This window comes from Furipterus horrens, unplaced genomic scaffold, assembly GCF_987537825.1.
Source record: "Furipterus horrens unplaced genomic scaffold, mFurHor1.1.pri manual_scaffold_10, whole genome shotgun sequence".
Lineage (NCBI taxonomy): Eukaryota > Metazoa > Chordata > Mammalia > Chiroptera > Furipteridae > Furipterus > Furipterus horrens.
In genome coordinates, this window is record NW_028327180.1 from 87,513,976 (window position 1) to 87,573,168 (window position 59,193).

The following is a 59,193-nucleotide window of genomic DNA, read 5'->3' on the forward strand; positions in this document are numbered from 1 at the left end:
TATATCGAAAGAAGATTAAATGGAAATAAAGAGTTTTAAAGTCTTGGATGGTCTATTGACAGCTCTTGAAAAGATAAAGATGCATGTTATCACTTCTATAGGAAACACTAAACGAATTGAAATCAGTGTATAATTTTCAACCTAATAGAGAAAAAATATGATTTTAAAAGAAACCCGTCCAAAAGAAATCAAGAAGAGAAAAAAGACACACAGAGCATACCGGACAAGTAGAAAGCTCAACATAAGACTAGATTTAAACTGAAAGCATAGCAGTGATTCACTTAAAAATAAATAAATTGCTCTAGTTAGAAGTTAAAGATTGTTGGGCTGGAAAACAAATCTTATTAAATGTTATTTACAAGGAAAACAGGCATCTTCATAACAAAATTAATGGAAATATAAATTGGGAGAACACTTTGGAGGGGATTTTAATTAAATATAGCCTTTGAAGCAACAATCCTACTTAGAGGGATTTACAAGCCCATTCTGTTCCCATTCATGCACAGAGATACACATGTAAGACTGCTCACTGCACTTAGTCTTCAATAACAGAGGACTGGCTGCAGTCTGACTATTCACCAATAGGAGCCTGGTTAAATAAATATGACACAATCATAATAATCTTTAGTATATTATTCAACAATTAAAAATAAATTAAGTAGATTTTGCTGTGCTGGTAGAAAAAGATATTCACTACACATTATGAAGTAGAAAAGAGGGTACCAAGCAATTGTACACTATAATCCTTTTGTATAATAAAATATATGTGAATATATACATTATGCTTGTTCATGAATAAAATATTTGGGAAAAATACACACACATACAAAAAAAGGCAATGGTGATTTTCCCCAGAGAAGGGGACTGGAGATGGCAGGAGGAAGGAAGATAAAATATTTAAGTTGTATATTCAATTTTTATATAGTAAAAGAACTAAAGCAAAAATAATTTAAATTTTTTCTTTGGGCATAGTAAGAAGTTTTGCAATTCAAAGCTTTCTGTTTGGCTAGAGCATTACCCGTATTTACCTTCTCATTTTCCCTTTCTACCTACAACACACACACACTCACGCTCTCACAGATCATGCACTAAAGTCCTCCTTTTCGGGGCAACATCAGAATCCTCTCATGTAGTATTCCCACTTATAACAACATGCCAGCCAGCAAGGCAGGCCAGGGAAACTTTCATTTCCACAAGCTCAGGATGAAGAAACAGGGTGAGATATTGCTGTTTATAAAATGAATGTGGCCTTAGGTTGCTTTGTAGAAAAACGCGGTGGCCTCTTTCTGTGCTATGGCAGTCAGACCCCTGCATTCATTTCAAGCCACCCGATTTTTATCAGCGCTACTGACATAAATTACATGCCCTACATTCACTGATTTTAAGTGTATAGTTCAATCATTTTTAGTATATTTGCAGAGTTATGCAACCATAACTATCATCTAATTTTAGAACATTTTCAACACCCCAAAAAGAAACTTTGTATCCATTAGTAGTCACTCCTTAACCCTAAGTAACCTGTACCCTCAATCTTAAGTAACCACTAATCCTTTTTTGTGTCTATAAATTAACTTATTCTAGACATTTCATGTAAGTGCAATCATACTATACAAAGGGGGGGGGGGCAAAAACCGGAAATTATCTTCTGGAAGGTGGGCCCCTTGCAGCACAGGCTTCCCCTGCTAGGTGAGCATTCTAGGAACCCATCAGAGGCAGTGTACCCGCTGGTGGTGTTGCGAGAGGTTGCATTTGGCTTCAGTGAATTTTTTTTGAAGACTCTTTCAACGCGTTTGCCCATTTTGTGATGAGTGATTTACAAATGCACCTGCCACACTGCGCTGAGTGTTCAGCAGTTTTTGACCAAAGGGCATGACCCCCATGCCCTATCCTCCTTATTCATCTGATCTCGCCCTGAGCAACTTTTTGTTTTGTTTCCCCTGGATGGAGAAAGTCTTCAAAGGGAAACATTTTGCTGATGTGGAAGACGTCAAATAAAAAGCAGCAGAAACACTAAAAGGCATCAAAATCCACCAGTTCAAAAACTGTTTTGAGCAGTAGGAAAAACATCTTGATAAGTGTATTGTATCAAGTGGAGAGTGCATTGAAAGTGACTGAAATTTAAGCGTGCAAGAATAAATACACATTTTTTAATAAATAAGTCCTGTTTTAGGGGGGTTCCCCTCCTCATATGTGGTCTTTTATGTCTAACTTCTCTCATTTAGCATAATATTTCTGAGGTCCACAGTTGTTATATCCTACATCAGTACTTCTTCTCTTTTCATTGCCAAGTAGAACTCCATTGTGTGGATAGATCATATTCCGTTTATCCATTTATCAGCTAATAGACATTTGGGGTGTTTCCATCTGGGGGCATTTCTAAATAGTGCTACTATGAGCACTTGGTACAAGTTTTCATGTGATCATATGCTATTTTGGCGGGCATTATATAGCAACAGAAAGAATTGCTGGATCACATGGTAACTGTGTTTAACATTTTGTAAAACTACCAGACTGTTCCCAAAGCAGTTGCACCATTTTGCATTCTCACGAACAATGTATGAAGCTTCTACTTTCTCCACCACCTTGTCAACTTGTTCTTGTCTTTCTTTCTTTTTAATCCTCACCTGAGGATATGTTCACTGATTTTAGATAGAGAGATAGGGGCAGGGGAGAAACATTGATCAGCTGCCTGTGGCTTGAGCCCTGACTGGGAATCAAACCCACAACCCTTTGGTGTATGGATGGTGCTCCAACCAACTGAGCCACCTGGCCAGGGTTGGCTGTCTTTTTCATTCCAGCCATCCTAGTGGGTGTGGAGCGGCATCTCACTGCGGTTTTGATGTGCATCTCCCTAAGAACTAATGACGTTAAAGCATCTCGTGTCCACATTGTCCATGCATACATCTTCTTGGAGAAATTTTTATTTAAAATCTTTGCTCATTTTTAATTGGATCATTTATCATCTTAGTAATCCATTTTAAGAAGGAGCAGTGACAAAGCAGAGCACATTCAGACACAGATGAAGAAGAAAGGAAAACAGTGTTTTGGGAACAATCAGGGAGAAGACTTGGGGCAGAAAGAAATATGACCATTACCTTAAACATCTGAAGGCTGCCGTGTGGAAGAGAGAACGGAACTGTCTTATTTTATTTCTCATGGGAAAAAGGGACAGGAACGGGAATCCACAGAGAGGCAGATTTGTTCTCAGTTAGAAAGATACACTTTCTATCAGGGAGAACTATGTGAAAATTAAACATGAGATAGTGAGCTTCCAGTTGCTAGAGGAATTCAAGAAAATTGGATGCCTATTGTGAAGAGTGTTGTAAAATGGATCAAAACATGGGAAGGGAAATAGACCCACCCTCATTCATTTAAGGAATATTTGAGAGTTTAGTGTAAGCCAGACTCTGATGGCTGATGGGAACAGAGAGAGAACATGACAGATACGTTCCCTGACCCATTTGAGCTTGTATGGTCCAGTCTGACCTAGGTGCTATGTTTGGTTTATGTCTGCATGAAGACCTGTTTAAATAATTGCATGATATCACATTCAAGGTACAGCAAAACCTTCAATAACCAGAATCCAGATAGAAACCAGAGTGTTTTTCTTGTATTCTTCATCCCTGAGCAGGGGTGGGAAAACAATGGACAAAGATATAATGAGATAGAATTAAAGTTGAAATAAAGAATAACTCAGCATGTGTCTTAGGAGTGATAACCATTTAGTGCATTGTCTACATGCCACACTCCTGGTGTTTTTCGATCATGATTCAAGTTCAAAATGGTGCCCTTGCCATCTTCCAAGATCTTCCATCATACTGGGCATCCAAAGGGTGGCTGTAATCAACAGCATAAGTGAGAGGCAGGAAAGGGTGGCAAACGAAAGCTGTAACAGGTGGACAGAGACCACAGGAGTGCCAGCATCACCTTGGAAGAATTTAGGATGGAATGCAGAATCAAGCCAGAGCCAAATCTCAGGCAGGTAGCAGTGCTCAAGTAAATGAACTGTGAACCAGGAGCAATGGCTCTAAGAATCAGAGATGCCCCAGTGGGCCAAGAAGGAGGAAAACCAGAGTGAGTACATGTTCCAAAGACCAAGGTAAAGCAGTCAGAGGTCAGAAAGGATGGCAAGTCACAGAGTGGTTAGGGTCTGGGAAGGCTAATACTAGCACTGTTTGAATATGAGCCTGTGAGCCACACTCAGACTACAGGATTCCACCGGGTGAGGATATGGAAAGGGCAAGGAGTAGGACCTGGTTCCAGACACCCTGAGTCAGCTGTATGCGTTGTAACACGTTCCATGATGATTCTTAAGCTCTCCGAAGATGAGAACAGAGCAAGGGATATACACACAGCTTCTGAGATAGACCAGAAGCGTGCAGGTTCAAGGGGCCAGTTCTCCAAGTGCAGGCATCCTCTCTGGAGGGATACACCAGACTTGCCCACAGGTTTCAGTAAACATGCACTTACAACGCCAAGTCTGCTGGGGCCGGAGAGGGAATTAACAACAGTGCCCAAGTCATGGAGCACCTACCTGCACCAAGCACTGTGCCAACTGCTTTACTGGCAGTCCTACATTTAGTGCTTACTGATGAGAAGGGTCAAGTTCTTATTCCCAATTTCTAGATGATGAAGCAGAGACTAAGAGAAGCCAATCAACTTGTCCTGAGCCACCTGGCCGGGCAAGAGCGGCTTCAGGTTCTGTGTCAGTCTGCCTCCAAGACCTGTGCTCTTCTCATACATGTTGCAAAATTTTTTAACAATAGTTAAGAAAAAGAAAAAGGCAGGCAGGGGTGGGGGAGACTGTAGCATTACTTGATGGTGAGCCTTTGGTTAATTATAAAACGTTTTCCTCCACTGCAGGCCCAGGGTGTCAGGCGCAGCAAGACTGCTGTCTTTTCTAATCATGATGCTGAGCCAGAAGTTATTGTCAGGGTCATCTCATTCGGGCCTTTTTTTAATTTTCTTTTATCTTAGTGAAGAAGAGTCTGAGATTAAGTTCGGGAAGAGACTGAAATCCAAAGCTCAGAGGAACAGATTAAAATGGTGCAGAGCCATTCCAAACAGGAGAAAAAAATGATAGGGCTTAGTTGTTGGAGCTCTGAAGGGAGGTAAGTCCCCACGGGCCTCTCAGAGGGAGGCGAGAGCAGAAGGAAAGGAAGAGAACAGATGGAAGGGAATGGGTGGAGGGGAACAGAGATGCGGGGGGCGCAGAGGGCAAAGCCAGGGAGGAGGGAGGATGAAGGGCTTTTCTACAGGAGGTGGGGCCCACCCCATTTCTTTTCTCTCTCTCTTTTTTAAGTATCTCAACACATATTTTAAAAGAGGGGAGGAAGCCAATTTTGTGATATACTTTAAGTAATTAGACGCTGGTCATTCAATCTCTGTACCTGAATACATAGCCTCATTTGGAGGTAAATCTAATCTTGAGGCCCTTCAAGGATGGGAAACCCAGGCCCCAAGTCTTCTGGCTTTCTCTTCTTCACAATCCCCGATTTCTCTCCAGCTTTGTCAACTTCAGACAGACAAGGGACACAGAATGCCTAGTCTTACTAAGGCGATTAGGGGAAAACCTAAAACTCCCAGTTGAATATGAATAGTCCTTTCCGCCTTCTACCTACACAGGAGTATGATCATGAAGAGATCATTGGAGGGGCCGGAGTACAGGGGTTAAGGCTCGAGGCTTGGAAATTGCTCCAGAGTTGGAATCCCTGCTCCATTGCAGACGAGCTACTTTATCTGTCAAAGCTTGCATTTAAAATAATGCAGGCAAAGTGCTTAGGACAGTGCTTGGCACACAATAGTGCTCAAATCATATTAGTGATGACTACTAGCCCTGTTAGGAGGTTCAAGAGCAAAGCTAGGTTGCACGGTAGGCACCCCATAAAGACGACATAGATCCATTGGATTGAGGAGGAGTTGGGACACTTAACTGCAGTCAGCCTCACTCCCTGTGGTGGGGACCCAGACAGCCACATCCCCCTCTCTTTGTTTCCATTTTTCTTCTCAATAAAATGGAGCTAGGCCCTTCTTCCAACACAGAGTGCTGTGCTTGAAAATGCTTAGAAAAGTATGACACAGCATAGAAAGGTAGAAGGGGTTGTTTCCATTACTCTAACAGTGCACTTTTACCAAGCTGGTCACTTTCCGCCAACCTTAAAGCCTCACCGCAGCGAAGCGGTTTTGCCGTCATCTGCCTTCGCCTCCGAGGGCTCAGTGTTTCTGTCTCGTTCTTCCACCGACTCCTGACATTTGCAGCAAAGGCACAGCTTCCCAGCGTCAGGAGGGTGTGGGGGCAGAGTTTCTAAACGTTTATCCGTTTAGTCCTGTCGTTCTTTTGGCTTCTCAGGTCCATTAGAAATGATCCAAATATTTGGAATCATGAAATGCATCATAAAGAGAGGAAGGGCTTTGTAGCCTGGGAGCTGCCTGGGAGCGGGCATTGGTCCGTCTTGTTCATGGCGAAACCTCAGCACACAGCGGGGCCCTTGGGCGGCAGGAGGCAGGAGTGAAGGCAGCAGAAATCACCGTTGTCTGCACAACCTCCATTCCCACTCTCTCCCAGGCTGGCTGATCCTACATTTTGGCAGAATGGCAGCGTACACAGCCTGGGAGCTGAGTAATGACTGGTCCTAGAAATTAGGCCTAGAAATCTCATTTCTCTTTGCCAACGGGTCAGCATGCGACCCAGTGAAGTCTGTGGCCAGTGCAATTTATGGGTTACTCATCTGGTAACTTCTGTGAAAGATTTTCCATTTTGACAAGGGGTTAGAGTCACATGAGGGGAAAAGTCCCATTTCTATCCTCTTCCTTCCCTCCTACTTGGGATGCTTTGGAGGAGGCCATAGTAGGACTGTGGCAGACATTTCGCAACCATGAGGGAGGAGCCAAGAAAGTCACAAAGACTGCAATTCCTACCTTAGTGAAGCTGCTGAACCAACCCTGAAGCAGCCTAAGTCCAGATTTCTAGTTATGGGAAATAATTCTTTAATTAAGTCACTACTTCTTAGCATCCTTTTACTTGCAGCTGAATACAATCTCACTGAGACAATGAATAACTGTGCCCTGAGGAGGGTCTCATGGTATTTAAGTAAAAGAGAGCAGATAGTTGCTTTCCTGCCAAGTTCCTTGTTCTTCGAAAAAGCTTTCCACTTTATCATTTTCATATTTCCTCTTTCCATGTCACTTATCACATGGAAATCTTCCATGTTCCTTTTAAAATCTTGGCGTCATCTCATTATCCTTCTGATGCCTCTCAACAGACTCCTAGCGCCAACTTGACCCCCAGATATTCCTCCTCTGTTTATCTTTTCTGTCTTCTCATCATTTTCTACAGACCAAATCCAGGCACACCTCGGAGGTATGGCAGGTTGGTTTCCAGACCACTGGCAATAAAGCGAATGTCAAAATAAAGAGTCGGAACCTTTCTGCTGGGGGAGGGCCTCGCCTTCCACTTGTAAACAACACAGCATGCGCGAAGCACAGTAAAGGGCAGAGCAATAAAACAAGGTGTGCCAGCGTCATATCTTTGTTTTAATTACTTTAATGAGCCCCATCCATAGTAATGGAGACATTGAGGTCATTACCGAGTGTCCTCAGATCTTCCTGAGCAGTTTTGTTGATCATTTCTTTGAGCAAAATCATGTGGGGGTATTAGACCCACATAAACATGTAACTTAGGCCAAAGGTATCCTGATTAATTAGCAACATTACTTTCCGCTGCAAAGCTACCATCCCTTAAGAAATGGTTTACAAACACTGCTGCCCACGAGAACCACCTGAGGTTGCTTTTAAAATGCCCGATGCCCAGGTCACCCCACGCCTATTACATCAGGACATCAGAGGGGGGGGGTCAAGCGTATTTTTTAAGTTGCCCACGCGACTCCAATGTGCAGTCAGGTTTGAAAATCAATGCTTTAGACCAGTACTTCTCAGTCTTTAATGTGCAGATGACTCCCCGAGAGACCTTGTTCAAATGCAGATTCTGAGAGTCCAGGGTGGGGACTGACCCGCATTTCTAACAAGCTCCCCACCCCGCCCCCACCCCTTGAAGACAATACTGCTGGTCTGAGCCCCATACCGACTAGCAAGGGTCTAGAATCTGGATTTAGTTGTTTATTCTGATGACTCTGGATCTGAACAAATTAAATTCCACAGGAGTCCCATTGCAAAGTCACACACACAAACAGTCACTGCAACAAAGTCCAGAGCAGGGACTGTGAATAATTGTTGCTTTTGAGTTAGTTTAGTTATGGGCTTGCATTGACCACCATCCCAGTTGGCCCAGAACTGAGGGAGTTCCCAGCACACGGGAGGGACTTTGAGTTTTAATACTGGGCCAGGTGGTCACCCTAGTTTTGGTGGTGTCTTTTTAAAAAGCAACAGAACAGCCAAGGTTTGCACTGCCCCATTCTGAGTCCTCTTTCCGGGAGTGATAGTTCACCCTGGGGTCAAGGATGTGCTGGAAAAGAACGTTCAAGGAAAATAAATACTGAGTGGCCCGTACCAATGAGCATCTGCTGGATGCGACTTCAGAGGGTCAACAATCAGGCATGACCTGGAGGACGAGGAAAAACTCCCCTGGCCACAGAGTTCAGTCTAAGGTATGTGGATTTGGTTTCTGCTCTGGCACTGGTTTTCTGTGTAGCCTGGGGTAATTCATTCCCCTGCCTGGCCCTCAGTCTCACTCGCTATGAATGAATGAATGAACGAATGAATGAATGAATGAATATTAAATTGAAGAAGGTGTAAGGGTTTTTCCTACCCGCCCCCTCCCCTCCACATGCAACTGCAGAGAAAGCGTACAATGAAGAACACCATTTTTTCAGCTCAGCCAGAAAGTTAACCCACCTGTTCTGTAAGCAGCTGCCTGCAGAGCGCCCCAGGCTGCTTCCTACCTGCATTAACATTCACCTTATCCTGGAAGAGGTCCCCTCCTGCTCCTCTGATGTTCAGAGAGCAGAGAACTCACGGCGCTTTTTTTCCTTTTCCTTTAAGACTGTAACTTGTTTACAAATCTACCTGAAACTCGGCTTGGGAACTAGTCTTTTGGTTACAAGTGGCTTGCGCCTTCTGTTCTGGCTTCCGCCTTCTGCTCTTGCCTCCACCCGGGGATCCCACTTCTCAAGTTTTTGTTTTCTTTAGAGAGAAGAGAGCCTCCCCAGCCACCCCGGCTGCATCCCTGTTAACCTTTCCTTAAGCCCGCTGACAGCTGGCTTCAGCCCTCCGCGCGCTCGCTCAGCACGTGCCCACTGAAACGTGTCCCACCTGGCTTCATTAAGGCTCCTGCCAGCTTCTCCACTTGCCGCTTCCTCCTCAGATGCAAATACGATTCTGAGTAAATAATTTGCAGACAAGGGAAGATTGAACTCTATAAAGAGGCGGGGATGGAAAAGCATCAAAACCCTCAGGCTGAGCGCATCTGAGGAAACTACAGTCCGGCTGGCACCAATGCTGGTCGAGTCTGCTGGTTTGTGGGCAGGAAGTCTTTCACTGGGGCCCTTCAGACTGTGGGGCCCTCCTACTCTGGTTACAGGGCGCTGGACTTGTGTGACCTTGGGCAAGTTCCTTCATCTGTGTCTGCTTCTGTTTTCTCGGTTCTGAAAGCAAGAATAATAGGCCTGGTCCGTTGGGCCGCTGTGAGGACGCGATGAGAAATTGCCCTGAAACACTTACAGCACCCAGAGCACATCGAATGCTCCTTCCGGACTGGGTGTTAACCTTCACTGAGTCCAGAAAGGTTAAGGTCAAGGTTGTAGAATCAGGTTGCTGGAAATCATCAAGGTTGGAGGGCTTACCAGGTAAACAGGAGCTGTTCAAACCACGTCTCCATTGCTTGCATTTCCCATGGGTGTTTTGTCTCATTTAGATTTTTAAGGTCCTTAAGGAAAGTGAGTGTCTCCTGGGGACCCCCCTGCCCCAACCCACACACATACTAGATATTAAGGAGTTGGTTATCGATGGCTACTGATTCATCCTGATAGCACAGCGAGGGAAAGGGCAACCATGGCATCAACAACCTCCTCTGACCAAGGAGTCTCATATAAGAATTAGATATTTATTCATTCATCTCTTAAACCCACCCCCTGGACCCTGAGTCTCAGCCTGGTTGCCTTGTTCTAGACCATGGCCAAGTGTTGCTTGCCTAGGACATTATTTTAACTATGAATGGCAATGCCTTGAAGGGGACACTTTCCACTTTGTTTCCGGCCACATTGCTTCCCATCACCTCACTCATGGGTATCAGCTGCCTGGCCTCTGAAGTCACTGGCATTTGTCACCCCAGCATGCTTCTGGGGTGCTTCTTCTCAGCCCCTATGGAAAGAGTGTGGAGACAGGAATCTCAGATCTGCATTTAGAACAGACACCGGGGCCGCAGCGTGGAGCACCAGGTGGCAGGTGAAGGAGTGGGCTGGCCAGCACCGGCAGGAGCTGGCTGCAGAGGTCCAGTTGAAAGCAATGCCGGCTGCCCTCGGGTCTCAGCCGGCAGCCTCCACCTGGACCTTGCCTGTGGCTGTGGGACACACCTGCCCTCCGGTAGCCAGAGCCCCTGGTGGGGGAAGACTTCCTAAAATCTCAGTCCCCGTTAGGGATTATTACACTGCAGCAATTCATCCGAGTCACCTGGAGGGCTTGGTAAAACACAGATCCCTGGGCTCCCCAGGCCCCCAAGAGTTTCTGGCTCAGCAGGTCTGGGGTGGGGACAACAATGCGTCTGTCTCACAAGTTCCCGGAGATGTTGAGGCTGCTGGTCTGAAGTGCATAGTTTGATCACCACTGACTGAGTCAGAGCCGTGGTCCCCAACCCTGGCTGCACTTTGAAAACACTTGGGGCTTTTTTTTTTTTTTTTTTTTTAATTCAGATGCTCAGGCCACACCCCAGACCACTGCAAAAAGGATCTCTTGAAGAATGGGACTGCAGAATTGGCATTTAAAAAAAACATCCAGCTAATTGCAATGTTCATCTAACATCCATACCTGCTAGGTGAGAGTCTCCTGGAGACCATTACCTGTTCTAAAATACCACGACTACCCACTTGCAAAACAGAAAGATGCGTGTGGAGCTGGAACGTCCTGTTCAGGAAGTTCTTGCCGTCTTTTTCTAGTGAGACTGAGTTGATGGTAGCCATGACAACAGTGGTTGTTGAGGAAGGTGACCAGACCGCACGAGGTAAGTTAGGACGGGCTGTATCGTAGACTCATAAAATATTAGAACTGACTATACAAGGTCACCTAGACCCACCTCTATTTCCAGATGGGGAAACTGAGGCTGTGAGCCTGACTCTAGATCCGTTTCCCTGCCCAGTTTCTAGATGTGAGTCATTTCCAGTATCTCAGGTTAACAGAGGAAAGCGAGTCAAGCCAAGAAAAAGAAGCTATAGCCACATGCTGCTGGGTGCTTCCTTCACTTAAGCCAAGTCTGACACTCAGCTAAGCACCAAAAGAATGAGCCAGCTCTGGCTGGTGTGGCTCAGTGGGTTGAGTGCTAGCCTGCAAACCAAAAGGTTGTCAGTTCGATTCCCAGTCAGGGCACATGCCTGGGTTGTGGGCCAGGTCCCCAGTCGGGGGTGTGCGAGAGGCAACCAGTCAATGTGTCTATCTCGCATCAATGTTTCTCTCCCTCTTTTTTTCCCTCCCTTCCCATTTCTCTAAAAGTAAATAAATAACATCTTTAAAAAAAAAGAAAAAGTAAAAGAAACGGGCCAGAAGGCACATTGCCCTGGGTAGGCTATTTTCCAGCACTCAGAGGAAAGGGGGATTTTTTGTTTTTATTAACTGCTGGATCCGTGCGAGGAGTCTATAAGCTGTTCCAGTGAAGTAATGAAACTGATTTTATCCTCTCCTAAAAGTAATGTCAAGAGAGTAGAAATAGAAAAGGTGGTTTCTCAGAAAAGACTGTGTGCTTATTGCATTATTGCTGTTATGGCCCTAAACGTAGCTGGAAGTAGTATCAGGGAAATCCCTTCCGGATCTGATGAGTTAGCACATTTCTCCCCAACCTGAGGCCTCTGGCACTCAGCTACTCATTCTTTCCTCTCACTCATTCAACACCTGTTTGCTTTCATCCCTCTCCCTGGGTTTTTCATGCCGCTCGCTATGAAAGGCTTTAAATGCATCTCACCCTATTAAGGAGCAAATTTCCCTGCATTATATTTAGAGAAACTAATCGGGACCGCTTTACTCTTAGATCCATGCATGACCACCTCACTTACCATGTTGTGATCTGGTGCACTCCTGGCTGTTTCCACAGCTACGTTCCCCAAGCAAGAATTGAGCTGTGACACCATGGTCACTTCTACACAAACTCAAATGTGAATAGAAAGTAATAGAAAACCAAGTAGTTTTAGAGGTGAGTCAAAATTATGGGGGGATTCCTCATTCTTTCCTTCATTCATGATGAAGCACAGACCCAGGTCTGCTCACAGCATCCATGAGGGCATGGGGGGGGGGGGCACATGACACTGAAGGGTGGGCATAAATGGAGACATACATATGCATACAAGGCACAGGCAACTACGGTAGGGAAGGGCCAAGAAATCAGGACCCAGAGGCAAGGTCACTGACAGAGACATGGGGTTCTCCTTCCAGTATGTGGGGCCCTACCAGGTAGGAGACAGATTAGGCATGTTCTGTGTGAGCACCGTGAGTTCAACTGGGACTGAAAAGCACATGCTCCCTGGAGACAGACTTTACATATTTCTAAGTCTCAAAACTTGTCTGAGATGGAATGGACTCCACTAGGTGTGGTAGTGAGCTCATCAACACAGGAAGTGTTCAGGTGTAGCGTGGACGATCACTGAGCAGTGATGCTACCAAGGAAATTAAGGCCCTGTGCAGAGACGGTATGGACTCTGGAGTACCTTTCACTTATGAAACTAAAGCAAAACTGGCTCAGTTGACACCAGTGGGACAGATGGGCTTTAAAAAACAACCACAAACATTCTAAGACTTATTCTGACAGTTCACACATCCTGCCCCTGTCCTCCATTCTAAGCAGAAGTGGCGTGTCATAGCGTGAAGAGACCATCCTCATCTTCTCTTCCATGCTGTATGTCATCGAGGATATTTTTACTACCTTCTCCAGCGTTGTCTAGCCTGCAAAGAGAGAAGAGACTGATAATAGGAACCACCAGGACCAAGAATAAATGGATGCTGCTCAATTGCAACACAGCTAACCAAGGCTGGGAAAACTGAGGCCACAGGGGATAAAGGGCTTTTGTCAATCTATTCTAATAGGGGACTTAGAAGGTTCTGTATTAGAAAATATAAAATCACAACCTAAAGGTGTTTATTTACAAATATATACATATATCTGGCCAGGTGGCTCAGTTGGTTGGAGCGTTGTGCTGTGCACCAAAAGGTTGCAGGTTCAATTCCCAGTCAGGGCACATACCTAGGTTGTGCGTTTGATCCCCAACTGATGTTCCTCTTTCTCTCTCTTTCTCCCTCCTTCCCTCTCTCGCTCTCCCTCTCTCCCTTCCCCTCTCTCTAAAATCAATAAACATATCCTCAAGTGAGGGTTTTAAAATAAAAATCTCCAACTATGGCCTTGGAAAGTCGCCTCACTAAGCCTCAGTTTCCCTACCTGTTAGTAATTATTTATTAACAGATACTGTGGTGTTGGTGCAATTATAAAGTAAAGAAAGACAAGGTCTTCATCAGAGTTTACATCAAATCTTTCTATTTCTTTCCCAAGTTATAGAACAGGAAAAATATCCAAAATCCCTTTCTAGAGACTCCTCAAACTATTTTTTTTAAAAATGCTCCCATGGTCTAATTGGGCAGAGGAAACTATATATCCCAGGAATCATATTCTATGTGTTTTTCATTTTTCATACTGCCAGCTCTCTTTCCCATGGACTCCAGTTTAATAATGTCCTTTGAAAGGAAGTTGCCCAGAGATGAACGAAGAACTTCTAGCACAGAGTAGAAGGACGTACTGTATCACCTTCTTTATTTTGCATGTCATACTTCTGTTAATGCAACCTGCCTTTGCATTTGCATTTTGGACAAATCTAACAGTGTTAACTGAGACAGAAGTTCATGTGAGCTAAATCCCCACCTCTTTTTCACCTCTAATGTCACATTGCCCCAACCCTGTGTTTAATCAAAACACAAGCCATTAAACCACTGAGTAGTAGCTAATCATTTGTAACACCTTGTACTATCATTACAACGATCAGTCATGCAAGATGAATTACCTTGTGTGTTTCCGGAAGCAATTGGTTTTCATGACTTTCCCTGAAAAGACAAGACCACAGTATAAGCCGGGCGCTGTGCTGGGGAAATGCTGGGAGAGGCCCACGACTGCCTTCGGAAAAGCCGAGGTAGTCTAAAGGCGAGAATTTAGGGACTGGCTTTGGCAGAAAAAGCCATTCCTCTTCCTGGACCAAATGACTGCTTCTTTAGGCCCCTCAGCAATGCCCTTCAGCTACCAAATTGTTCTAGTGTCGCAGACACCACTATTAAGCTGCTTCATACCTGAGTCATTTGCCTACCCACAATTCAAGTACTCATATGGGTTTTAAAACATTCCTTATGAGACTTACCCAGAATATCTGAAAACATAGCATCCCTTTGTAAATTTCCTTTGGCAGTGTTCACTTAGGAGCAGGTTTCAAAACATACAAGTTTCCCCGTTGTGGCTCAAACAGGCTGAGATGATTACTAATCTTATCTTCTCACTTGCTACCTTGAAACAGCTCTTGTTCATGACTACGGAACAATTTCCCTCCATTTTAAAACAGGACCGGGGGCCACATGCCTATGCTTTACATGAAAACTATAAACCCTAGCTCATGACTCCTTTTTGTAGTGGGGGACAGGGTGAAGGTCATGGGCCAGCTGGAGAATTTAATGACAAGTGTGCACCCTGCCCCTTGAAAAATGCAGATAAGAACATACAAGTACTTTTGTACATGATTCGAGGGATTCTCTTGTCCCCTAAGTTCCATCTGTGGACCCCAGGTTAGAAAGCTTGCTTTAAGGAAACAAATAAGAAAACCAGGTATCATTCATGACTTTCCTGGTGCAGCCCTAGCCAAAGGAGGAGGCTGGGCCAGGGTTTCCTCCACCCAAGAAACTGATGATAAATGCACTGCCCATGTAAGGCAGGAGTGAGGATGGAATGAGTTAGGCATGTCAAGAGTCTAGCATCAGGGCCCTGACTCAGTAGCTCAGTTGGTTAGAGTGTCCTTCTGATACACCAAGATTGTGGGTTCAATCTCCAGTCGGGGCACATTTCAAGAATCAACCAATGAGTGCATAAATAAGTGGAAGAGCTAATCAATGTTTTCCTTCTTTCCTCCCCCTCTAATCAATAAATAAAAGAATCTAGCATTAGGACTGGCACAGTATAAGTGTCTCTACCAGAGGATGCTACACGAAGCCTCTAGCATGTTAGGGAGAATGAGTTTACCTGTCACTTCCTTGACCAGGATGGACACAGTGATAGGAATGGGAGTCTGCGGAATGGAGAAAAGGAGTAGGAAGCAGCTTTGGTCTACTCCTGGAGCCTTAAAAGCTCTAAAGGGCTTCATCACTCCTTACCTCGCAGGAGAAAAGCTACAGTCAGTGCACACACGCACAGCACAAATCCCAGGGAGGAAGCGATGATCTCCAGCAGAGGGGAGCTGCCCACCTGGCCTATCTGGTGAGACACAGGAAAAGCAATTGGGGCACTTGTTCCTGAACGTCATCCTCACATGAGTTTCCCGTCCCGACCACACCCTCCAGCAGCCAGCAGCTTCACTGCATCTCCCCATCTTTGGCCCAGTGTGTCTCTAGACCAAAATAAAGCCAATCTTACAAAGAAAAAAAAATCTAATCTCTGAAAACCTGAAATATGTACCCAGACCCCCACATTTTCCTAGGCCTTAGACATGGGCATATAGGCTATGGGGCTCAGGGGTCTGAAGGTGAAATAGAATGGTGCTGTGAGCCGTGTTCACTATCAAATCACTTTGGTGGCCACTGCCCTCGTCCCTGGAGCTCTCCCCGGCCCTGCACCGTCCTTCTCTTGGCTGGCTCACACTTCTAGAGGCAAGATTGAAGAGAAAACGGAACTCAGTTTCACATTTTCTACAGCAGTGGTTCTTAAAGGGTAGCCAGGGGACCCATGAGATTAAAATAATTTTCACGAGACATTATTTGTCATCGTGACTGTCATTCTCTCCCAAGACGCACATGACGTGTGAACTGATGACCCCATCTCTCTGATGTGGACTATGTTAGCCAAGACAAGAAGCTCTCTGTCTCCTATTCAGCTGAGCATTGACATTTGTAGATGTAAAGCCCTGCCACTTGTCTCTGTAAAATTTTCTCACTTGGCAAAATATAGTTATTTTTCATAAAATGTATATTACTTATGTTAATGTATAATGGGTTTGTTAGTCTTATTTTTAAATGAATAAATACTGTTTTTGATTTCTCAATTATTTTTTATGAGTAGGAAAGGGTCCTGACACCACACTGCTTGGAAAGCACTGCGTGGCAGGCACCATCTAGCTCTTGGGGGGCTATGATACCTCCCACTGTCCTATCCTCCAACATGGCAGCAAGGACAGGAGAGCTCTCCTTCTCTAAGGAGAGAGAAGAGGAAAAAAGAAAGGAGGGATGGGGGACCTTCACTTTTCCTTTTCATGTCTATACTGTTTCAAGTTTTTATGTAATGTGGCTTGGATCACTTTTGTAATAATAAACATTAATGAAGAGTCCTCTCAGAAAATAAGAGAAACCCTGGGGGCAGGTGTTGATTCTACAGGATGTCACTGATCCTGGGCCACACAAAAGGAACACAATCATTTTCCATGTTTTTCTATTATTCCCCTTTGCTTTTCAAAGCATCTGCACATATAAAAGTAATCATATTAATATTATTTCTGCCAAAAGTCCAAGTCTGTGAATTCCTTAGCTATTTTAGAATAGTCACGATTCATTTTGCACCTTAGATATATCTGCCCTCCCTGTAGATTTTTAAAATCTAAGTCACACACTTCAAATACTTCACAAAAAAATGTCTACCTGTTTTTCTTCAATTTGATTTTGCACGAGAGTTGTCGTCTCAGAACCTGGGAAGGAAAAAGGAAAAGAAATGTTTCTATTATCTGTGGGAGAATGAAATGTTACATTTTGAAATAGTTATGTCAAAGCTCATCTGGAATTTCAGTTGATGTGTTTAGTCTTTCAATATCAATGAATTTATGAACATTTGCTTTGATATGGTTTTACCTAAAGCTCATCTGCTATCCAACATGGTCCCACAGAAACATCTCCATTTTACGGATGGGTGGAGTAAGGTATTAGGCCAGCAGACAATAGGGCCTAATTTTTCTACAGGTTCCATCAATACATTCAGGATTTTTATCCAGCAAGAAAACATATCACTCTACCAGCTAACAAGTATTTACTAAATATTTATGATAGACGAAGCATTTATGGTAGCTGTACCATTGATAAATCAATGGAATGTATAACTTAGTGCAGAAGACCGAATTTAATTTAAACACAGTTGAAAAATAGTTACAATTATGCAAAATTCTGGGAAGAAACAATCTCAGATATCATGGGACCATATCATGATGATGGCGGTCTGCAGGGTCAGGGATAATGTCCTTGAGAAGGTGAAGTTGAAACTGAGACATGGGGTCATTTATATATAACTGAGAGCTGAGTTCAACAAGGAAAATATGCTGAGAATCTACCAAGTGCTAAGCACTGTACCCGGCACTAAGAATGCTGAGATGAACAGGGCATGGCTCCAGCCTCACAAAACTTACAGCACATGAGGGAAGGGAGGCCAGAGGGTTACTTAAGTATTAACAGTCCGAGGGTAATAATGATGGAGCTGGGACAGGCTGCTGGAGAGGGTGGGCAGACGGAGAGGCACATAGGCCAACTTCGTCGCTCAGCGAGAGCTATTAGAATTAAGCTCTGTGAAGACAAGATCCCTCTCTACCAGCTCAGAAAGGGACTCCCAACACCTCCTGGCACATATTTGGTGCTCAATAAATAGATTTGAATCTGAATCAAGGTTGAGCTGGAGATATGCAGGGGGCTGTCAAAATGCTCACTGTGTATAAGAAATCCAATGGCTGGCCCTGGCCGGGTAGGTCAGTTGGTTGGGGCATCGTCCCAATGCGCCAGGGTTTCAGGTCCGATCCTTGGTCAGGGCATATACAAGAATCAACTAACGAGTGCATATATAAATGAAACAACACATCGATGTGTGTGTCTCTCTCTCTAACTCCTCTCCCCAACACTTCCTCGCTCTCTAAAATCAATCAATCAATAAAAAAAATTTTTAAAGAAGAAATCCAAGGGCTGCATGTCCAGACAGAAAAGAACAAGCATCCTGGGAAACCCAGCACTTAAAAAGGTGAGCAGAAGAAGCAAAGAAGGAAGCAGAAGAAATGGGCAGAAAACAAGAGCTGTGTCACAGAAGTCAGAGCAGGAGAAGATGTCCAGGAAGGATGAAAAATCATACGGGCAGTACATTCTTCTGATAGATACAGAATGCACACATAGACAATGCTTGAATGGCACAAAGATCTAGGCTAACAATTACTGAAATGAAACTGCGTGTGATTTCCCCCTAACTTCCCTGCTCACAAGGCACGAGAAGAAATGTGATCAGTGTCATGAGGCTCAAAATGTGCTATGAGAACTTACGGACTGGGAACACGACTTGTTGAATGCCTAGCCACATAAAACTCTGAGGGGGAAAGTCAGCATGCTTTTATATCCTACTAGAGCTAGAGATTGCAGGTGAGAATTCAGAAGTCCTACCCGCTTTCTGTCAGAATCCTGTCGTACTACAATCATTTGTGATGGATAAGCCTGAAATTGAAACCATCATAGAGAAAGGCAGCCTGGGTCAGTTTCATCGGTGCTAATCTGTGTTTTAAATTGGAATCATCTAATGGGAGAGATAACCGGCCAACACAAACACTGCTGAATGATATCAAACAGCACTTTTCTTCTTTTTATTCTCCTTCAGAAAACGCCAAAAGCCAGTGGGGAAGCGCTACAAGGACCACAGTGTTGTACATCAGACAGCAACAAGAAACACAAATAGATGATTTTTCTTCCTTGTGAAAAGTAGCGACGCTAAGGGCAAGGGCATGCAGGTTAGACAAGGCAAGACTGTTGGTTTTCATGGCTGCCGTCTGCGCTCTCGCGGCCTGGACATTGCCAAGGCCCTGAACTGCGACACAAATACCTTCAGATAGAGGCAGGAGGCTCCCAAAACTTGCAAAAAATGAAATAAAATTCTGTTCTGTGAGAGGGAAATTGTAGTGGTTTGAATATCGCTCCCCCCAGATCACGTCCACCTAGGACCTCAGACCGTGACCTTATTTACAAATGGGGTCTTTGCAGATGTAATTGCTGTAACTAAGGATCTTGAGCTGAAATCATCCTAGACTCAGGTGGGCCCTGAATCCAATGGCTGGTGCCCTTATAAGAGGAGAAGAGGAAACACAGAGAGACACAGAAAAGACAGAGGCAGGAACTGAAGTGACGCTGCCGTAAGCCGAGGCACACCAGGGGTCAGGAGGAGCTGGGCGCGGCAAGGGAAGACGCTCCTGGAGCTGTCAGAGGGAGCACGGCCCTGCTGACACCCCGGCTTCAGGCTTCTAGACTCCAGACCTGTGAGAGAATAAATTCCTGTTGTTTTCAAGCCACCTGGTTAGTGGTGCTTTGTCACTGCAGCCCTGGGAATTCGAGGGAATTGACATACAAGGGACAAGAGTGACCTTCACTTGGGGGGTAATCAGCCAAAGAAAAAATCAGGACACATGTACTGAGCACAGGTAACAAGAGTAAACCCAATTGAAGGACCTCACATTAAACTCAAAAAAGCATTCATCTAATGACATATTATTACTAACATTCCAACGACCATTTAATCCTCAGGAGCAACCCTGTGGGGTAGACACCATCCCATACTGCCAGTGAAAAAACGAGGCGCAGAGGGTAGAGCAACGCGATCAAGGTCAGACAGGCTGTAGGTGGTGGAGCTGGGATGTGGAGCTGTATGATTGACATCAACACCCACGTTCTCGAGGACCTCATTATATAGGTGCTGAAGCACAACTGTACCATGCACAAAATATGGTATGCAACAAGGATGCAAGAAGAAATGTTCAGCACAACAATTTACACTGAATCTAGAAAAAAGGATGGTCCAGACAGTGGTTTCCAAGGAGGGCTTGGTGCTTACCATGAGGGAGCAAGGCATCCACTGGGTATGGGGAAAAAATGTTAAATTTCCTCCTTTAAATGTTAAATTTCATCCTTTAAACATTTATTTGGGAGGGCTGTATTTCAAAATGTATGTATTAATATGGAGGTGTGTGTAAACAAATGATCAATAAATGTTTTTACTAATGAGAATACATTATTAATCTGGTCTAGAGAGAAAGAATGAGTCATCTGTCTTTCAAACAGCTGGGAGATGATGGTGGGTAGAATAATGACACTCAAATGTGTCCACGACCTAATCTTCTGAATTTGTAGATATGTTTCCTTACATAGTAAAAGAGACTTTGCAATGTGATTAAGTCAAAGATCTTGAGATGGAAAGATTTATCCTGGATCAACTACTGAGCCCAATGTAATCACAAAGATCCTTCTAAGAGGTAGGCAAAAATGTCAAAGTCAGGGTACGTGATGATGGAAGAAGGAATCAGAGAGAGAAAAATTTGATGCAACGTTGCTAGCTTTAAAGATAAGAGAAGGAATCTCAAGCCAAGGAATGCACATGGCCACTAGGAGCTAGAAAAGGCAAGGAAACAGATTCTTCTGGAGAGAATCGGGAAGGAATTCAGCCCTGCCAACAACTTGATTTGAGGACCTCTGACCTCCAGGACCATAAGATGATAACTCTGTGTTGTTTTAATCTACTATCTGGTAATTTGTTACAGTAACAATAGGGAACTAATACAGACACTGTGGTCACTAAGATCTTCCAAGACAACAGTGGCTCTGGGAATGGGCACAGTGATGAAAGGAAGGTTGACTTTTCATTTAAAACTTTTTGTACACTTTGTCCTTTGCCATGTATGTGTATTATCTACCTTAAAATAAATGACAACAACTAAAGAATCTTAAAATTAGCCATACTTTCCCAGGTCATGTAGTCGCCAATACTTTTGATTAATATTAGATTTTCCTACAGAGTGAAAAAGCATTTGTATTTAAAAAATACCAAAATATGGACCACTTGGCATCTAGAGTTCTCGCTGTAAATTAGAAAATTAGCTTGCTCGTTTAATTTTAGGCTCTTGGGTTCTTGGTATTATCAACTGATGGTCATTGGAGCCAATTCAATGCCAACAGAAAATCCCCAATTTGGGGTTTGGTGAAAAAGGAACTTGATTCAGTGCAAACAGCTCAAGAGAGCTATAGTCAGCAGCTGGGAAAACAGCATGGCTGTGAGGCCGCCCCAGGACCACGCAGCCCAGGGCCAGGCCACTCTTCAGCTAGGTCGCTCTGCTCTGCTCCGCTCTGTTCCAGTGAGATATCTTCAGTGTTTCAACTCCAGCTGGAGAAAGGCAGCCTTCCGTGGGAAGTGCGCTCTCTGAGCCAGGCGGGGAGCTGGCTTATAGGGACAGAAATCCCTGCCCCTGGTCCCTGATTCGTCCATCCTCACACAAATAAGGACCCTGAATCCTCACGGTTTGATTTGTCCAAAGGCATTGTTCTGATTGGTCAGAATAGAGCCACTCTGATTGGTCTCCGATGCGTAGCTCTGATTGAATGGGGAAAATCTCAGTCCTACTGTTTGAAATAGGATTCGAGGATCTCCTTTATAAAGGCTGGCTCAGATGGTGGAAACACAGTTCTGGCAGGCAGTTCAGCACAGAGGCCTCTCCGTGAAGTGCAATTTGTACGAGAGGCCTCTGTGCCAAAATGGCTGTTAGGCCCCGCTTTTTTATTTTAGCTCACTTAGCCACCAGGAGTCCTTTTTAGTAGGTGTCTTCCCTTCCCTAGCCCCTCCCCCAGGGTTCACAGTATGCATGCATACTCAGGCAAATTGTAATTTCTGTAAAATTTGACCCCAGACCTCAGAACATTATGAGGCTACCACCAGCCTCCCTTACACTTTACCATTACAAAGTAGTTATCTTTACTAAAGTTTCCTGGCTGTGGGACCTTAGGCAGGACATTTTCTCTCTCTGAGCCACAAAGTTTATTCATCTGAAAATGCATATATTTCACCAACTGGTTACCTATGTCCTTTTAAACCTTATTTCTAAATGACTTTTTACAGAGAATTTGACTAATCTGAGAAAAATCATTTCATAGTAATTTTTTAAAAAGGTTATAAAGCCATACTTAGAATACAAAATAAGTACATAAATACTTGAAAAATAAAGATAAACAAATACATGTATACCTCTTATTCCCCAAAGAAAACTAAAAAGAAACACTCAAAGGCTAAATACTTGTGACTTTGCATGGAACTATTATAGGCAATTATAGTTTTTCTTATTAGTACATTTGTATAATTTCTAAATGTTTTTCAAATGTAAGACTTTTAACTGTAAAATATCCTATGTATCAAGTGTTAATCACTGTAAACTCTAAGAGGCCTGAGTCATGAGCTCTTAGGTATGTGTCATGTCTCCAGAGCAGTACCACACTGACCTTCTAAGTGAAACCTTGAAGCAGGTGACAGAAACCCATTCACCCACAGCCCAAGACTCTGGGTGATGCTCTTAAAAAAAATGCCTCCCAAGAGGACTGACATGCAAAGATATACAGGATATACATCTATCTACATCTGTCTCTACATAGAGATAGATGTGTTTTATTTAAGTCAAAATGATTTGTTTGTCTAAAATGAGTACACAGATAAAATGCGTAACGTTCAAGTAGGAATGTAGACTAGTCAGTTGAGTTGCACCAATGTCAATGTCTTGGTTTTGACAACGTACTGCAATAATGTATGATGTTAACCCTGGGGGAAGCTAAAGGAAGGCAGAGGCCTTTCTGTACTATATTTGCACATTTGTGTGAGTCTAAAATTATTTCAAAATAAAAAGTTTTTAAAAAATGATTCAAACTTCAGCCATTTCATGTGGTCCAATCTAACATATGCATAATACGTAATGGCTTTGCAGTAAAAATTTGTTGAACAAAATTGTTGAGTGAATTTTAAAGGGAGTTTAAAACAATATAGAGAGTAATTTTGTAAAAAATTTGGGAATTCTGTAAAAAATGATAGATGTTACTATGTTAGTAGGAAAAAAACGGTCTGAGAGACTACAGCTCAAACTGTTACAGTAATTAATCTCTTTATCTTTGTTCTTTGAGGTGGGGCAGGGGTGGAGTGGGAGGGGGAGTAATGTTGGAATACATGGAATTTTCATTTTATAGTGTTTTAACTTTTTTAACAAGAGCATATCTTTATTTTAAAACATGAAAAATAAAGTTTAAATGTTAAAACTATAGCATAAAAACTCCATCTTTACCTTCAAAGGACTTATGATCCGGTAGGCAGGCAATGATCAGTGAGTGTTCTAGAAGAGACCTAGGGAAACGGGCCTTTCCTGCATCTGGACGGTATAGATCAAGGGTTGGCAAACTGCAGCCAGAGGGCCAGATTCAGCCTGTGGCCTGTTTTTGTTCAGCTCGAGAGCCAAGAATCATTTTTATATATTTTTAATGGTTGGGAAAAACCCAAAAGAAGAATAATGACACATAACACCTGAAAACTGCAGGCAATTCAAATTTCAGTGGCCATCAATAAAGTTTTACTGAAGCACAGTGACACCATTTGTGTGTGGGTGCTCCTGGCTGCTTTTGCACTAAAAAGGTAGAACTGAGGAATTGCAACAGAGACACAGTATGGCATGCGAGGCCTAAAATATATACCAGGAGTTTGCCGCCTCCTAGTCTGCTGTTGCAAGAATAACACCCGTGGAGTTAGGGAATTGAACGTGTTATATCTGAGCACAATTTTACTCTTAAAACTTTCAGACTTCCAGACCATAGAGCGATGGGAGACTTGCTCTTCAAGATGGTTGTGCCTGAGGCTGCAGATTAGAACCCACTGTCTCACTCACTCAGAGAGAACCACCTGCTGCTATGTGCAGTTCTGGAAAGGCACTGCATTTTTAGAATTTCTTTTAAAAATCCATCTTGAACATCACTTCTGTTCCTGTCCCACGAGCAGAAATTTGCTTTCAATGACTAGAAACTCCCTCTCATAATCAATTGAGCACTACTGCATGCCTGGCATAGTGACAGGCACTTCATGTAAATTATCTCATTTGACGCTTACAAAACCCATCAACAGATGTGTAAACTGAGGCTGAAAAACATTTAAATCATTTGCCCGAGGTAACACAAACCATAAAAGGAACTTTGAACCCAACTCTGAATGACTCAGAAAGTCATGATCGTTAACCACTCGGAGAGAAAAGAAAAAGAGCGTATTAAAATCCTATTTGAAAACAAACAATAACCGCTGAGCTTCATGACAGAAATCAATTGGAAATAAAAGCTATCTCCTCAGTGGATACATTTTAAAATTCCTGTTATCTATGTTGACTCATCATGGAATTCATAGACACGGGGACTCATCAGTCTCTACTTTTAAAACAAATTTAGTTCTAAAATAAGTCAATTCATAGATACAATCTCAACACAATCCTAGAATTTGGTATGTGACAACTTCAAGCCTTCCGCGATCCTGTCCTTTTATAGGTAGCATTGGCTTATGCTGCCCCCTACTGGATCACTGGGAGTATGGTCTCAAAAATCCAAGGGGTAGTTCAAGGATCCCAGAATCACAATATGAGTATTTTAGAGCTGAGAAGAATTTAAAATTGTTTTCTATGAATCATTTTTTTAATAAATAGAAAAATGTATCTGTAGAGAATTTCACTCACTCCAGGGTCCAGAGCAATAAGTTACAAACCAGAACCCATATTTTCTGACCTTAAGGTAGATTTAGAATTTCAAAATGCTTTTTGAAAGTAGAAACACACATTTAATTGATTTCACATATTCCTTTAAATTTGGGAGACCTCCACATGTCTTTAATATGTAGAATGACAAAAAAAAAAGAAGTGCTCTAGCCTGGCACCAAAAGTTTGCAGGTTCAATCCCCATTGGAGGTGCGTACAAGAGGCAACCGATCTATGTTACTCTCTCACATCAATGTTTCTCTCTCTCGTCTCCCACCCCCATCTCAAATTAATTAAAAACATATCTTCAGATGAGGATTTAAAAAAAAGAGAGAGAGGGCACCCTACATTTAATGAGTCAACAGAGCATTACATACATGACTCAGATTTTCCTCAACTCCGAGAGCAAAATCGGGTGGGGCCTATTTTTTAATTGTGAGAGGGAACAGAGAGCAAGTTGGGTTAGCACCAAAGACGGCTCACAAAGAGGAAGGAGTGACAGATGACGCCACAGTTCACGCAGACGCGGTAACAGAGGGAAGCCAGAGGCTGGGGAACACGCTGTGTGAGTCACCCTAGTTCTGAACTATGCCTCCCCCTCCTGCTGCCCACGAGGTGCCCCAGCAACAAAAATGTCACCATCCTTGTGAGAGCTGGGAGTCACCACCCCAGGCTACTGCTCTTACAGGTCAATCCCTGAGGGTCTTGGTGAAACACAGACAAGACCTCACCCCTAATCCTTCCCCATTGGACTCCTCTCCAAAGGGTCAAGTCCACACCACTCTGCCCACACCAGCTGAGCAATAATCCTGACAGAGGGAGGTGGCGAGGTGCATGTTTCACCAGGAACCTTTAGAATTATTGGTTACACCAATGATACGTGGTTACCCTATACCGAGCGCTTACTACAAGCCCAGCGCAGTGCGAGTACTTTCCATGTTTGACCTCAGACAGTGCTCCACACTCGGCACCATGATTGTCCTCTTCTCACAGTGGGGACCGTGTGGCGGTGAGACGGCAGGCTACTTGATCAAGTCACATTGCTTGGAAGGGAGTGAACAAACTCAGGGCCACGGTTAGCTACCTGAGAGCCCAGGCTCTTATTCTCTGGGCTCCGCGGCCTTGGGACAACATGGCAAGAGTTCATATGCACCTCCTCTGGGAAGACCGGTGCTGGACAGCGAACGGCCATGCTCTTCTGTGGCACAATGGTGAAGACGGTCACTTGGAACAGACCCCTAGCCCTTCGCTGCCTAGGTGGGTGCCATTTCTGAAAAAGAGATTCTAAGAATTGTTATTGCTGGTGACAATGATGAGCTCAGCATAAGCAGCTGAAAGTACACAAAGCTCTGACATTTATTATCACATTTTAAATCAGGGTGAATCTATGAGGTAAGCACGCTTATGTTGAATTAAGTTGACTTGGGCAGAATTATGGAAAGAGGGAGAAACTGATGCTCAGACAGGGCTCCTGTCTTGCCCAGTGCTGCCTGATTGTAATGACAGTAAGTGGCAGAACAATGACACCTGAGTCCAGATTCCTGTCTGTTCCCCTCTGCCAGGCTGCTGAGCATCACGGGCTTCCAGGCCCCAAGTGCAGGTAGGCTTTTGCCAAAAGGCCTTGGGGCCTGGACTCACTGACTTGTTCACAGCACAGGGAACAGACACCTCGTCACAGAACTTACTGAACTTTCCCCTTTAATCATCCCCACAGGAAACCAGAGGTCCCTGCAGTGCCCGGCTGGGTGTCAGAGGGACTCCGTGGTCTGCGGAGTGAGTCACCCAGCGCCCTTGGTTAACCACTAACGAGAACTCATTCTGGGGCTGGCTGTGTTCCGGCTCAGCGGCTGGTACCTTCTTTTCACACCCTTCCCCTCACCGTGGGCGCGCCTCTCCTAAAGCCTGGCAACTCTCTTTAATCTTACTTGGTTGACCTTTCTGAAGGTGAGCTGTTACAGGCCAGAATTACACGGATTCAATTCCAACTTTATTAAAGAAAAAAAAAAGCAACGGTACAGTTGGTATACTATAATGTTTATTGTGAGGAGAATGGTGAGGATCTTTTTTTTTTTTTTTTGTCCTTTCCTCCCCAGACTGCTAGCCTATCAATTGATTTGAGTCATGCCAAGCACTCGGCATGAGAAATCAAAACAAATCGGCTAATGCCTCGGGAAAGATGTTGACTTTGAAATCAACTGCATCCAATTTCTTTCCTCCTAACGACGTTTTTGAGAGAAAATGAGCTTTGCTTCTGTTCCTCCTGCTGAACTTGTACTGAGAATGGCAATTTCTCCTACAACTTCCTTATGTCCTTGATCAACTGAGGATCCAGAAAAGTGTCAGGTTCTGACAGGGCTCGATTTCGTCTTTAATAAAATAGTGCAGTGGGGGCAGGGGGGGGGGCGGGGAGCTGTGATTTGGGAGCCAGAAGAGGGTCCCGCTTAGGGCCTAGTTCCCACTTCTCTTTGAATGTTTTCAAGGCCTCTGTGCCTCAGTTCCCCTGTATGTAGAATAAGGAGAGTTTACACCAGCCATTCCTAAAGGCCTCCTTGGGGCCAGAGATGGGCTGACTTCAAAAGAATCTCCTGAGGAAATTTATTTATATAATTTCTTGGGCCCACCCAGAGGTTCTAATTCTGCAAGCCTTGAGTGAAGTAGGACAATCTATTTTTCACTAAGCTCCCTGTGATCCCAGCCCAGGAACAGGTCTGCCGATCACAGACTGAATGATCTCTAAGGTCAAGGTCTTGGTTCCCCAGTCCTCTCCTACTTCCCTGGGAGGCCAGCAAGAGATCTGGTTGCTCTCACACCTTCATTTATTCTGTCCTCACTCCCATCTCTCTTATCTTGCTTTCTAGAGCAGATCCCACCCCCCGCTTTCCTGGCTGCATCCTCTCCTCCTACACCAGGACCAGCCTTGCTCCATTCACCACCCCCTTCTCTCTCTACCTTGCCTCTCTAAATATTCTTGAAAGAACACCTAATGTTCTTCTCTAACAATTGTTCCCTGGGGGCTGGTGTGTGTGTGGGGGGGGGGGGTTGTCTTCCTCTGCACCTCTTTCTTCCTCCCTTATTCTCACACAATTACCTTTAGGTGATCCTACAGTAACCTCAGTTAGAGCTTAGCTTACTTAGAAGACCATATAATAAAATGTTTAAGAGCTCAGTTTCTAGAGCCAAGAGACCTGGGGTTCAAACTCTGGAAAATTTCTCAACCTCTTCAAACCTCAGTTTTTGCTCCTTTGTAAAGTGTGTGATGGTCAAGTCTTCCTCACAGATCCAGCCATGCCTCGCAATGAGACAATGCGTTACAAGCGTTGAGCCCAGCCCTGGCATCTAAGAGACACTCAATTGGTGTCATTTATTATCAGTGACTCCCAAAATTATATCTATAGCCCTGAGCTATCCCTTATGAGATAATATATGTGAAAGTATTGGCACAGTGACAAATCCCTATTTAGCACTTATAATGTGAATCATCATAGTAATTACTATTTGATCTACGGTAGGTGGCAACCATCAAAGACACCCATCCCACCCAGACATTCCTAAGTGAGCCAAGCCCCCACATTGCCAACTGCCTGTTAGACATCCCAGGAGCATGTCAGGTTCAAGATATCCCATACAAATGTCATTCTTCCTCCTAGGGTTCCTTTACCAGTTAACCCACCACATCAATCTAGTCTCCCACGTACAGAGAATTAGTTATCCTGTACTCTTTAGTCACCAAGTCATCCTGCTTCTAACTCCTAACTGGCTTTGACTCTTTCCCCTCTCTGCCGTTACTGCTGCCATCATTCTAGTCTAGACACTCATCTCCAGCCTCAGCCTGAATTATTGCAGAAAGCCTCTGGGTAGCCTCTCCGCCTCTAGGCTTGCTCCCCTCCGATATATCTTCTGCACTCTTGCTAGAACAACTTTTCGTACAACAGAACTGAAAATATCATTCCATACTCAAAAAAACATGAATGGTTCTTTATGACCCCGGAATAAAATCTGAATTCTCCAGCCCATCAATCACATCCTTTAAGAACCTTGACCATGACCGGCTTCCTGTTTTTATGAGATTTAACTAGACTATTAAACAACCTCCAAAGATTTCTTGCTCTTATCAAGTCCCCCCATCTCTGCTCCCTCGTCACCCTTCCTTCTTCCATGAAATGGTCCCATCCTTGGAGAACCAATTTCAGTGTCCCAGTGAAATTGTCCTGGCCCTCCTTTCCAGGATAGAATCTGTCTTTCCCTCCTTGGGGCCCCAGGGTGCTGTTTCATACTTCTAACCAAAGCAAAACACACTGGACAACTAATTGCTATGTCCAAGCCTGCCTATATCACTAAAGTGTGACCTTTTTAAGAACAGAGGTCATGACTGACTTATGTTTCTATGTCCTGTGCTGTGTACAGAGAAATGACTAGATAAGCTATGGTTAATGAAAGACAGATTTGAAAGGCCTTTCCCAGATATCCACATATGCAATCCAAATGCCAGAATAAAGATAGAAAAAACCATTTCCAACTGCCTTTCCTCTGAGAATCCTTTGATTCTATGGAAAGGCCAGCTTGTTCTGGACCATGATACATGCGCTGGCTTTGTAAAACCAAAAAAAAGATACAATAATAGGACAAATGTTCCTAAAAGCATCTCTTCCCCACTTCTTTACCATTGACATCTGGGACCAAGGAAAAGTTACTATAAAAATCTTAAGAAAAGAAAAATGTTAGTATTACCAGAGCAACGTTCATTTTTTCCAATTTTACTGGATTGACAGCAAAGTCCTTTTGTGTATTTGGGTGCCTTCAATTCGAAATTGTTCTACAGCTTTGACTTCATGCTGGTGACGGGTGTAATGATCTATCTGGGGGCTAGAAAAAAGCGAATCCTAAAGCTTTAGGATCAAATATGACTAACTGCCCTCAGGGAGGCCCTATTGAGAGGCAAAGGCTGCCAGTCCTGAGACAAAGGCCAACTATACCCGAGATCAGAAGAACTGGCCTCTGGTCTCAGCTGTCTGCCTAACTCACTGTAAGGCCTCTCTTAACTTGCTGGCCTTTTCTGGCCTCGGTTTCCCAGTTTTCCATACACAACAACCCTTCAGTCCCTGAGTTCATGGAAACTGTTTAAAGCCCATGAGAGCTAGGTATGAGTCCCCACCCTTCCTCTGTCTAGCTATATGATCTTCGGAAAATTACCCCACATCTCTGAGCTCCATTCCAGGTAGCTACAGCGAGGTAAAGATTTGTGCCCCTGGGGTGGGGCTTCTTCAGATGGTAGAAGTAGACGCTATGTACTTGGAAGTGTCTTATGAAATTAGAAACACACATCTGGAAGCCCTTGCAGGGCAAACTTGGCCACAGCTCTTTTTCAGCCATAACTTGCTTTCTAAGCCGAAATTACAGGGCGTCGCTTCCGTAGATTGAGCAATGTGAGGACAAAACAAGTTAAAGACATCCACGCACAGAAATGAAAGCGATCTTTAAGAGTTCTGTAGAGCCATAGACAAAGGAGCCAGTGAAAAGCTTTCAGAATCTTAGATTCATTCTAATCATAAGTAGAGAACTTTTATCATACCATTTTAAAGCGTTCGCAACTTCCCCGCGTTTGTAATTTTGTCACCCATCAGCTGTTTCTCTGGTGTGACCAGCAGTTAAAAAAACAAAACATAAAACCAAAAAGTGTCAATGTGCTTACAAGGAACGGTGGGTCTGCTGGGAGCTTTTGGAAGTGGCCTCTCGTTACCTTGCTGGGCTGGCCTAAAAACGAGGGCACATGTGTAGGGACAGCAGCGGAGACGCACAGGAACCCATCACGGTGACTATCATTTACAAGCCAGTCATTATGGACTGGGCATTTTTCTCAGGCATGTCCTCACTAACAGCGCTGTGAAATAAGGACTACTATTATTTCAATTTTATATTTTGAGGAAACTGAGACTCAGAAAAGGACAGAATGAGTCACTCACATGAAATTCTAAAAGGGGAGGGGGGGGGGCCCAGAATGAAATGGCAAAGCTGGGCTATAACCTGAGCCTTCCCCACTTCCCAGTATAGCTCTGTTAACCCTCGCCCCAGGCTACCCAGGAGACTGTGAGACGGAAGGACTGAAAAGAAAGGATTTGGGATGTTACTGAGCTAGTAAAAGTGAGCTCGAGGCATAATGAATAGAGGACTGAATCCCAGGCCACCTGATTTTATGGCGGAAATAACAAAGCCCTGTGCTTCTACTCACCCTGCCTTCAGGGTTCCCACCTGGCAGAGACCGAGTCTTTAGGGAGCAATCTGGAACCATTTCATGTACCCCTGCTGCCAAGCAAAAATGAACCACTCCTCAGGCTAGAAGGAATGATTTAAACTCCCAGGGTCCTGGAGGAGTAAGAGTCTGTGTCCCCCTAACAGACGTGCTTTAGCTACAGGAAGAACCTCTGAGGGTTTTTATTGTTGTTACTGTTGTTTGTGTTTCTGGCTGTGTGGTCTAGAGCAGATCACCCCCTCCCCCGAGCCTCGGAACTCCGCAGAGAGTCGAGGTGAGAACTTGCCTTTCCAGGTAATGCTCATTTTAGGGAATAGTAATTTTGACAAGATCCCCTTGAAGGATTTAAACCAGCCCTCTATCATGAAAGAAGCTTTATCATCCAAACATTACATGAAGAAATAAGGAGAGAATTGAGGACATTCAGCCAGGAAAAGAAAACCCCACAGAGACATGCAGGCCCTCTGATATGGGGCAAACGCACTTTTGTTAAGTGAAGAAGTGATCTTATTCTGTAAAAGCCTACAAGGGGCCACCAGGGGAAAGCAGTGTAGCCTGGTGTTAGAGTGGCATCCGAGGGGAGAACACATGGGCTAACTCCAGGCCTGTCATTCCTCAAACAAGTTGTCTCACCTTCACGAACTCCTAAATGAAGGTGGTAATGGTGTCTATTTTGTAAAAAATTAAATGAGGTGACGCGTGTAAACAGATGGTGTTAAAACAAAGAAAGACCTGAGTCAGCATAAGCTTGTCTCATAAACTCTCTGACCTTCTGCTTTTGTGTGTGTGTGTGTGTGTTTTAATATGGAAAATGGGGGTGATATTCTGTATCTGACTAGGTCATTGTGAGATCTGAGTATGAAAATGCATGTTAATAACCCTTTGTACAGCACCTAACACAGAGCTAAGTCCTTAGCAGATGATAATTACCAGTACAAGTGTATTGCTACCAAAACCAGTGGGAAGAGAGAATGGTAAATAAAAGAACAAGACCTTTAATTTCAGGCTGGAAAACAAGGTAAAATGAAATACTGTCTAAGAGCATGGAGTCTGAGCTGGGCTTTCTGGGCCTGGTACCTGAGAGCTGCGTGGCCGTGCGGAAGTTACATAAAATAGGGAATGTGCGTATCTGCTAGGGAGGGACTGGATGAAGTGGCCCATGGCAGGAGCATGGCCAGCACATGGTACGTGCTCAGTAGACCCTGGTTTGTTCCATAATGAGCAGGTGTTAACACAGAAACAGACAGACCCTCTTATAACAAGTTCCTTCCTCCTCCGCAGCACAGCCTCTGGATGTGGGAGCCAGCGTCTCCTCTCTCCCGGAAGGTAACAAGGAGGAGTGAAAAGAAAATGATCAGGGATATCACAGAAGAGGGCAAACCATCCGATGACCTCTGGTTCCCAACTCAGTGTAAAATAGTCCAAGATTTGAATGGAATAAACGATAACATTTCGAAAACTCGTTGTCCACCCTTCATCGCTTCTCTGATTGCCACCTTCTCTTCCGATAGAAAACAGCCCCCACCCTGACCCTGTGCCACGGGCAAAGAAGGTCTGAATCTCTGGGATGCAGTTTCCTGTGTTATCAACACCGAGGCCAGACTGTCTGTCTTCCCACTGTATGAGTTAGTGCATGCCAGGGCTTTCGCCATGAGATCAGCGGTGCATTTCATCTTGATTTATGGTCCTCCTTCAGGACCTATACGCCTTCCACTCACTCGTTTGTCCCCTCCAATCCTATCTTCTGCGCCTTCATGAGTGATGCTACATTGCCTCCTTCCCAGAGGTAAAGGATGGCTGTTTTCTGGCTAATAAACACATAGTGCAACACTCAAACTCTCTGTTAATCAGAACAGCAAAAGGACAAGATGACATTTTTCTTCTCAGGAGATTGAAAAAAAAAAAAATTAAACTAATGGTCCTATCAAGTGTAGGGAGGGTACAAGAAGGCAGATAGTCTGTGGGCAGGAAAACAAATTGGCACAGCCTTTCCGGAGGACAACTTTGGAATAGCTATGAAATTTAAAAGTGCACATGTCTTTCAGCCTAGCATTTCTCCTCATTGGTCACCACCCTAGCTAGAGAAGCACTTGCATAAATGCTTTAAGGGGACACACACCTGCAGACTATTCACAAGGACAAAACATTGGAACAACTGAAATGCCCTCACAGGGCAATGGAAACTATAAGCAACCATGGTATGAAATACTACACAGCAATTTAACGTAATAATGCAGATTAGCATGGACCAAGGAAGAAGGCGGTCGAACATATATATATAAAATGTGAGGTGAATAAAATAAACGGAGAAGGCTGCACGCAGTATGGCAGCATATTTTTAAAAATGCATGTACGAAACAGTGTCTTTCTATATCTATACACACACCTAAGGAAACAGAAAAAGATCTAAAGTGCTCATCTTCGAGTAATGGCAACGGTGACCTCAGAGGAGGGGCTGGGATTAAACAGGGGGAGTCAAAGAGAATTTTGTTTCTATGTTTTTTTTATGTATCACTCACAAAAATGCAGTAGTGTAATGTTTGTGCAACGTAAAGTAAGTTAGTAGGCCCTGGCTGGTGTGGCGCAGTTGCCTGAAGTGTCATCTTGTAGACCGAAAGGTTGCGGGTTCGATCTCCAGTCAGGGCACAGACCCAGGTTGTGGGTTCGATCCCTGGTTGAGGTGCACACAAGAGGCAACTGATCAATGTTAATCTCACATCGATGTTTCTCTGTTTCCCTCTCTCTCCTTGTCCTCTCTCTCTAAAAGCAATGAAAAAATGCCCTCAGGTGAGGATAAAATAATGTTAGTAGTATTTTGAAAAATGAATGGGTGCTTCTCCAACTAGCATTCCTAGCTTCAAGTCCAAAGCGGCTGAGGAAGGGGTTCAGAAATGAGGGAGAAAAGGGAAGATGCCCGCACTGATGCTTTTAGCCTGTTTCACTTTCATCCCAGCTTGCAGGAGGATGTTGGATGTGACCACTATGGAACCACAACCGCGCGATCTCAAGACAAGCAGGCAGATGACAGACTGTTCCCACAGCCCCTTACCACATGGCTGAGAACCCCCACCCCCACCCCCACCCCAGCCTCTTATTTTCCATGTCAATGCCTGGGGTGTTGACGGGAGAACATCACCTTGGACCCCATAAGAAAACAAAGGAAAAGAGAAAACAGACTTAGGTAAATGCTTATCTTTCTATTTTGGGTGTCCCTCTGTCCCTGAAATGGACTTCTGTCATTTAAAAACAGAGCTAATGTTTAATGAACATGTAGTACATACCAGACACTGTTCTAAGTGATCTACACACATTTCTCACTTAGTCCTTGGGAAAAGACACATATATAGGAAAGGTGGTATTAATATTCCCATTTTATCAATGAAGAAACTGAGGCCCAGAGAGATTAATTAACTTTCCCAAAGTGGCACAGCAGGTGAGAGGTAGGTTTTGAACCCAGGCAGGGTGATACCAGAGCACGCACAGCAACATGCTTACCACCCTACCTCCCTGTACTGTTCCATCACAAGCCTTGGTGTATTTACCCTCGGGTATCTGTTCTCTTTTTAACTAAAGTCCCATTGAGGAAGCAGCTACCATTTGAGTGCTTTACTAATGTGCCAAGCATCTAAGTCCTTTAAACACCCAAAGTTACACAGCTCCACAACAAACCCGGAATGAAGCGAAGCCAGGGACGCCCAGCAAAAAGGAGTAGAACTGGGAGTCAAGCCCAAGCTCTTCTCTCTAGCGCCCCCCCAAGGATGTGAGTCAGTCGTATTTGTAGGGAATTCTCTGCCCCTGGGCCCTAGTGAATTCCTAAAGAAGGCCTGAGGGATGAAAGGACAGAAGAATAAAGACTTCTCCCTCCACTATAAAAAGCCAGCTAGTCAAGGGAGTGCACCCCTTGGGGGTTTCAACCCAGAAAACTGGTGGGCTGGCAACCAGGATGAGGCAGCTCAGCACCGCCTAACCTAGAGTGGAAAGGCCAGTCTCTCGAGATGTGCACAAGTGAATCAAAATCAATCAATCGATCCTCTCCCTCCTTCCCTCCTTTCCGTCTTCTCCCACTCCTTCACCCTTTTATCCTTTATCCACAGGAATGAATGCACCACAAATGCTGCCTTGACATCAGCTTGTCCCAGGGGGACTTCATGGCTCACAGGGTCCAAAAGTCACCTCTACTCATCTGCTCCAAGGAGACTCTAGTCACAGTTTTCTGCCCCTCAGTTAGAGGTAAGGAAAGAAGGAACAAGCAAGTGCCCACATACCTGTGGACGTGCGTAAGGTAGGGTGTCCAGAAGTCACCTCAGGGAGAAAGAAAATTTCTGATTCTGGAAGAGAAAAAAGTTTGATGCAAGGCAGCTAAAAAACTAAGTGTTTGTGCTGAGTGATAAAATTTGGGGCTATTGTTTTCTAGTTGTCTTGTGTTTTTCTATATATTTCAGGGTTTCTTCAAGGACTGCAAGTAATATTTGGAATCTTGGGGGGAAATAACAAATGTATTTTAAGGTGATTATTTTAAAGGCCAATCAAATGTTTGAAATGCATAAGAAAGTGGATTGGTTTGGAGTTCATGGACTTTAGGTGACTATCCAGAGTATAACAGAATTAGCCATTTAAATACTGTAAAGCTATTCAAATGATCCAGACCTTATTGAGGCAGCTGGAATGCCTAAGAAAGCCTTCAAGCTAACTCATGACTGTTTTCTAATAATCTTATTTTTTTAAAGATTTTGTTTCTTTATTTTTAGAGAGAGGGGAAAGAGGGAGAAAGAGAAGGCGAGAGACACTGATGTAAGAGAGAAACATTGATCGGTTGCCTCTATATGCACTCTGACCAGGGACCGAACCCACAACCCAGGCATGTGCTCAGGCCAGGGATCGAACCAGCAACCTTTTGCTTTGTGGTATGACACCCAACCGACAGAGTCATACTGGTCAGGGCTGTTTTCTAATAATCTTATCCTCAGAATTAGGTGGAAACATGGCGGAGCCTTGATAAGCCACTATTAGTAACCTAGTGAGATATCCAAGTTGCCGAATCAAGAAAGATGCAAGAGAAACAAAAAAATAAAAAAGAAAGAGAAGAAAAAAAGAAAGTAGAACCATTTCACCACCAAAAAATATCTTAAGGCACCTGGAAGAGGCCTTTCCTCGACCTATCTCTAAGGCCCAGCCAGAGACTTAACATCTGGCAGGATGGAACTGAAGTCTGACGCTTCCTGGTTCTTCAATGACCATCTAATTACCATCTGCAAAACTCCTGGGAGGTCAACTGGGGGAAATAAAAAAGTTGACTTTTCAAAAACAGGAAAAAAAGGAAACCATAAACAAAGAGAAGAAACAGTGTAGCGAATTCTCACACACACAGATACACACACACACACACAGAGTTATGGGCTTAATTATGTCCTACCCCCCAAAGTTGTATACTGAATCCTTAACCCCCAGTAGTTCAGAATATGACTATATTTGAAGATAGAGACTTCAAAGAGGGAATTAAGGTAAAATGAGGTCATTAGGATGGGCCATAATGCAATATGACTGGTGTCCTTATCAAAAGAAGAGATTAGGACACAGTCATACATAGGGGAAGGGACACAGGGAGAAGATGACCATCTATAAGCCAAGGAAAGAGGCCTCAGAAGATATCAACCTCGCTAATAACTCGATCTCAGTCTTCCAGCCTCCAGAATAGTAAGAAAATAAATTTCTGTTGTTTAAGCCACCCAGTCTGCAATTTTTGTTATGAAAGTCCTAGAAAACTAATACACTAACACGGACCCTGTCCCCGAACACACACACACACACACACACACACACACACACACACAAGACCAAGCCTCACGGACCCTGTCCCCGAACACACACACACACACACACACACACACACACACACACACACACACACACACACACACACAACCAAGCCTCTGGGCTGCCCGTGCAGCAGAAGAACCCAATACACATCCGATCAGCAGGAGGGAAAGAATGGCCCATTGTGCAGGTACCTGCAGTGAGCACGCGCGCCTCTGTGGAAGGCTCGGCGGTCGGAAGAACTCTGGCTGCCTCGGGAAGGGGGCTGGGTGTTGTCAGGGCGCATGTGGTCGTCATTACTGTGAGGGCAGTGGTGGTACTTGTCTGAAGTGGAGTTCCGGTGGTGAGGGCAGGTGTAGTCGAGGCTGTTGTTGGAAGCACGGTTGTGGCTGTTGTCATAGCAGCAGTGGTGGTGGTTGGGGGAGGGGTCGTCGGGCGACGGGTGGTCGGGGGAGCGGTGGTCGGGCGACGAGTGGTCGGGGGAGCAGTGGTCGGGCGACGGGTGGTCGTTGGGGCTGTAACCAACAGAGGATGGATGTGGTACTAAGTAGAGATGGAGGGAAGGGGAAAGAATACAAATACACCTGGGATCCTCCCATTTCGCTCTGTTTCTGCTGCCTTCACCTGGTCCGCTGTCCTGGACCATTGCAATGCCCCAGAAAATGGCGGTGGTGGTGGTTTTGTTTCCATTCTTGGCCTGTCCGATCTGTTCTTCACACATTGCTTAGAGTAATGTTTTAAAGTGACAAATCTAATTATGTCAGTCTCCAGTGAGAACTGCTTACTGGGCCCTCCTTGCCCATAAGATAAGGAGCCAAGCCCCCAACCTTGGCTGCAGGCTCCCCCTGATCTGGCCTGCCTTTCTCTCCTGTCTCCTGTCTCCACTCTCTTCCACACCTCTCCTCAGCCCGCTGGCCTTTCTTCAGTTCTTCGAACACATTAGTGACCTTCCAGCTGGAGGAACTGTGCACCTGCTGCTTCTGAGTCTCTCTTGTCCTCAGGCTGATTCCTTCTGAACCTTCATGGCTCAGCTAAAAGGACACTGTTACAAGGAGGTTGCCTGTATTCTGTCCTAACAGTTCTTTGTGCACTCTTACATTTTACCTTCCCTGCATGCGTTGCATTTCACGGCTGTACATTTATCTGATGATTATTGTTTAAGGCCTGCTTCTCCCACTAGACAGTATGCTCCGTGAGGGAAAACCTGGTATTTAGTTTGTTTTCTGGTACAAATCTAATACCTACCATGGTGTCCTGCACATAGTAGGTGTTCCAAAAACATCAATGGGTAAATGAATGACTGCATCAAAAGTGAGCCCAAACATAAAATTTCAGTCTAGAACACTTTCAGAACCCCAAAGGACCAAAAGTTACTGTAAATCTATCTGTTTTCCCTTTTCCTGTGGGCAATAATGTCAAATGTGCTATGCAGCCAGGTAACATTTTAGATAAATGTGATTGACTTTTAATATAAACTGTTACAGTGAACACTGATTGTATATAAAAACCTTATATATGACAAATTAAATTTGAGAAAAAGTAAAATAAATAAATTAAATAAAATTTCAGTCCAGCAAGAGGAATAAATTCAGAGATCTGCTGCATGACATTGTGTTTATAGTTAACAATAATATATTGTACACTTGAAAAACCTGTTAACAACATAGAACTCACATTAAGCATTCTTTCCACAATAAAATAGAATTAAAATATATAAAAACAGAGCCTAAAGTATGCAACATAGAATGAGGATGTAATCTCTTTCAGATATTACATATTGGTTCATGCCAGTACCACGCATCCCCTAAATATTTGATTTGGGTTCATTAGCCACAGTTATTCTACAGATACCACCCTAAGAAATATGCCAGATTTCCATGAACACTAACAGATGAGAAAGACACCATTAATTTCAAGTGAACTTAGAAATGACCCCACAGAATATGGAGGTCGACAAGTACTTTATAAAATAATAGCTGGTTATGCCAGGCTTGAAAAGATCAGACTTGGATTGGCATCATTTAATTCAATAAACCAGAAAAATGGTAACTTCCATCTCACAAAGTTGTGTTGAAAGAAAAATAGGCCAACGTGTATGAGAGTTCTCTAATTAGAAGCATCCACAAGAGTTGTAGTAAAATTTTAAAGTGCATTAGAATAAACTAACAAACAAAATAGAAACAGATTCACAGATACAAAGAACAAACTGACAACTGTCAGAGGGGAGACGGGAGGGGCTGGGAGAAAAGGGGAAAGAGATTAAGCAAAGAAGAAAAACCCTCATAGACACAGACAACAGCATGGTGATGACCAGAGGGAAAAGGAGCAGGAGGAGGTAGAAGAGGGTAACGGGGAAATAAATGGTGTTGAAAGAAGACTTGACTTGGGGTGGTGAACACAATACAATACACAGATGATGTGTTATAGAGTTGTATGCCTGAAACCTATATAATTTTATTAACCAGTGTCACCCCAATAAATTCAGTTGAAAAAAGAAGCATAACAATTGAGGTTCGATAAGCCACTGTATTTCAAACTTCACCAGAAGCAACAGAGAGTCACAAGAACAAAACACCTGAAAATGGTTGGGAGTGTCCCCACATCCCACACGCTTTCCCCTCTGCCAGAAGTTGCAACGTATCAGTCTACAGGCTGACGCTGACCCCTGGACACTTTATTTAGCTTACACAGTATATATTTTTCTAAATTTTTAAACCTTTGCCAACATGCAAAAATCAGCACAGCTCACATAAAAATGGAGAGGTCTGAAGACACTGGGCCCAGTTCCTGCAAGGCGACGGTCTTCTAGATGAGAAGCAGCTCCCTTCTTCACATGGACCCTGCAAGTTCCTTCCCCACCCGCGACCCTCCACTCTCCTTTCTGCAGCCTTCTTGGCCCTCAGTGGCCTTTGCTCCATACCGTGGCTTCTCTGGTCATAGCAACACATTGCAGATTCAATCTGTCCACTCATTGCTTTAGGAGCTAAAGCCCCTCCCCCCAGCCCACCTAGTCCATTACCCATTAACCGCCAGGTCTCTCCTGCCATAGTCACGCGCCCTTCACACGCTCACCTTTCCTTAGCTGCAGGCGAATGTTCTTCTTGACATCATTAAACCAGCCAGGCACCTCTATGCGACAGCAGTACACAGCGCTGTCCCCTGCGTTGGTGTTGAAGATGGTCAAGGAGACATCGCCTCTTCTGATGTCCCCCAGAAGGTCATACCTGGATGACTTCCTCGAGAGCACCCGCGACCCATCGGTATGGAGGAGCTCCTCAGTGCACTTGGAGTTGGGGCACGGGCCTTTGCCCCAGCACATGCTGTGCTTGTCTCTAGGCCACGACCAGTGCGTACAGGGCAGAGTCGCTGACTGACCCAGAAACGCTGTCACGACAGTCTCTGCTGCAGCTGGAGCTGTGAGGGAGGATGAGAAAACCAGATTGTGCGGGACTAAAATATCTCAGAGATGCTATACAGTGACTGTGCAAATTCATGCTTCCAGAAAGGTGAAGAGCATTCTAATATATGTGTTTCTTTAGGCTAATCTTGATGGGCCCTTTGCCGTAGCTGAGCTCCCAACTCCACATCTTTCTGTCCCCCAGGTGGAGACAGATGACCCACCTGAGCGTCTGGGCTCATTTCCACAGCAAGACCTTGTTTCTGATTAAAAAACTTGACCTTGAGTACCATTACATCAACCAATACACTCGCCGATGAAAAGTCCTAACCCTTGCACTCAATTCCACTAACTCATAGAAACAGGTCCCAAAACAGCATTCTACCCGCTGTATCCCACTAAGCAGTGATTATGTACTACTGACTGGAGAGCCTCAGATGGGTCTCCCACTGTCTCCCTACCCAGACAGGGCTATGGCAGGAAGATGGGCTGTTGAACTGTATCTCATTGTCTTCTCCTTTCTCTACGGGAAACAAATCTCCACACAAACAACTGCAAACCTGCCTTTGCCCCACCCTGTATTTCTAAAATGAAGTAGCCATGCTTCCTCAGCTTGGGATGCTCATTGGTGTGACCTGGGAAGTGTGTTAAAATATATATGTTATTGACCAACCCTGAGTCAGAACCTCCGAGGACAAAGCTCATGGAAATGGGCACCAAGCTCTTCCAGTCCTTCTGACCTTACTGGCCATGCACCCAGTGTTTGAGGACCACTGAACAAGCTCTCTTAAGATTATATCCATTTCTGAGAGACCGTAAACTATTTTCACTTCTGCAAGTGGTAAGCCCACTAGTCTAATTGAGCATCAGTGATTGTTCTAAGCCAAAAAGAGAAAAATAGAGAAAAAATTGGTATTGAAGTGAGAGCCAGGCAGGCTGAAGATCCAGACCATCAGGACTACATCCTAGTTGCCTAGGTCCCTGCCTATTATTTTCTTCAAGGGACCCCTGTGCTGTGAGACTGTATGTTCATTAACTTCGCTGACCCATTTGGCTAAGTAGTGTAAGATATTGCACGCAGTCCCCTGTTCCTCCCTGACTCAGCTGTCAGGAATGTCCAGGTATCCCTCTCAAGAAGATGAGCATAGAACCTAAGAGGCGCCCGGAGAGAAAGCAAAGGATGTGCTTCCTCAGTTTTTCTCAGTTGGATCTCATGATGAAGGTCATTCCAAAGTGAGACCAGCCTGGAGCCTTCCCTGAACTCACAGTCTCTTCGCTTGGCCACAGCGAAAATGGTTCAGAGCTCATAAATGCTGTGGATGTCCATTCTACCCACCATAAACCCAGGGAAAAATGATAAGAAATTCATCGCCATCACCCCTGGCTGTGTTAGCAAGACAGAACCCATGCCCCTAAAACTAATTACTTCTAAAACCTCAGCTTGTTCCTATTCATGTTTGGGAGATTCATTTTAAAATATATGCAAGAATCATTTCTACTGGAATCATCAGTTTATTTTCCCAAGTACGAAAGCATCAAAGGATGCATCCTACTTCTTAAGAAAAGACCCATAGAAAAACTAGAAAAGGACATAACAGCCAATTCATAGGTGAGGCAATGTAAGTGGCTAGTAAATTTCACCTACTTTGCAAAAATTTAGAACGCTGATAATATCAAATGTTGACCAATGGGTCTAAGCAAAAGGGAGCCTACCAGAGTCACCTGCAATGAAATGGGGTAAGAATTGGCACAGCCACACTGTGGGCCAATTTGACAGTTCCTATTAATGCCCCATATGCATGTGTGCTATCTAAGCCTTGGCAATTTCATGTTGTATTTTCCCTAGAAAAACATGCGTGCATAAGAAAACCTGTGTATGTTTACTGCAGCCCTCGTGTACATGTGAATGGAATGAAGATGTGGACATGGGAATGGCCAAACTGGGGCACATTTGTTCCATGGAGTTAGGTATAGAAGATTATTAGAATTAGATAGACCTATGTCGATTGGCATGAAAACTCCAAGTCTTAGGAAAGGAAGAAAAGGGCAAATTTTGCCCTTGGCCGGGTAGCTCAGTTGCTTAGAGCATCATCCCCATATGCCAAGGTTGCAGGTTCAATCCCTGGTCAGGACACATACAAGAATCAACCAATGAATGCACAAATAAGTGGAACAGCAAATCAATGTTTCTGTCTGTCTCTCTCTAAAATCCATAAATTAAAAAAAAGCACAAAATTTTAATGCAACACATAAAATATAAAACCTTTTGATAAAGTAAATAAAACAGTTTGCATTGTGTGTGTGTGTGTGTGTGCAGATATACGAAGCTAAATGCATAGAAATGTGTCTGGTAGGATATAAACCCACTAGTACCATCACCCCCACGACCCCTGGAAAGGGACAAGGGCTGAGAGTCATCATCAAAGCGATTTTAGCCTTATAACATTTTTATGTTTTTTCACCACAGTGTTTCTGGGTTACTCATCTGATTAAATATTAATGTTAAAAAAAAAAAAAAAAAAAAAAGGAAACAGGTAATTTGGTGTGACAGAAAAATGCCGATTAGGCTTCCATCGTAAACCTCGTCTGCCAGTTGCAGCGTTTGTGTTTTTGGAGAAAAGCCACAAGAATCTTAACCTCACTACTATTATAAAATAAAAAAGATAAGGAACAACCCCCCTCAGAAAGAGTTTCTAAGGTTCCCAGGAAATGCAGTATCAAATGGTGCACAGAATTAATAAAGTAACCAAGCACACTAGAATTTAGAAATAGGACAAAAAACTGTTCCTTCCAGTTACAAAAGTGTCCCGGAGCAGAGGAAGTGATAGTATCAAATCAAATTCCCCCTTTCAGGAATCACCCGGGATGGTGGGTTCTGGCGCCAGCTTGCTTTCTCCTCTAGCCAGTGACCTAAAGAAAGGTCCTTCCCCAGTCCAGGTCTCAGGTTCACCATCTACAGACCAAAGTATCTAATTCACCACCTTTTAAGAGCATATGAAGCTTTGATTGATCCTCAGTGATTCTGAACAGTCACTGTCTTCTAAACTGGTCATTTTAGAAAAGGCACAAATGAGAAACCAAATGACAGACTGTTCACCAGGCACTGCCTCCTTTAAATGGAGTTGGAGAAGCTGCCTTAGTGCGACCAAAGCTTAATCAGTGTCCAGTCAGTAGCTGCAAGTGTGGACCTAGACTCTGGCACCTTTCAGCATAACAAAACCCTCCACACCTCAAGTTCCCAGAAACAGAGGTCAAGACCATGTAAAACATTGATAAAGAAAGTACCGAGCAGGGGCGGGGGTAGGGGATATATGGCAATGAAAGCAGACTTGACTTGGGGTGGTGAACACACAATACAATATACAGATGATATATTATAGAACTGTACACCTGAAACCTATATAATCTTATTAACCAACATCACCCAATAAATTTAATTTTTAAAAAATGTAAGAAAAAAGAAACTACTATAGAGTATCTGGGGAGAGAAGTAGTTTAGTGAGCAATTACTATAAGGTAACTCTGATGGGGGGAGTCCGAGGAGGGCAGGAACTCACAACAGAAATACCCAAATCAGTTCCGAGTGCTCAGGAAAAGCTAGACGTAGGTGGAGACCTGAGGACCCACGAGTTTCAGAGGAAAGAAAGGCAGGAGAGGTAAAGGAAACACCTTTGTTTCCCTCGGAATGGAGCTGTTTTCTCACACAGAGCGCTTGAGAGATTCATACACAAAAAAACTACCAAACTTCTAACACTGCAAGGGTCGTTTGATATTATCTAGTTCTAGAATCACAGACTCTTAAAACTGGTCTTACCCCAGTCCTTCATTTCATACATGGAAGGGCCCGAGCAGCTTACACCTGTTCCCAAGGTCAACAGTTGGTGACCAGACAGGACTATGGCTGAGCAGGGGGCATTTTGCCCACCACCACCAGGAGGCAAAGGTCTAAACCAGCAGGAACCCAGTGTGCACACTCCTACTGCCCAAAACCTGGAAACAATGTGCAGAATGAGAGCTTACCTCAAAGGCTCATCCCCAGCAAAATCCAACAAAAAGCAAACAAAAACTCCCAAAACTAAAGCGATAAATAAGGATTATAATGAGAGCTCTTACAATTCCCCCGGCTCTGACTATGCTGATCACAGCTGCAGAGGGCATTCCTTTTCCTCATTTCATCTGACCCGTTCTTTCTGTGTTTCCTCTTAAATTGCTATTTCTGATATGAGCACAAACTACCCCACCCTAAAACCCCCAAATCAGCCTCCAGACTAAACCTCATGTAACAGAAAGGGGAGAGGCCCTCCAAAGAAGAGACCCTGGGGGGATGCAGGGATGAAGTGGGCTTCGGCTTGACTGAGGCCCCATCAGCCAAGGAACTCCATCCGTCACAGGCTGTGGAGCCCCCCAGGGACCCCTGCGCGGCTGGGGTCAGGCACTTACTCAGATGAAGCCCCCACAGCTCAGTCAGCAGCCAGAGGACGAGAGGCCCTTTGGACATTTTGCCTGTTGGCAGACCCCAGGAGTCTGTCTGTCTGCCCAAACTTCATTTCTTATACTCCAGTTAATGCTGACAGGGCGGGACCTTTTGGTTTTCATTTCTCTTTTTTTGTGTCAAAATCTTCCCTATCCCCCATCCTGAATGACTCCCTGAGCCTGGGATGCATGATAAAATGTACTGAGCACTTTTCTCCTGGACACTCATGTGTGCGTGTGCGTGCACCTGCAAATGGGGGGCGCGATGGCGTGGGCATATGTGCACTCCTGTGCATGAGCACCCATGTGTGTGCTTGTGTGTGGGTGCATGTGTAAGCTGTGCATGAGCTACGGTCCCCCTGGCTGCTGTGCAGCTGGTAATCAGAGTCAAGGGGCTCTCCCCTCCGGTAGTCGGTAAGCAGGAGTCCGACTCTTTTCCCATTCTGGGTTCTCCTTCGCCCTGATCCTGGGCCCCGCCTTGCTCTGATAACATAGAAAGAAAAGCAGGATTATAACGTATCGTCACATAAGCCAAGAACACTCTTCGAGTTTACTGGGCAAGGAAAAAAGAGGTTCAGTAGAGGAAGCATAGTACAGTCATCACAAACAAGCCCAAGGTCTGGGCCCAACTCCACCACTTGTTAGTGAAGCCTCTTGATGGAGAAGAGCACAGAAGACAATTTATGAAGCAGATGTCAGGGCTTGAACGAGATGACATTCATGGGCCTGATGGACTCTGTGGAGTCAAGGACACGTCCAGAAACAGGAACCACTTAGAGGGGGAATCAGGTCAAGCTCACCAACCAGATGTGTTTTCTAAAACAGATTCACACTATCATCATTACTTATTAAATGCTTAATTATGTGCCAGGCACTCTGCTAAATGATGCAGATACATTACTGAATTCTCACAACCCTGAATATAGGTAATAATATTCTTCGCACTTAACAGATGTGGAAACTGAGGGTTAAGAGAGTCACATAAAGGATATTCACAGCTAAAATGTTGTAGAAAAAGGACTCAAAGCCCATGTTCTTTTTTTTTTTTTTTTAAGATTTTATTTATTTATTTTTAGAAATAGGGGAAGGGAGGGAGAAAGAGAAGAAGAGAAATATTGACATGAGAGAAAAATATTGATCAGTTGCCTCTCATATGTGCCCCAGTCGTGTGCCCTGCAACCCAGTCATGTGCCCTGACCGGGAATCGAACTAGCAGCCTTTTGCTTTAGGGGATGACGCCCAAGCAACTAAGCCATACTGGTCAGAGCAAAGCCCATGTTCTTAAACACTACATGGTCCTTTGACCTGTACCCCTCAGGGTAAAGCAGTCATGGGACCAACCATACTGGTGGCCAGTCCCAGCCCAGCCCTAAACAGGGAATTTAAAGATAAACAAATGTTCTAATTTTGCTTTTAATTCTCCTTTGATTGTAACTAGCCAAAAAAGCCTCACACATTTAACGTTGCTCTCACTGAAGTAAATGGCGAGGCTCTGAGCTCAGAGAAGCCAGAAAACAAGAAATGATAATAGAGGGATTCAGAGACTCCCTTCCCACTGAATGCCCACTGAACTGTGGGATTCTGTTTCCAGGAAACTGGGGGATTTAATCTCTGGATAATCTGAATGACCCTAGTGAAAGAGTTACAGATATTGATGTTTGGGTGTCCCCCACCAATACCATGCAATACCCACCCCCTCCCTTCAGTAAAGTCACCAGTGCATGATCCTCAGTCATACATGCAGCACTCCTAACTAGTTTTTAGTGTGGCACTTTACATTTGACAGCCAAAAATCACCAGACATTTGGGGAAAGTCCTCAACATGAAATAGACACAGACAACATCCAAGATGACTTTTCACTCACATATCTAGCGAATTGATAGGATAAAGAGCTAGGGGCCGGACAGACAACTCTCCCTCCCGACCCGGGCTTCCTTACAGCATGGCAGTCTCAAAGTAGATGGATTCTTACACAATACCTGGCTTTCTCAAAAAGGAGCATTCCAACAGGCTCAGGAAGAATCTTTGAGGGGAAGCAGCTTTGGAAACTACTTACCATAACAACCACACCAGGATGGAGCAGAAGGACCGGTGGTTTGGGGTGGGGGTGGTGAGTGTAACTAATAGATTATCTCACGCATTCAGGTATTTTTAAAGTAGATTTGACAGGTCTTTGACATACACTGGAACATTTGGGATAAATTTAATGGACACTTGGGGAATTAACAAAAGGAAAAAGCAAGGCAATTATTATTGTCAGGAAAGATAAACTATCTAAGAAAGAACCTGTAATATAGTACATTTGCTCAGTATGAAAGTTATTTATATGTTGATAGTAATGTAAGCTCTGGCTACTGGTTTCACACAAAAGCATGATAGGACTACATGAGAGGAAGGGGACTGGAGATACAAGAAAGCCAAACCCTATTCACCCTTGCAGGAGTTCAACAGATAATGTCTCAGACTGATCAATCAAAAAATATAGTCTAAGCACATTATTAGTAATAGGGACAGAACAAAGAGAAAAACCTCAAAAGAGTTTTCATTTTATGAAAAGGAATGAAAAAGTAATTGATTATTTTCCTTATAAACTTTAAAAATAATGTTGCTTTAAAACTGTACATATTGAGCACACCTAGCAGGTAGACCTTTGTCTCTAAATACCACTCTCTAGTAGAAAGAACCAGGGCTCCTTGGAGACGTGGCTGAGGCTAAGGACAGGGCAGGAAATACTTTAAGTAAATCTGGAGTCATTTCTTGTGCTAGGAAGTATGGAAGTGCTCAAAACAAACAAACCAAACCCAAAACAACTAAGCACAGTGATGGGATTGTTATAGGGACAGAGGAGGCAACTGAAGGAGCTCCCAGTGACCAAAGCCCAAACAATCTGAGCAACAAATAACGTGGTACTGAGTTATGACCCAAATTATAAAAGTAGTATCTATACTGATATAAATACCTAAATAATTGAATCAGCAAATGAGTGAGAGAGAAGAGGCAAATCTTCTGTCCAAAAGAATTCCACGTAATTTATGTAGCTGTTTTCTTCTTAAAGAGGTGAAGCATAACTCCCTTTTCTTAAGTGTGGTCTGGACATAGTGACTTTCTTCCAAAAAATACAGTATGGAGAGGGAGAAAAAAGGCTGACTTAACAGTGAAGAGACCTGGCAAACACTACCTTGGGCTGGCCATCAAGGCCGGCCTCAACAGAGATGTGTCATGTTGATAGTACGCACCCTGGATCCAAAGTAAATGGTACTTGACCTCTGTGCTCTCCTTTTCAAGACGCACAATCCCAGTAGAAGCATGAGGGAAAAAAAGACACAAGTAAACTGAGGGACATTCTACAAATATCTGACAAATACTTCTCAAAGCTGTCAAGGTCATCAAAAATAAGAAAAATCTGAAAAACTGTTGCAGCCAAAAGAAACATAAGTAGATATGACAGCTGACTGTAATGTAGTATTGGATAGGATCCTGGAAGAGAAAAAGGCCATTTGGTAAAAACGAAGAAAATCTTTGGACTTTTGTTGATAATATCGTATCAACATTGGCTCATCAGTTGTATCAAATATGTCACACTACTGTTAGATGTTCAGAGAAGGAAAACTCTGACTCCAAAAAACCTCCGCTGCCTTGCGGCATACCTCTTCAGGGGAAAGGCTAAGGGAGTAAACCCCGACAGAAAATCCGGAGCCGGAGTCCCTAAGGCGGTTTGACGTTGTAGTCAACACCGGCAACTCCTGCGGCGCACCTGAAGCCAAGCTGTATTGACTCCGTCTTTCCCTTGGACCCTTCAGCTGCGAAGAGAGGGGGGGTCTGCTGCATGGGCAACAGCAGACCCTCCATATCACCCTGCCCAGGCTCTGTAGCTTCAGCTTCACTGGAGAGGACACTCCAGCGTCATCGCAAGATGTCGATTCAACACGGGAGGAGACAGATACCGTGTCACTCCCAAGTCGGACTGCACAGCCATTCTCGGCGGTGCAGATAGACTCTTAAGAAGCTACACCATCGTCTCTCGAGACGGATGGCTGCCGACGACGACGACTGTGAGATGTTAACAATAGGGGACCCTGGCTGCTGTGGCTCAGTGGATTGAGCGTTGACCTGCAAACCAAGTGTCACTGGTTTGATTCCCAGTCAGGGCACATGATTAGGTTGCACGTCAGGTCCCCAGTTGGGGGCATAAGTGAGAGGCAACCACACAGTGATGTTTTTCTCCCTCTCTTTCTCCTTTCCCCTCTCTCTAAAAATAACTAAATAAATAAACAAACAAACAAATAAATAAATTATTTTAAAAACAGGGGAAACTAGGTGTGGGTTGTATGAGAACTCTCTGTACTATCTTCATGACCTTTCTGTAAATCTAAAATAAAGTTTATCTACCTATTTATTTATTTATTCATCCTCACCCGAGGACATGCTTATTGATTGTAGAGAGAGGGGAAGGGAGAGAGAGAATGAGAGGGAGAAAAACATTGATGCGAGAGAGAAACATTGATTAGTTGCCTTTCATACATGCCCTGACCAATGAGCAAACCCACTATCTAGGCATGTGCCCTGATTGGGAATCGAACCCTCACCTTTCAGTATTCAGGATTCTGCTCCAACCAACTGAGCCATCGACCACAGCAATAAAGTTTACTTTTCAATATTTAGCACATGCTTGCCTACCTGTTATACGCTAAGCATGTGGAAATTCTGCTAGGCTCTGGGAATAAAAACAAATAAGGCATAGATCCTAACCTTAAGAACCTGACAGTTCAAATCTTTAAGCAAAGGAAGTATCATCAGGTCCCATTTTAAAGATTAGGCCATCAAAGACCAGAGATAAGAGGCTGCTAAGTAATAGGAAGAAACCAGAATTCAGGTTTTCTGATAAAAAGTTCTTTGTGGTAACCAGTAAGTACTTCCTTTCTGGTAAATGGGGTTAGGTAATCCCACTTACTCATTTTTACTTGTTGACATCTTCACCAATTATAGGACAGGTTCGCAAACTATGGCCCATGGACCAAATCTACCTCTGAAAATAAAGCTTTATTGCAACACCGTCATGGCAGGTGTTTACATATTGTCTATGGCTGCTTTCCCACTATAATGACAGAGCTGCGTAAATACCAAGGTGCTGCGTGGTTGTAACAGAAAAAGTCCGCCAACCCCTGAACTCTATATTGAGTTCATGCTGTGTGACAGACACTGTGCTAAGCACTGAGACTGTGACATTAGACAAGCCATTCTCGTCCTACATAAGCTCACAGGCTGCGCCTCCTGGTGGGAGGAAAGGAAGTTGGCAGACAACACAGCACGGTGGGGTAAGACAAGACAGGAAAAGGACGGAACACTGGCAGTGTTGGGAAAAGATTTGTAGCCCAGTCTTGAAGATGGAAGAAGAGAGTGGAGGACACTTTGTAAGTGTAGACCTAAAGGACACTGGAGAAGGTTGAGGTGGGGTGGAAAGAATGCACCAGCCTCCTTATTTTCTGTGATGTCCCGTGGGATGGAAAATGAGACCGCTTGGGTTTCATCCCGACCACATACCAGCTGTGTGGCTATGAGCGGTTTACTTAAGCTCCCTGTGTTCCATGACCCCTCTATGAAATTGAGAAAATAGTACCATCAATCTCAACACATGGGAAGTTCAAGCAGACGACCGCCTAGCCTGGAGGCTCGCGGTCAGGCAAGGTACGTCACGGGCAGAGGCTGCGCGCAACGAGGAGGCGGCCCAGAAAAGATCGAGGCGGAAGCAGCATCAACAGCAGCAACAACGGCCATCTGCCTTCACCTGTAACAAGTGTGGCAGGGATTGTCACTCCCGAGTCGGACTGCACAGCCATTCTCGGCGGTGCAGATAGACTCTCAAGAAGCTACGCCATCGTCTCTCGAGACGGACGGCTGCCGACGACGGAGTACCTACGTCTTGAATTGCTGTGAGCACTAAATGAGGTGGCCCATAGAAAGCATTTAGCAGAGTACCAGGCAAATGGTGAATACCCAACATATGCTCCTTATTATTCCAGTAGTTGTTATTTAGGTTAGGGTTAGAGTCGCAGCAAAGACAGAATGACCTGTTTTAGTGGATATATCTCATTGCCTGTCAACATCCCGTCCTTTGAGGAACCAACCTTCCTCAAATTATGTGGGTTCAGTCTGGCATATGAGTAAGATGGGCACATGCCTGTAGTATAATTTTTAGTCTCTTCTCTTGTGGGGATTGATACAAAGTGAAGATAACAGACTGGTATACTTGGAGAAATTGGTTCAATCAGAGACATGAAGACTCATGGATCTTGAAAAAGAAAGGCAAGTAAAAGATCACCAATTTACCCATCCATCCAAAGCTTTATATCTGTGGCCAAGCTTCTGCTTGCATACTTCCTTCCAGGTGGTCCATTCTACCTCCATACGGCCCTATTTGTTAGGGAAATATAATAGAAAGGAATTAACATTCCCTAAGCTGTGACTGTGTGTTAAGCACTGTGGTAAGTGATTTTCACATAAAACCCCAACAACAAACCTGTCAAGGAAGTACTACCTTTTACCTATCGTCGTCGGCAGCCGTCTGTCTCGAGAGACGATGGTGTAGCTTCTTAAGAGTCTATCTGCACCGCCGAGAATGGCTGTGCAGTCCAACTCGGGAGTGACACGGTATCTGTCTCCTCCCGTGTTGAATCGACATCTTGTGATGACGCTGGAGTGTCCTCTCCAGTGAAGCTGAAGCTACAGAGCCTGGGCAGGGTGATATGGAGGGTCTGCTGTTGCCCATGCAGCAGACCCCCCCCCCTCTTCGCAGCTGAAGGGTCCAAGGGAAAGACGGAGTCAATACAGCTTGGCTTCAGGTGCGCCGCAGGAGTTGCCGGTGTTGACTACAACGTCAAACCGCCTTAGGGACTCCGGCTCCGGATTTTCTGTCGGGGTTTACTCCCTTAGCCTTTCCCCTGAAGAGGTATGCCGCAAGGCAGCGGAGGTTTTTTGGGGTCAGAGTTTTCCTTCTCTGATGTGCCCTGACTGGAAGATCGAACCAGCGACACTTAGCTCGCAGGCCGACGCTCAATCCACTGAGCCAAACCAGCCAGGGCTATATATATATATATTCATGTGTCATTGACCTTTTACCTATATATACAAGGAAAGTAGGCTTGGAAGATGTTAACAACAAAAACAAAAATCTTAACCCAGACTCTTGTCTTGCTGTTTCTTCACGTTGGTTTGTCACAGCATGGTCACCAGAGAGCTGATGTGCTCCTGAACACCAAATTCATCTTTGGGAAGCAGAAAAGAGAGTCATGAGGGCTTTTATATTATTATTCCTTGATTTTTATTCGGGGAGAAAAGTCTGTCTAAGCAGACTTCACCTTACAACTTATTATCCGTAATGAGTTCACCAGCAGCTCTCAAATCCATCCCATGAGATGTGTATGACTTGGCTCAGACAAATTAGGGCTATGCCTTGAGCCTGGGGTAGGGACCAAGGGTTTCTGAGAGCAAGGGATGAAATCTAATGGCCCCCTGGAAAGAAAGTGGAGTTCTGTTAGGACATGGAAAAGCTCTTGGTGGAACAATGGACAGCAACTTCTTTATTGAAGCACTCTTACAGGACAAGGGACTGTGTATATACACCCCCTGCAGCTGGCCTAATGCCAGCCTTCTAATAGGTAACAAGTTCTTGTTGCATGAATGAATGAATGAATGAATGAATGAATATGAACAAATAGTTTGACTTAAAGGAGAAACTGATACAAAGTAAAAAGAAGACTAGAATGGCTGTAAGAGATGCAAATATTTCAAAAATCTCTGGGAGACCTTGTCTTACCTCTGTGAACCTCATTTTCTTCATCTGTAAAATAAGATTAAATAATCCTTTCACCATAAAGTTGACTTGGGCATTGAGTGAGACTACTTATGGGTAAGTTCTCTGAAATCATAAAGAATTAGGAAAATATTGTTTTGATTTATAAGCAATGGAAACAAAGATAGAAGGAAGCTGGCATGAGTCAACTGGACTTTGAAATCATGCACCCAAGAGAACCTCCCCAAGCAGAAAAGGAGAAATGAGACCTGGGTGTATATGTGTCCTGATTGGGTTGAAAAGTCATTTTTACATTGAATTTACCCTTTGAAGACGAGTTTCTATCTGATATATGGAAAGTGATGAAATCTTGAAAACACAACTCTTACTCTTCTGAGAAGGTCAGGACTTGGGTTAGGAAATTGGAAGTGAGTGAACTAGATGTAAGAATTAAAAAAGTACAGCATTCAGCAACGCTAGGGATATAGTAGTTGACCCAAATATAGTGAAATTACTACTTCCAGGTCACATTATATTATGAAACCTCAGGTAAATATAACTGGCTGCCTTTGGCTATTGATTTCATAGAGCTTAGTGACAGTAATTTTTACAAATATTCCAGTTGCCTTCCAGGCACTTGGTGGAGTAACATGTCCCACCCCCATGATGTCAGATGTGGCCACATGACTTGGTTTGGCCAGTACATGTGGGCAGAAGTGCCATGGATCACTACCAGGTGCAAGCCTGTAAGAACTGGTGTGTAATTCATTATTTTCCTTTCCCCTGGCAGAGCAACCAGCTCCAAATAGTGAAACCTCCACAAGCCTAGGTCCCTGAGAGAGAATGACATCGGGCAGGAACTCCTTCCCCAATGACCCTCAATGGAAGCAAGCAAACTGCAGCATAATGTAACGCATCTTCATGCCACCTCAGTCACTTGGAAACAGCACTGAGAAGTGGTTAAGAAGATTCTTTGAAGTGAGGATTGGGAGTCCTAACACATACTAGCCACATGGCCTATTATTCTCCATCCTCACAGCCTTGCTCTACTTTCTCTGTCAGCCTAGATCTGTGGTTCTCAGCTCTGTTTGAACCTCAAAATCACAAGAAGACCTTCTAAAACATATGCCCAGGTTCTACTTCAGATATTGTGACTTATTCGTCTTGGGTCAGGCTAGGGCATTAGTATTTTAGTCTCAAGTGTAAACTTGGGTTTGAGAACCACTTGTCTTGAAATCCTTAACTTTATTTAACTGGTTCACCCTTCCACGCTCAGACTGAATCTTCTCCAAAAGTCTTCCTGAATCCAAAGTTCCCACAAAGCTCCAGTAGCAACATGACACCCATGATCCCTGTAATTAGAGTATCATATTAAGATTATCTATTTGCATATCTACTTTCTAACCAGGGTATCTTCTGGAATACAAGGACTATACTGAACTCTCTTGTAGCCTCAGTACCTAGCACAGATACTGGAAATAAATATAAATATAAATATAAATATGTTTATTTATTTAAACAGAGGAAAGACCACTTGATGAAAATTAACTAATCATTGGTGGCCTTTGAGAAAACAGCTTTAAGAGAAGAATGGAAGAAATAACAATTATTTCTATGTTGAGAAGTGAATGTGAAAGTACATTTGCTTAACTACTTGCAGTCGTTACCTTGACACAAGAAATAGAAAGGCAGGTGATGATGGTCAAGAGAATAAGTTATTTTTAAGATGGGAATAAAGCAGGTTTTGTAGCATTGGGAAAAGTAGCATTCCAAAGGGAAATGTGTTTCAGCAGAAAAGGATAATTTTTGTTAGTCAAGGATTCAGAAATAGGAGAAGGAAATGGAGAGAGGAGCACAGGTATACACAATGTCAAAAGTGGTTATTTCTTTGTAGTGAGATTTGTGTGGTAATTTTTTTCACTTCCAGGACAAAATGGTGAAAATGGTCAAAAGGTATAAATTTTGTTATAAGACAAATAAGTCCTGGAGATGTAATGTACAGCATAGTGACTGAGGTTAACAACACTGCCTTGTATATTTGAAAATTGCTAAGAGAGTAGATCTGAAAAGTTCTCAACACAAGAAAAAAATTATAACTATGTGAGATGACAGATGCTAACAAAACGTGGTTACCACTTCATAATATATACACATAGCAAATCATGGTGTTTACACCCAAAACTATATGTCAATTATATCTCGATAAAACTGGGGGAAAAAAAGGCTGTCAGATTTTTACTGGAATTGGCTTGAATGATCTTGTTGATTAAAGAATTGATATATTTACATGTATTAGGTCACTACATCCATAAACTTGGTATATTAGGTTTTCTTGGGTTCTTTAACAGAGTTTAAAATTTTTTTCATAAAGGTTTTATACATCCTTATTAGGTTAATTGCTACATATTTTATGCTTTTTATTGCTATTTTATTTATACCTATTTTATATTTTCTAGACAATTATTGCTGACATAAAGATTGCTACTGATATCTTAGTTAATTTATATTTTGTATTCAATTAATATACATTGATTTTCAAACAATTTTTTACAAAACAGAAGGAAAAAAGAACATACAGAAACATCGCCTTTGCAGGAACAAGGCTGTCTTCCCTTATAACAGGAAAAAGAGAAACAAGAAATGTTAAAGATAGAGAAAAATTTAGTAGATTAAGTAAGGGAAGTTGAACAGTTCATTCCCGAAATTGAAATAGTCCTGAGGGGGTTAAACCTCATCCCTTGAAGAAAAGAAATACTTTTCTGTTAGAAAACCCTATGTAGTCTTGTGAATGAAGGAGGTACTAGAGAAATAATCCTTTTCAAATTGAGTTACATAAACCAAAAATTGCAAAACGAAACCCTCAGACCAGAGAGAAAAAAAAAGTCAGAATGAAATCTAAACATGATATTCTCCACCCCTTTTCTCATCTGTAAAATGAGGAAGCTGTACTAAAGATATCTAAACTTCCTTCTGCCTTAAGTCTCTGAACATATTCTTTTTAGAAAATGAACAGTGGGAGTGGGAAAAAGATGTTTAAGTGTGAATGAATCTGCTCTATTGACTTGCCTATTCTATTGCTTTCTCAGGCAAAGAGACTTTGAGAACAGTTATTTTTTATGGGAATTCAAAGGGCATGAGTTTGGTCCATGTACATGCACAGAGACAATTTGAGATTGGACACATTTGCAAAAGAACTGTATTATTTTTATCAGCGTCACTTTGGCTGGTTCCTGAACCAGCTCTTTCCCTGCAATCAGCTCTATGCCCACTCTAATATGGGAGCTCTTTTCAACTGGGCCCGTGCATTTTAGACTTTTCTACTTTGGGAAGAAAAGAGGAAGAGAGAGAAGTGAAACTTCTGGAGTTGCATTGTTAAAGGAAACTTGTTCTTTCAGACCTTTCGCTGTCAGATTTTTACTCCAAGTTCCTCTTTTGTGAGGTAGGAGGGTTTTTTCCATATCCAAATTAAAATATGTATATATGTCTGAGACAAAGTACAAACCCAGTACCCGAGTGTCTTGCATAACAGACACACTTTTTTCACTTAGATGAGCTCCATTCCTCTGTCTATACAGCAGGTCCAATCCCCTCACCCACATCTCTAGGGCAACTCAGAAAGAAACTAAAGTAATGCTTTTGAAAAACAGCAAACCTTAAAATCAAATGATCCCCTCAAAATGCAAATATGGGTTTAGAAGTAGTAGATGGAGATACAAATAAATTCTTCAAAATGGATACAAGACTGTTGATAACAATAGCACAAAATCAAAAGTAACCTGAGTGCCATGTGCTATCAATATGACGATTGATACTCAGTCATCAGTATAAAACTTCAGTGATCATTTAAAAGAATGTTGTAGGTGTATATTTGTTGATGTGAAAAGACCTTCAGGACAGAACTGAGGAAAAGGATCTTCATGGTTGTGTGTGACAATCCAGACACAAAAGATTATGCATGATCTCAATCTATTCTGCAGGAAGAAACACATACATACAACAGACATGCCTGAAATATTTAAAATGTTAACAATGGTCTCCTCTGAGCAGAGGAAACAGGTGATTTTAGGTTCCCTTTTCATTTATAGATCTATCATTTTTAATTTTGTGTATAAATTCACTTACATTCTTGTGTTAAAGCAAAAGTTTAAAAAGAAAGAGAACGTAAACCAAAAAATAAGTGAGCACTAGAGATGATGTCTAATCTCAGCATGCTACACCTAATAGTAAAAAAGTCCAAGTAAATCACCAAACTTTCTTCCTGCCTCAGTTTCCTTATACTTGAAGTTGGATGAGCTGCCTTCCTCTGGCGTGGAGTTTTTATGATGAGTCAAAACATCCTCCCAAGCCTTGGCTGGTGTGGCTCAGTGGATTGAGCTCTGACCTTTGAACCAAAGGGTCGCTGGTTGGATTCCCAGTCAGGGCACGTGCCTGGGTTGTAGGCCAGGCCACCAGTTGGGAGGCGCATGAGAGGCAACCACACATTGATGCTTCTCTCCCTCTCTTTCTCCCTTTCTTCCCTTCTCTCTAAAAATAAAAAACATCCTCCCACAAACAACCACAAACAATTAGCAATTAAACACATAGCAATTCCACTCTCAGGTATTTCCCCAAGAGAAATGAAAGCATGTCCCCACTCAGACTTGGACATAAATGTGCACAGCATCACACATGGTAACCAAAAAGAATGTTCGCCCAACAAATGCTAGTCAGCGATAAGAAAAACAACCTACTGATACGTGCAACAACATTGATGAAATCTCAAAAACCTTACAAAGGGTGAAAAATCCAGACCCAGAAGGTGATGTACTACAATATTCCATTTAAAAGAAGCAAGATCGTAGTGACAGAAAGCAGATCAAAAAAGAAAGAAAAGAAAAAAGAAAGTAGGTCAGTAGTTGGTCAGGTGCGGCTGGCAGTGAGGGGAGAGGCGCAGGGGAGCGAGCCGGAGTGACGGAAACGTCTACAGTTGCTGGAACGTGATGGTGCTTACATAAAGGTGCCCATTTGCCAACATGATGGACACCTAAAGTGGGTGAATTTTATTTTGTGTAAATTATACCTCAACAGAGCTGGTGTTTAAAAGCACACAGCAGAACTTTAAACACACACACACACACACACACACACACACATCCAACAAAGTATGTGAAATATATTGTAAAATGTAAAGCTCTATAGAACATAAGGACTTTTTCAAAAAGGCAGCTGTGGCATCTGTTCAGCTAATGGCAATTTCCTCTTGCTAAATGGGCGAGTGGGTGTAAGCAAAGAGAAAGAATAAATATTCTCTGTTCCTTTGATTTCTTCTGGCTGCAATAAATTTTACATAACAGGTCAGGAGAAAATACATATCCTCTAAATTATTTTAATATTCTTCTCTGCTAAATAGTTAGTTGGAAAGTAGAGAGAAGAAAGCAAAGGAGAAAAAATCTTGCTCAGCTTCAGCCCCAAATCTGGCCACTGGAAACCTCACAAAACTGACTTTGGATATTGGATGTTTGGAAAACCTCCCAGTTCACATTCTGACACCCTGGAGAACCTGAGTCTGAGGGTTGCTAATTACAGTACTGGTTTGAGAACACACACTAGTGAGTGGAAGAGCCAGACTCTTCCATCTGCTTAGATCTTGGACAGTCTGCCTCAAAGAGAAGTTCTCTGCAGAAAAAATACACAGTAAGAAGCAACGAGGGGCTGGTGAGGGGTCCGGGAGGAGGAAGTCCTCTGGAATTAAGAAGTGGGAAAGGTGGGGCGACCATGCAAGAAGTAACCCAAAGGGGAAAAGGCAAGGTGCCAGAAGGCAGGTTCTCCTTTCACATCTGTGGCCTGGCTGGCCTATGGTGCCCCTCGCCATGGGCACAGGGGAGGGGTACCCATGTGACAGTCTGGACTGTGCCAAGGGTGACCGCCCACTGTGTCTCAGTCGTGGGGAAGAGCATTTGTGTGCAAAAGGCTCCCTGGACCTGCAGGTTGAAAAGGAGCAGCTAACAACTCTGCTTGTTAAACTACAGGGCATTTCTGTTTTGTTTCTAATTTCTCCTGTGTTCCCACTTCCCGGTTTCTGGGCTCCTAATGTAAGAGGGCCAGGACAGCGGGCAGGTGTCACTTGGCCTCGCCCTGTCTTGTTTCTTTAAGAAGGTTGTCTGTGGGAGTTGGGGAACCTGCGGGTTCTCAAATTTTAATTTAAATTCTCTTCTGCTGCACATATTTAATGTCCTCAGAATTGGTTGTACGCTGCATGGATATTTCATAATTCATTTAAATAGGTCCCAATATTAGGTAGTCAGATCCTCCCCTAAATTTTTACTATTTACAAAGAGCACTTTAATAACACCACTTAAGAAGTTTGTTTGTTTGCTTGTTTTTACAAAAATAATGAGTTTGAATCTAATCAAAACATTGAGCTCTTTTAACTTATAGGAAATGATACAATCTGAAAAGTCCACAATTATGGGACATTTTAAGAACAACTCATCTAGTTTCTCAACAGGTCAAGGGCATGAAAGAAAGGGAACAGTCATAGCTGTAAATGAGAAGAAACTTAAAAGACATAACAAC

At 43.6% G+C, this 59,193-nt stretch overlaps 1 protein-coding gene across 1 annotated transcript; it reads right to left on the minus strand.

Annotated features, from left to right (window-relative positions):
• Window positions 1-12,902: 12,902 nt before the first annotated feature.
• Window positions 12,903-44,915, minus strand: TIMD4 (T cell immunoglobulin and mucin domain containing 4). Its single transcript, XM_090288489.1, has 8 exons — window positions 44,816-44,915; window positions 40,051-40,392; window positions 37,173-37,493; window positions 35,430-35,492; window positions 17,023-17,069; window positions 15,550-15,649; window positions 14,202-14,241; window positions 12,903-13,095 (listed from the first exon to the last, which is right to left on the minus strand). Exons 1-8 carry the CDS (start codon window positions 44,871-44,873, stop codon window positions 13,008-13,010), a joined length of 1,059 nt encoding a protein of 352 aa, XP_090144615.1. The 5' UTR covers window positions 44,874-44,915; the 3' UTR covers window positions 12,903-13,007.
• Window positions 44,916-59,193: the final 14,278 nt, after the last annotated feature.

Coding starts and splice junctions, on each gene's coding strand:
- TIMD4 (XM_090288489.1), bottom strand. CDS start 44,873: ATGTCCAAAGGGCCTCTCGTCCTCTGGCTGCTGACTGAGCTGTGGGGG. Junction 35,493..37,172: donor GGCGCGCGTGCTCACTGCAG/GTACCTGCACAA, acceptor TTTCTCTTCCAG/AATCAGAAATTTTCTTTCTC. Junction 13,096..14,201: donor TGCTTCCGGAAACACACAAG/GTAATTCATCTT, acceptor CTCTCTTTGCAG/GCTAGACAACGCTGGAGAAG.